This window comes from Oryx dammah, unplaced genomic scaffold (genome assembly GCF_014754425.2).
Source record: "Oryx dammah isolate SB20612 unplaced genomic scaffold, SCBI_Odam_1.1 HiC_scaffold_13, whole genome shotgun sequence".
NCBI classification, from domain to species: Eukaryota; Metazoa; Chordata; class Mammalia; order Artiodactyla; family Bovidae; genus Oryx; species Oryx dammah.
The window spans coordinates 34,418,054-34,490,142 of NW_024070197.1; positions in this window are offsets into that span (position 1 = coordinate 34,418,054).

A 72,089-nucleotide genomic window follows, 5' to 3' on the forward strand; every position below is an offset into this window, starting at 1 on the left:
CCCAAGAAAATAAAGTCTGTCACTGTTTCCATTGTTTCCCCATCTATTTGCCATGAAGTATAAGGACTGGATGCCATGATCATAATTTTTTGAATGTTGAGTTTTAGGCCAGATTTTTCACTCTCTTCTTTAGTTCCTCTTCACTTTCTGCCATAAGGGTGGTGTCATCTGCATATTTCAGGTTATTGATATTTCAGCAATCTTGATTCCAGCTTGTGCTTCATCCAGCCTAACATTTTGCATAGTGTACTCTGCATATAAGTTAAATAAGCAGGGTGACAATATACAGCCTTGAGGTCCTCCTTTCCCAATTTGGAAGCAGTCCATTGTTCCATGTCCAGTTCTAATTGTTGCTTCTTGACCTATATACAGATGTCTCAAGAGGCAGGTAAGGTGGTGTGGTATTCCCATCTCTTGAATAATTTTCCACAGGTCAAACAACAGGGAGTCTTGCCCATTGAAAATTGTGCTGAAGATGCTAAGCATGGCCCTGCCTGTCAGAACAAGACTCAGTTTCCCCCAGTCAGTCTCTCCCATCAGGAAGCTTCCAGAAGCCTCTTATCCTTACCCCTCAGATGATGGACAGAATGAAACCCACAATAACAGAAAACTAATCAAACTGATCACATGGACCACAGCCTTGTCTAACTCAATGAAACTATGAGCCATGACATGTGGGTCCACCCCAAGACATGGTGGAGTATTCTGACAAAACATGGTCCACTGGAGAAGGGAATGTCAAGCCACTTCAGTATTCTTGCCTTGAGAACCCCAAGAAGATTATGGAAATGCAAAAAGATATGACACTGAAAGATGAACTCCCCATGTCAGTAGGTACCCCATATGCTACTTGAGAAGAGTAGAGAAATAACTCCAGAAAGAATGAAGAGATGGAGCCAAAGTGAGAACATAGCCCAGCTGTGGATATGACTGGTGATGGAAATAAAGTCTGATGCTGTAAAGAGCAATATTGCATAGGATCCTGGGATGTTAGGTATATGAATTAAGGTAAGTTAGAAGTGTTCCAACACGAAATGGCAAGAATGAACATTGACATTTTAGGAATTAGTGAGCTAAAATGGACTAGAATGGGCTAATTTAATTCAGATGACCATTGGATCTACTACTGTGGGCAAGAATCCCTTAGAAGAAATGGAGTAGCCCTCATAGTCAAAAAGAGTCCAAAATGCAGTACTTGGGTGCAATCTCAAAAATGACAGAATGATCTCTGTTCATTTCCAAGGCAAACCATTCAATATCACAGTAATCCAAGTCTATGCCCCAACCAGTATTGCTGAAGAAGCTGAAGTTGAAAGGTTCTATGAAGACCTACAAGATCTTTTAGAACTAACACCTAAAAAAAGATGTCCTTTTCATCACAGGGGACTGGAATGCAAAAGTAGGAGCTCGAGAGATACCTGGAGTAACAGGCAAATTTGGCCTTTGAGTACAAAATGAATCAGGGCAGAAGCTAACAGTTTTGCCAAGAAAATGCACTGGTCATAGTAAACACCCCCTTCCAATAACACAAGAGAAGACTCTACACATGGACATCACCAGATGGCCAATACCAAAATCAGATTGATTATATTCTTTGCAGCCAAAGATGGAGACACTCTATACAGTAAGCAAAAAACAAGACCAGGTGCTGACTGTGGCTCAGATCATAAACTCCTTATTGCCAAATTCAGACTTAAATTGAAGAAAGAAGGGAAAACCACTAGGCCATTCAGTTATGACCTAAATCAAATCCCTTACGATTATACAGTGGAAGTGACAAATAGATTCAAGGGATTATATCTAGAGAGAGTGCCTGAAGAACTATGGATGGAGGCTCGTGACTTCGTACAGTAGGCAGGGATCAAGACCATCCGCCAAAAAAAGAAAATCAAAAAGGCAAAACAGTCATCTGAAGAGGTCTTACAAATAGCTGAGAAAAGAAGAGAAGTGAAAAGCAAAAGAGAAGAGGAAAGATATACCCATTTGAATGCAGAGTTCCAAAGAATAGCAGGTAGAGATAAGAAAGCCTTCCTCAGCGATCAATGCAAAGAAATACAGGTAAACAGTAGAATGGGAAAGACTAGAGATATCTTCAAGAAAATTAGAGATACCAAGGGAATATTTCATGCAAAGATGGGCACAGTAAAGGACAAAAGTGGTATGGACCTAACAGAAGGAAAAGATATTAAGAGGAGGTGGCAAGAATGCACAAAAGAACTATGCAAAAAAAAAAAAAAAAAAAAGAAGAAGAAGAAGAAAGAAAGAAAGAAAGAAAAAGAAAAAAGCCACCTGTACCCAGTTAAATTAATTAAACAAATAGGCCATTAGACTGAGAGGGTGCTAATGCCTTGGCAGCTTAGGTAAGCAAACCAAACTTACACCAGAGTCAATACACGTAAGTGACTCAAGGATAGGAAACTAAAACTTAAGAACAACCAATCACAAACAGCCAAGTAGACATTCTAAATAAGGGCACCACTTAACCTATAGCTGGTCAAGTTATCCCCTTGCTTTGCTTCAAGTCTGCTCTTTAAAGCCTTTTCCTTTACGTCTTACCAGTAGAGTATCTCTAAGCAGATTTGACTTGGCTCTGCTGTTAATAGATTTAAATCAGTGTTTGATCAAATAAACTCTTAAAATTTTCATTTTTATGCCTCAGTTTATCCTCTAGCACTATTTCCCCATCATCTTTGTGACATAAATAATAATTTACTGAGCATTTCCTCTGTGTTTGGGCCCAGTAAGAAGTGTTTTACTGTTGTTCAGTAGCTAAGTCTTGTCTGTTTGCAACCCCATGGACTGTAGCACATCAGGCTCCTCTGTCTTCCACTATCTCCCAGAGTTTGTTCAAATTCATTTTCATTGAGTAGGTGATGCTATCTAACCATCTCATCCTCTGCCTTCTTATACCTTCAATCTTCCCTAGCATCAGAGTCTTTTTCATCGAGTAGGCTCTTCACATCAGGTGGCTAATATATTAGAGCTTCAGACTCAGCATTGGCCCTTTCAATGAATATTCCAGGTTGATTTCCTTTAAGATTGACTGGTTTGATCTCTTTGCTGTCCAAGGGACCCTCTAGGGTCTACTCCAGCATCACAGTACAAAAACATCAATAAAGAAACATAAAGCCTTCTTTATGGTCCAACTCTCACATCCATAGATGACTATGGATAAAAAAAAAAAACTACATATAAGAAAAACTATGTATAAAAAGCTATGGATAAGACGACTACAGACAAAACCCATAGCTTTGAATATATGGATCTTTGTCAGCAAACTGATGTCTCTGCTCTTTAATACGCTGTCTATGTTTGTCATAACTTTCCTTCTAAGGAGCCCACATCTATTAATTGCATGGCTGCCATCATGGTCTGCAGTGGCATCACCCTGTTTGATTCAATCAATGCTCCTACAAGGTTGAGTAAACTGAAAGTCGCTCAGTCATGCCCGACTCTTTGTGAGCCCGTGGACTGTCCTTGGAATTCTCCAGGCCAGGATACTGGAGTGGGTAGCCTTTCCCTTCTCCAGAGGATCGTCCCAACCCAGGGATCAAACCCAGGTCTCCCACATTGAAGGTGGATTCTTTACCAGCTGAGCCACAAGGGAAGCCCAAGAATACTGGAGTGGGTAGCCTATCCCTTCTCCAGCGGATCTTCCCAACCCAGGAACTGAACAGGGATCTCCATATCTACCTATACTGTAGACAAGATTTACCTAGATAAAGCAAGTCTTCTGATTGCATAGCTAGAAAAAAATGGACTTGCCTATGCCTGGAAATTGATTAATAAAGCATTTGACTTTTCATAATGTCTTCTTAGGTTTCCCAGGTGGTGCTAGTAGTTAAGAAAGCACCTGCCCCTGTAGGAGATGTAAGAGACACGGATTCTATCCCTGGGTCAGGAAGATCCCCTGGAGGAAATCATGGCAACCCACTCCAGTATTCCTGCCTGGAGAATCCCGTGGACAGAGGAGCCTGGTGGGCTATACTGTTCATAGGGTCGCAAAGAGTCAGACATGATGGAGACTACAGCACAAACACACACAATGTCTTCTGAAGGAAAAGTCTGAAGTAAGAGCCACTGTCTTTTCTGTCTTGGGAGTGAATATCAGTTCCCCACTTTTTTTTTTTTTTTTTAACTACTTGGCTTTGGGCAACACTGCAAACTATCGATACTCCATTTTATTTTTATGGGCATGATAATAACTATCTCATATGTTTACGACCATCATGTATTTAAATGAAACCATGTAACTTGTTTGCTACAAATTAAAGCCCAGAAGAACAGAGGAGTATCTCTTTCCTTTTTTTTTTTTCCTTCTCTTTTTTAAATTAAGCTGTATAAGTGTGTTTCCTTTTTGTTCTTGTCAAAAAATCAAGGTCTTGGAGAGATGACGTTCTCTGAGTTATTTTAAAGGCAAGAAGTTGAACTACAATCCAGACAGCGAGTAAAATCTTGTTGACAGAATTTCTGCTGACCCGTTCTTGCCCTGGCACCTGGCGGGTGAGAGAGCACTTGAGAATAGCAATCAGCGACCCATTTCCTCACTTCTCAGTGGACTCGAGATACTAATTGCCTGCTAGTCCCACCCACCCTGCCTCGATCCTCTCTCCAAAGGCTCTTTTCATTATACGTGTTGTTTATGGCCAAGCCAAGGTGTCATATTTAGAAATAGAAAAAGAAGAATCACCCCACTCCCAGCACTGCCTGAAGCTTCGTTGAGTGGTTAAACAATGAACAAGAGAAATTGTTGCTGTTAAAAATTTTAAAAAAAAGCAGTGGCATGGAATTTTAAGACAGCATTTCCATTTGAAGCCATGAATAATGTAGTTATGGTAATATAGCTGCTATTCATAATTATGAACACTTCATTCCTCCACATGTTCTCATGTCACACAGAGCGGGCTGGTGAGATCTGGTCTGTTTCTGATTGTTTTTGCTGTGTTTTGCATTATAAATTCTACTCTGCTCCACCCTGATTACCCCAACTATATGGCAGCCGTTGGTGACATTATAGTCAACAGCAGCATGTCTCCTAACCTCCCCTGTAGGACTGAATGTGTCTTGTAAGTTGGAGGTTAGAATTTGATTTCAATCAAGAATTAGATCTAGTGTGCCATCAACCATTTGAAAGATAAAAAGAAATTTTACTGTGAAATTATACATCATGGTTATTTCCTTATATGGACTTTTCCAAAGCCCTGAGAGAAATCCTAGCTTTTTCGTAGTCACATACTTTGTAGAATTTTCTAACATAATAGGAAAGATCATGGATTGACACCAGTCACATTTTGCTATAAATCTTCTACTTAGCAGAACTTCATACAATACTGTTGATATTTTTTGTGAGAACTAAATGCCACAACTCTTAAATGTTCTTATCACATAACAAGCACTAAGTAATCAATGAGTAATAGTGTTTATAAACAAACAACTTAAAAATTTATGATTAGAAATAATAACTATCTCACAGCAACGTTTGAGTTTGAGTTTAATGTTTTCTCAAATCTACAACTCAAGAATTTGCATTTTAATTTTTCTACAATTACTCTTTGTTTTAAAGTCAGTTCACACATTTGACATCATTGTTCCTTCTTGCCCCCTGAAAACTGGCTAAATTGAGAGTATGTATTTTCTTTAAATGCTGTATTTGAATTTCCAGACTCTCAAGAGAACACAGTTTTTTATTGACATGAGTAGTGAATGTCTTTGATTTTTGAGTAGTTAAGTGGCACACATAAATTCACACCACCAGTTGGTCATTGAGCTGGGACATGGGTTAGATAAGATATTCAACTATATCAACAGTTCTGGCACTTGGTTCCAAGCACTTCTGTTTTTCTTGGAAAAATATAAATTTGAAAAATAAGTAAAAGGGACGTTGACATGGTATTTTCCAGAAAATAATTTTAATAAAGAAAGGAGGAAAGAAGGAGGAAAAGATGAAAGGAAGAAAGGAAGAGAGAGAGGGAGGGAGTAAAATAGGGAGGAAGGAAAGAAAGAAAGGTAAGAATAAAATGTATTACCAAATGCCACGTTTTACTCCTGATAATATAAGCTAATGCTAAAATTTAGAGAGTACATTATATTTGAAAATACATGTACAAGTTCTTTTGCTTCCTATGAACTCAGAGTATTTTACTTATTTTTCTCTTCTGCCCTGTCTTTGTCATAGTACAATAGTACTCAAATTAATATTAAACTTCATTACAAACCCTGCCCCACTACTATCTGGGCATTTCAGTGAAATAGCCAATAGAGTCATTTACAATATGACTGTAAATTATCTAAATATATATGTCCCCAGGTGGTGCTTGTGGTAAAGAACCCGCCTTCCAACGCAGGAGACTCAGGAGAAGCAGACTATTAGATAAAAATTTCTGACTTCCAAAGACTTTCTTTCTCCTTCTCTGCTTTCTTCCATTCCAATTTCCCTTCCTCCTCCTGCCCTAAGCAGAGTTTTTTGTCTTCGTGCATGTAAACCCTTAAAACAGAAGCACTAGATCTCTCTAAGGTAAAGGATGAATGACAAAGGAAAATTCTATTCAACCACATTCAGAAACATTACTACCACTCATGGTTATTGATTGTCCACTGAGTACAAGACGCTATGCTTGGCTTTCCAGGTGAATTACTGTTTAAAGAGTTTGAGACACAATGTGGTAAGCTAAGACTAGAGAATATATAGACTGCATCAGTCCTGTATGCAAAATTATACTTTTGCTAAAATTTCAGTGGAAAAAAAAGAGCCTTGAATCTTAACTTGCTACATGGTTACCATCTGTGTCACTCAGAGCAAGTTTCTTAACCTCTTTGAGCTTTGGTTTACTTAAATGTAAAACGGATGCTAATGATGCTTATCTCTGTGCTTTACTGTGAGAATTAAATGAGGGGAAATAATTGTAAAGTGCTTAGTACTAAATTAATTCACTAAACCCTACTAAACACCCTAGCCCCTGGCCTTATTTTTCCTTTCTGAAATTCCTTGCCTTAAAAATTCAAACACATTTTCTAAGCTCACTAGCAGATTCCTTGATGTACATACCACATTCTAGGTGAGTGATGCAGACTTCAAGGGTTACCCTAGGGATCAAAACAACATTTCAAAAACACTCTTAAACTTATTTAATGAATGAATAATTAATAGTGCATTTTCTCCTATGTCTTTATTTCTGTGTTATTTCTGTATTCTATGCTGTATTTCTCAAAAAAAAAAAAAAAAAAAAGCCTCTACACTGACGATAGGTGAGAGATTGGTTTAAAAACCAACAATAACTACAGGATGCTTGAGATTACATCTGAGTATTATTAAATCCAACTAACCCCCTTCCCCAACAGGGATTGTTCATACAAATTATTTTGGTACCCAATTAAATTGAAGATCCACCTCAACATCCACATCATAAAAGCATCTTCTGGAAGTTAGAGACAAGAAGAGCAGAGTCAAATGATAAAGTTCTTCAGGGGTACCAATCCCATCCTTTTTCTCTTTGCAGGGGCACTAATGTTAAATATCATCATTGAGGAACTAACTGCTGCCAAATTAAGAAATGTTGTCAGTCTTCCAAGATGGCACTTATGTCTTCCAATGGAAACAGTGCTGGAAATCCAGGGGTTTGTGGTTGAAAGGGAATCCTTGCTTTATGTCCTGTGTATGTTTGGCTTCCCACTTGGCACTGGTGGTAAAGAACCTGCCTGCCAATGCAGGAGATGTAAGAGATGCAGGTTCGATCCCTGGGTTGAGTAGATTCACTGGAGAAGGAAACAGCAACCCACTCCAGTATTCTTGCCTGGAAAATTCCACCGACAGAGGAGCCTGGTGGGTTACAGTCTATAAGGGTGCAAAGAGTAGGACATGACTGAAGCAACTTAGCAGCACCATGTTTGGGGAATAGCCAATTACATATGCTTGGATTCTCAGGGTACACAGATTTGGAACACTTCTCATCTAAACCAGAGAGATACATGTGGTTTCAACTTCTTTTCATGTGTAGCCATGTTCTCTGGTTCACTGTATCAAAACAAGGGAGAATCCAGCTTCCTCACTCAGTGTGTCTTTTACATGAAGAATCCCTGCCAACCTGCCTAGTTGAATGCACTATTTCAGATGACATGGCAACTACATGTTTTTGTAATTTACCTTTTGACTGTTTTACCTGGGAAGTCAGTGAAAAGTAGCTTGTGGATGAGGTTCAAAAAAAGAATAAGGATTTATGAATTGCTTGCCAGATTTTGACCTAGGAACTTTTTTATTCTTAATTGTATTTCATTTTCACAAGTTTACTGCCAGGTAGATAATTTTAATCTTCTTTCACAAATGTAGGATCTGAGGTGATATTTAGGGAAATTAGGTGATTCGTTAAAGTTAGGCTGTTATTGCTGTTGTTTAGTCACTAAGTCATGTCCAATTCTCTGCAACCTCACAGGCTGTAGCCCACCAGGCTCCTCGATCCATGGGATTTCTCAGGCAAGAATACTGGGGTGGGTGGCCATTTCCTTCTCCAGGGGACCTTCCTGACCCAAGGATCAAACACGCATCTCCTGCTTGGCAGGTGGATACGTTATCACTGAGCCACCTGGGAAGCCCAGCTGGGGACTAATGAAGTCTTGGAAATCCAGATCATAATCCAAAACAGAGTAGGACTAGAATAGGATCACAGAGCTGAGTTTGCATCTTGTTTTATATTTAACTAAGTGACTTTCTATTTCAAGATCCACACTGTAAAATCAGATAAGAATCATACCTATGTCCAAGATGTTATGAGGTCAAGGGAGCTAAAGCATTTAGCATACTTCCTATTTCATTCTCAATAAATTTATTATTTATAATAATTATTACTATTATTTATTATAATAATTATTATTGCCATGACTATTTTCCACTTAAGTACAAGATCTATGAGGATAGGAGACTTGTGTTTCCTATTACCTACTCTATTTCTACTGTCTGGTATGCGTGCATGCTAAATCACTTCAGTTGTGTCCAACTCTTTGTGACCCTATGGACTGTAGCCTGCCAGGCTCCTCTTTCCATGGGGATTCTCCAGGCAAGAATACTGGGGTGGGTTGCCATATCCTTCTCCAGGGGATCTTCCTGACCCAGAGATTGAACCCATGTCTCTTATGTCTCCTGCATTGGCAGGTGGGTTCTTTACCACTCACACCACCTGGGAAGCCCTGTGTCTAGGATAGAGGCACATAGTAGGTGCTAAAAAATAAATATTTCTTAAATAGCACTGAAAGAATCATTTCCACATTTGTAGTGACTGCCTTGCAATGACTTCTCAACACAGTATTCTAAAATGAGAAAGCCAATACAGCCAATGATGAAATCACATTAAATCCAATACAGCCAATGATGAAATCACATTAAATACTCAGACTCTACCTTCAGTCAGTTGAGTAACAAGAGCAGAATCAGCAAATTTCCTTATGTGCTTGAGCCTCAACTGAGTGTCAATAGTCAGTGTGACCAAGTTGAGCTGGCATCTCTTCCTGCCAGCTGAACTGTCCTTCCCCTTCCTGGAAACTCTCCCAGAGACTCTATTCCATGGCAAAGTGTTCCTCTTACATAAAATATATTCCTTGGAAAGGCCACCTTGGGAAGAAACTTAACTTTGAGGGATAGGAGCATTAATTTTCTGGTCCAGACAAAGAATCATACCTGCAGAAAGGAAAAGGTGCTGAGGATCTCAGTGACACAGAAAGCCATACACTCTCCATCCTCATCAGCTCATATGACTTCTTTCTGTTGACTGTTATGTGGTGGCTGTAGTACACATAATTGAGCCCTGTAATCATCCCATCCACTGTTAAAAGACAAACCAAGTGGGCTTCCCTAGTAGCTCAGTAGTAAAGAATCTGCCTGCCAATGCAGGAGACACAGGATGGCTCTCTGCTCTGGGAAGATGCCACAACTAATCCCACAGGCCAAAGCTACTGAGCTCACATCCTACAACTACAAAAGCTCCCATGCTGTAGAGTCTGTGATCTGCAACAAGAGAAGCCACTGCAACAAGAAGATCCTGCACCAAACTAGAAAACTAGAGTAGCCTCCCTCACAGCAACTACAGAAAGTCCCTGAGCAGCAACAAAGACCCAGCACAGCGAGACATAAATAACTAAATCTTAGGGAAAAAGGACTTCCCTGATGGCTCAGACGGTAAAGCGTCTGTCTACAATGCGGGAGACCCGGGTTCGATCCCTGGGTTGGGAAGATCCCCTGGAGAAGGAAATGGCAACCCACTCAAGGACTATTGCCTGGAAAATCCCATGAGCAGAGGAGCCTGGTAGTCTACAGCCCATGAGGTCGCAAAGAGTTGGACATGACTGAGCGACTTCACTTCACTTCACTTAGGGGAAAAAGGAGGCATATATATTTTAAGAGTTTATCTGAACAAAAATCAATTCCAAGTAGAAAGCACCAAACAAGGAATGGTTAGGAATGTTACACAAAAAGGAGCTGCAGGAAAGACATTTATGGAGAAATAGTGGAAGTAAACCATTTGATTTATTATAGGTTAAACATTTGCCTTATTTGGAAAAGCCTAGTTTACTGTTTGTGATTGGTTACACTTAGGTTTTGGTTTATTACCCTTGACATACTCACAGGCTTAGGTTTGGTTTCAAAGGTAAGCTAAGGCAAAAGAACAACCCCAATCTCATGGCCCTCTTGTTAACGCCACTGAAAAACACTTACAGATCCATAGAATGATAATGATTTTGATGAGTAAAAAAATTCTAAAACTGGGGGGTAATCTCAGAAATAATCTATTCTGAGAGACCAACTTTAAGACTATTGCAGTCACCTGCAGAGGCTGAAAAATGAATGAATCTACATTCATTCATACATGTACATCCTAAAATGTTTCGTCTCAGTTATTCTGGGATGTGGGTCAAGGGAACTATTTATAACAAGCCTCTCTGGTAATTCTGATGCCCTCTGTGACTGGTTATAGAACCACTGATCTAGTCAAAGATATTAGGTTTACAAATGGGAAGCCCAGAAGAAAATAACACCCTAATTATTGACAGAGCCTGCATTCTGTGTATCATTCTAGGAACATTTCCAGGACACCAAGGAGTATCTGTATAATTATGCCATCTTTTTTTTTTTTTTTTCATTTTTGATGGCAAGGTTAAGTTTCAAGGACCCCAGATCTCCCATCTTTTCATCAAATTCTGGCTCCCAACAAGTTATAGTATTAAATTTCTATAGAATTCATATAATTATAATTTTAAATATATGCATGCTTTATCTGAAATAACATATTTCGTACAAGAAAATATCCGGATTGTGTAGAAATAGAATTTAGGGACAATCAAAAAGATGAAATGAATAGGAATGGTTCTTAGTAGTATGAATCGTGACAATATAATTTTTCCTTGAATTGATGCTGTTAATAAAAGGTGAATTACTATATAGTATTTGTATGGTTTATTGCCGGGGTCCAGCCCCGGTGGATCCAGGGTGATTTGAAGGCAGGGGGACTGCGTCAGCGTCTTTGGAAAAATACATATTTAATTACAGATATATAGAGAGATTAGAAACGGATAGTGTAGTAGGAGAATTAGTGGAGAAAAGAGGCTGAATTCAGCCAGAGAAACGGGAGCAAGAAAGAAGCGACATGGTGGAATCAGTCTTTCTGGAAACTGATCCGATTTCTTTATTTTTGGGTTTGCTTATATACCTTTTGTTACACATAGGGATGAATACAGAGTCACGCAGGGATCTTAGGGATATTACATCATCTTCTGGCCATGAGTGAGACCTGCTGACATTCTATGATCCTTTCTTTCTGATAACCAAAAACCTTATTTCTTCCAAGGGTGTTTTTTCTTAAACCAGGCACCACCCTCCAGATAAAGTTGCATTCCTATAGGGTGAGGGTGTAGTGAGTTACAATCAAGAAAGGAATTTATTTAACCCAAGGTTAAAAGGATTAATCTTAAAGGTTAATACTTATTTCTCCTATATGCTTAAAGATTAATACTTATTTCTCCTATATGTTAGTTATATTCATTATAAGGACAGGGAATATGGAGATTTAGCAGCAAACATCAGCCCAACAAATGAAAATCCTTTTACCAATGTTCCCCTTAAGATCTATTTAGTCTTAAGATAGCGATAGTTACATTTTTACATAACAAAGACACAGTGATTTATAACAAAGCACAGTGATCTATTACAAAAGAGAAAATCCATTAACTCAAAAGGTCTAGTATTGCTAACATCAAAAACTACTATATTTCCTTTTCTATATTCCAAATACATTGATTAATATATTCCTAGATGCCTAAGGATGTGGAGGCCTGGCGGCAATCATTGACTCAATGAGAAGAAAAAGCCCTATGCTAATTAAGACTCTCAAAATACTCCAAAACTCTCTGTGCTGTTTATGGTTGCAGCAGAAAGATTTGACCTGAGACATCCTTGTCCCACCCAAAGCAGGGAATTAGCAGCAATTATTGACACAACAAATGAAAAACCCTTCACCAATATAATTCCTAACCAACACACTATACTAATAATTTCCAACTCCCCAAAAGAATTTGCCTTTAGTAAGTCTAAAACATCTCTTGCCTCTCAGATTGGGAGGCTGTAAACAATTACATGTGGCCGGACAAACCTATACAGGTGGGTTAGATAACCTTCAGAGGAGTTCGTAAGCTGAAACACTCTTGTCACGCCCAGGAACTTTAATTGCCTTGGAGCTACACGTTTACTCCTTCTCCGAGAGAAACGGTTATGGGGGAGAGCCCCCGGTAAAGTCAGAGGCATAGGTGAGAGCATAAAACAGACTCTGGTTTTGGAGTTAGATGCTCAGGAACAGGGGGTTTCCTGAGGCTTGATCACGCCTTTGCGTATGCCAAGCCTCCTTCCTCATGACCTTTGCCATGGGCGGAGCTCCTCACGCTGGTTCCTGGCAGTTTATACAATATTAAAAATGACAGAAAAGCCCCATTAGATGCATGAGTCATTATAATTTAAAGTATAATGAAGTATTATGTTGATTTAAGCAAAAACAGATAGCAAATACAAATAAAACATTTACCAAGATGTTTGTGATTTTGGCAAGAAGCATATTAATAAGGGGTAACAATGGCTATTGAATGTCCTGGGATATGTTTTCTGCATCAGAACAAGACCTTGAAGAAGATGTCTATGAGATAGAATGGGCATAGAGGCCCTAGAGGATTTTACGGTATTTGAAATTCAGGTGTTCTTTCATTTGTAATCCTAGGTTCCTCTTTGCTAGCTCAGTGAAGCTTTACTTAGCTTAAGAAAGGTACTGAATGCCTATAACCCTCTATTTTTATTCTGTGCTCTTTCATGGTGGTGTTGTAAAAGTTAAAGAAGGTACTACATGCAAAATATTTTAGCATGGTGTTTGCATGCATCATATGTGCTAAGCCATTTCAGGTATATCTGACTTTTTGTGACCCTATGGACTGCAGCCTGCCAGGCGCCTCTGTTCGTGGAATTTCCCAGGTAAGAATACTGGAGTGGGTTGCCATGCCCTCCTCCAGGGGATATTCCTGACCCGGGAATTGAACCCACATCTTTTCCATCTCCTGCAGTGGCAGGTGGGTTCTTTACCATTAGCACCAGCGTCTAGTAAATGCTTATTGATGTCATTACTATTGCTGTTATTGTTATTGAGTTTAATTGGAAGGGGAAAATAGACTTAGTTACATAAAGGTGAGCTTCTGTCCTGATGTATAAAGTCTTCATCCCCTCCTGCCATTCCTGCCATTTAAATTACTAGGAATTCTCAGCTTGCAGATTTGTGGATGAGTGTCCATTTGATGGATAAGTCTTCTTGATGTTTTCAAATAGAATTGTCAGGAAAGGGGAGTTCTTTGGGGCTTGACAAATAATATAATTATCAAAGAATAGGTTAATAGAAGGAAAAGAAGCAAATTTTAAATCATATGCATTGAGGTCCATAGAAATGGGATCTAAGAAGTGGCCAGAGCCTGTGGCTTTTATATTTAGACAAAGCAGCAATAAATTTGTGAAGAATTGACAGGACAAAGAAACTTAGGCTTCAGGTGCTTGATTAGTGAAGAATCTAAACAGCGTTTGAGCTTGGGTAGTAAATTATCTAGATAAATTGGTTAAATAGCATCACTAGCATTAGATTCAATGGACATGAATCTGAGCAAACTCCAAGAGACAGTGAAGGACAGAGGAGCCTGGCATGCTGCAATCCATGAAGTCGCAAAGAGTTGGACACGACCTAGTGACTGATCAACAACAAAGTAAAGTAACAAAGTTTTTTTATGCAAGTTTCTCAGCCTCAAATTTCCTATCTCTAGAGGTAAGGATGGAGAAGGCAATGGCAACCCACTCCAGTACTCTTGCCTGGAAAATCCCATGGATGGAGGAGCCTGGTAGGCTGCAGTCCATGGGGTCGAGAAGAGTCAGACACGACTGAGCGACTTCACTTTTACTTTTCACTTTCATGCATTGAAGAAGGAAATGGCAACCCACTCCAGTGTTCTTGCCTGGAGAATCCCAGGGATGGCAGAGCCTGGTGGGCTGCCGTCTATGGGGTCGCACAGAGTCGGACATGACTGAAGCGACTTAGCAGCAGCAGCAGCAGCAGCAGAGGTAAGGATGTCCTTCTACCTCCAAATATACAGAAGTGAACCTTTCATGTGAAGACATTTTTCCAGCTTTCAGGATTGCAGAGAGGAAGGTCAAAATATACCTCTTGCATAGTTAATTAACCGACTTTAATACAAAATAATCAATATGCCATTGAGGCATAGCTTGATATAGCCTGCCCTGGGGTCCAAGGGTCATATGGATGACGTATTCATTTTTCTATATGGAACTTAGTTATATATATTATGCTGACTGTATGTGCTAGTCTTCTCTGGTGGCTCAAATGGTAAAGAATCCACCTGCAATGCAGGAGATTCAGGTTCAGTCCCTGGGTTGGGAAGGTACCCTGGAGAAGGGAATGGCAACCCTCCCCAGTATTCTTACCTGGAGAATTCCATGAACAGAGGAGCCTGGCATGCAGGTTCAAATTACATACAATGGGCAAGATCAACCCCCAAATCAACATTTTGAAACCTCAGTAATATCAAATTTCCATTGCATCCAAATAATAGATAAATAATCTAGACATAGACTTTACACTCTTCACAAAAAAAAAAAATAAATAAATAACTCAAAGATGGATCACAGACCTAAATGTAAAATACAAACTAAAACTCCTAGATGGTGTCATAGGAGAAAATCTAGATGACTTTGGGTTGGACAATGACACTTGAAATGCAACATCAAAGACATGGTACATGAAAGAAAGAATTAATAAGATGGGCTTCATCACAATTGAAACTTTCTGCTCCATGAAGGGCATTGGCAAGAGAATGAAAGAAAAATAAAAGCCACAAAATGCAAGAAAATATTTGCAAAAATCGATCTGATTATGACCATGACTCAAAATGTATGAAGAACTCTTAAAAACTCAACAATTAAAAGAAAAGAAAAAAACCTTCCTGTGATAATGTGATCTACTAACAAGTATATATTTTATTCTTCATCCCCAGTTCTTAGCCAAAACTCCCAAAACCTTTGTAATTTCCTAAGCAATGAAGGTGCTAGAGCATCTTTTGATCTAACATTTGGATTTTGACTCTTTTTTTCTGATGTAGAGACTCCTGTGGAATTCCCTGAGTGATAGGAGAATCTTTTGTTCTAATGAGGCAAATCATGGTGAGCTCCTGAATAGTTTCAGTATGGTGCCTGGTCACCAAAAAGACCAAACCAGGGTTAGGAGCTGGAACTTTCAACTCACTCCTCATTGACTAGGGAGGGAAGAGAAGCTGGAGAGTTAGTTAACAATTGATTGTGTTTTTATGATGAAGCTTCCATACAAATTTCTGAACCTTGAGATGTGGAGAGCTTCCAGCTTTGTGAATACCTGGCGTGCTGGGAATGGGACACACACGGAAAGCTCTGCACCTTCTTCCCATGTGTTTTGCCTAATGCATTTCTTCCGTCTGATTGTTTCTTTGGTGATAAACTGATAATCTAGTAAGTAAGCTGTTTTCCCCAGCAAATTATACTAAGAGAACCCAAGGAGAAAGCTGTGAGAATCTGCAGTTTATGGCCAAGTTGGACAGATATTATGGGCCACCTGGGGACCCACTACTTGGATTCTAAAGTGGAGAGGGGCAGTCTTTTGGGACTGTGCCCTTAACCTGAGGGGGTCTGTGCTAAGTTCAGTTAGTAGCAGAACTGAATGGAACTGAATCATAGATGCTCACTAATGTCAGAGAATTGATGGAATAGAAACACACACGTACATATACACACCTCATAGCAGAAGTATTACAAGTGTAAGAGTAAAAGAGAAACTTTTTTCGTTTTTTTTTTTTTCACTTACACCAACTAAAAACTGGGCCAAAGGCTTTAACAGACACCTCACCAAACAAGATATGCAGATTGAAAACAAATATATGGAAACATCCTCCACAACAGATGTCATCAAAGAAACTCAAATCAAAACAACAAGATACCATCACTCACCTATTAGAACAGCCAAAATATAGAACACCAAATACTGACAAAGATGTGGAGCCAGACAACCTCACATTCATTTTGTTGTCACAGTTCATTGTTGGTGGGAATGCAAAATGGCATAGCCACTTTGAATGATAGCTGAAAGATAGCTCATCAATTTCCAATACAACTGAACATATTCTTACAGTGCAATCCAATGAGCCTGCTCCTTGTTATTTACTCAAAGGGGTCTGTGCACAGGTATGGTTAGGGAGTATAGAGAAGTCCCTATACCTTTTGCTTAATTTTGCTATAAAAGTAAAACTGCTCTGAAAAATAAGGTTTATTAACATACATGCAAACACACACACACACACACACACTGAATTTTCTCTGCTGTCACTCACTGTGTTTTAGCTCCAGTCACAAGTAGTATTTTTATCTATTTGGTTTTTTGCTCATTTTTTCTTAGAAGGTAGTAATTCCAGGGTTTGAAAGGACAACAAAAACCCAAAGCTGAATACTCTAGAGAGTTTCCAAAAAAAATGCATCTTAGTTCTCTTGGGAGGAAAGTAGACTCAGAAAGGGTATAATGTCTTCTTTAAATATCAGAAAGAAATCAAAATTAGGCATGATACAAAGGTGAACAGCTTTCACCAAAATGCTAAAGGTGAGATGCAAAATGCCAAAGGTGAGACTTTCAAGAAATAATCAGATCCCAAAAGACAGAATTGCATGTTTAGAAGCTGAATTCCTTATTTCTATGATGTTTCAAGAATGTCTACAGTTAAATGGTTATTTCTGGGTGATGGGAGTAAGAGTAACTAGTTCTCTACTTCCTTCCCCTTATTTTCTCTCTTTTCCCTTCCCCTTTCTTTTCCTCTATCCCTTCCTTCTTTCTTTATTTTCTTTTTCATTTGTTTCACATTTTTAGTATCTGTAATTGCTTCACATAATTTTTAAAAGTCTAAAATATAGATGATTTATTGATAGAGATGATACTGAGCATAGCAATCACATCCTGAACTACCAGAGCAGATGATATCTGTGTCCCTGCCAATCCTAGGAATTTAAAGACCCCCTGACTCCCAGCCATATCATACTGAAACCACGGGATAGTGTTTCAGAGGTCTCCGAAGACCTCTGATCCTTTATATCTCAGCCAGAAAAGAATTCAACGAGATGCAAACTAACAGATAAGAAGTGACTTGTTAGGATAGGATGCTTGTGAGGCTTACAAGTGGATGGATGAGAGAATACCATGCCCTGAGAGCTTACTGGGCTATAGTCTTATAATCAAGGATAAGTGAGGAGGGGGAGTAAACCACTTTCTTCCTCATTCTTGAGTGGACATCATATTTCCGTCATCAGCTCCTCCTCCAATTTTCTTGTCGCTACCTAGTCAAGACAGGCCCACAGATTACTATTTTTGATCTGTGCAAAGAGTGTGACCTGACTTACTGAACTTCTTGGGCAGGGTGTGGGCCTTATATCTCCACTGTCTTATTGTCTGGGGGCATGTCTCATGCTTATGCTGCATGGTTTGATGCTAAGCAAGCCTGCTTGACTGTGTGGTTAAGCAGACCTGCTTTCTTAAGTGATCATTAATGTACAGGGGTCTTCCATATTTTTTCCACTTACAACCCCATAGTGGGATTAACTATTTAATCACCTCATTTTGTCCCTTTACTCTGTCCCTAGAAATCTAGGATTTAAATCTAGACGTTAAAATCGGTTCTTGGCTGTTTTGGGGCCATCCAGTAAAACCAAATTTGACTAGAAAAGGAGAAAATTGTTCAGTTCAGTTCAGTCGCTCAGTCGTGTCTGACTCTTTGCAACCCCCATGAACTGCAGCATGCCAGACTTCCCTGTCCATCACCAACTCCTGGAGCTTTCTCATACTCATGTCCATCGAGTCAGTGATGCCATCCAACCATCTCATCCTCCATCATCCCCTTAGAGGAGAAGATTGTACAAATATCCAAAAAAGTATGATGTCAGACTCTTCAAAAAGGAAGAAAACAACTGGGTACTAGTCAGGTAGGAATGATCAAATATAACCTCAAAAGTTTTGTGTTTTTTGTTTTTTTTTTTTTTTCTGAGTTTTGTAGACTGAAAGTCAAGCTGTGTCTCTAAAATGAAATGGCTTCAAATGTAGTGTACAACACCATTAACCTGACTTTTAAAATGAAAACCAGGATCCTTTGATCAAGGACATTATTCTTTTATTCAGAGAATCACCATGGGAACAATCAGTAAGCAAAATAGAACGCTCACAAAAGTTTAGACTCGTGATTTGAGAAGCAATAAAGTCCTATCAATGCTGTGCTGATTAGGAGATAAGACAGAAACGTCTCCTAAGCTAACTTAAATTATGACAGATAAGATGATATATCTTGCATATAGAAGTGATAAATATACTGGTCAGTGGAATTTGAGGGTAGCACTGATAATAATTTTGTTTCTGTAACAGTTAAACATAATTTGTGTAAGCTCAATTTATTCAAATCCTCTTAGCTAAGGAATATGTGATTTGCAATACACCAGACAGTATGAAATCTGACTTTTGTAGGTTATTTTATAATAATGCAATACAGATTTAGGCCAAGAGTTCATGTTGCTGCTGCTATTGCTGCTAAGTCACTGTAGTCATGTCTGACTCTGTGCGACCCCATGGACGGCAGCCCACCAGGCTCCCCTGTCCCTGGGATTCTCCAGGCAAGAACACTGTAGTGGGTTGCCATTTCCTTCTCCAATGCATGAAAGTGAAAAGTGAAAGTGAAGTCGCTCAGTCATGTCCGACTCTTAGCGACCCTATGGACTGCAGCTTACCAGGCTCCTCTGTCCATCGGATTTTCCATGCAAGAGTACTGGAGTGGGTTGCCATTGCCTTCTCCAGAGTCCATGTTAGATAACCTTATTTTGGAGGTCAAGTGACTGGTCTTTGATATTATAGCTAAAAATCTTCTCATTGCTATAGAATTGACTGGATCTGAGGAGGTTATTTCCCTTTTAAAAATATCACTAGAGATTGACTTATACAACTGGAATGCAAATAAATCCATTCAATTTTGTTCAAGTAATAGTTATTGAAATTTATTTGATGTACAAACTGGTAGCTCAGCTGTAAAGAATCCATCCGCAATGCAGGAGACATAGGAGACAAAAGTTCAATCCCTGGGTTGAGACGATCCCCTGGAGAAGGAAATGACAACACACTCCAGTATTCTTGTCCTAGGAAACCCCGTGGACAGAGGAGTGGAGGGCTCCAATCCGTGGGTTCCCAAAGAACACTACTTAGTGACTAAACAAAAGCAACTAAGAAATATCGAATCACTATTTAACACCTGAAACTAATATAATATTGTAGGTCAACTATACTTAAACATAAGAAAAAGAAAGTAATTATTATTGAGCACCTTCCCTACCCCTTTTAATGAAGTATGAGATGTTCTCTTCATGGTGCATTGTCAATCATGTAATTCTTTCCCCATAAGAAAAAATGTGGGAAGCAAAATTATCAAAGTTGCTTGGTAAGAATAAAATTTACATATAATAAATGGCTATATGATTTTGATGTTTAAAGAGAACAGGTTATGATAACCTGAGTCTTTTATTCTCTGAAACAGTCATAGTTTTACTGGGCAAACCAGCAATTGTGATCGTGATTGCTTTTCTTCTATCTCATTCAGTCACCATCTCCTCGAGGCAATTCTTTGTGTATCTTACAGTGTAATCATGGTGTGAGTCAAAGAAATGTGAATAATACCTTCAATTTGACAATTTAGCCATAACATCCAATGATTTGTTTGTTCTATGTGCTTTTACTGAATTTTTCCAGATGAAAGATGCACCAAAAAAAAAAAAAAATGATGTTAGTCTTGAGAAATTCATGTCTCTTCCATTCTGACAGCCTGTGTGTCTGGGCACTTGACTGGGTGTCTGCCTGTAACATGGAGAATAGAAGCATTTGTATAACAATGTGGGCCTTTGAAATGCCTGTTCCAGCTGCATTTCAGAGAAAGCTTGCTCCAGCTGTAGAATGAATGCCTTAATCAAAGCTACAGCTGGGGTCCTCTTAGGAAGAATGGAGTCTTTCTGGAAAAGGGAGGCCAAAAGTAAGGTGTTCTATAGGGCAAGCAAATACATCTTGTATTTTGTTAAAAGCCAAGCCAAATGGCCAGGAATCTACCAAAAGGCATTCAGGAGAACATGCATTAAGGCATAGTTCATTTTCACATAAAATATAGAAGCATCTTGTTAACACCCAGGGAAATAACAAAAATTCCTGTCTGCAATTTTCTTTGAAAAAAATTGGAGAATTTTCATTTTTCATAAATTTATGTACTTATATGAAAAAATCAGTGACTTTGTTAGGGTAAGCACACTGATTGAAACCACCCACCATGGCCAGGCACCATAGTAACCATTTGCATGAGTTGTTTTATGACAAGAGATCCTGATATATGGAACTAATAAGCCATCACCAACTGGAAGAGTTTGGGAAAGGTCAAAAGAAGACACTGGGTGTCCATCCACTTCCCAGAATCCCTCTCGCTAGCATCCATCTTGACTGAGTGATGCATGCACCACCAGGAAAGACTCTGAATTAGAATGATTGGCCAAAGACCACCCAGAAACTAATGCAATCACCATAAAACAGGAGACTGCAAGCCAACAACTGCAGAGCTGTTCTTCTGGGTTGCCTTATCCTACTGCTCTCCACCTGGTGCCCTTCCCAGTAAAATCTCTTGCTTTGTCAGCACATGTCTCCTTGGACAATTCTTTTCTGAGTGTTAGACAAGAGCCCAGTTTCGGGCCCTGGAAGGGGTCCCCCTTTCCTGCAACAGCTTCATCATTTTGATTAAATTATGGGTTCTTAAATAGACGTAATCCCACATGGTGTGTATCTATTTGTGTTTATAACATAATAAAAGCTAGATTCAAAACACAGCACAAAACAAGAATAAAGCATAGCCACATAGCAAGAAAAGAGTAATTAATGAAGAAAAGATATGACAAGATATGGATTCAGAAATATACACCCACCTGGATTTTTTTTTTTCATTAAACAAAAGAATGATTAGATTGAGACACCTTCACCTGAAAACCTGAATTTAAATACCAGATAACAAACAAAAATGAAATTTATTTCTAATGGATATGAGTACTAAGAGTAAATTCCCATTAACTACAAACATTTAGGTATAATTTCTGAATTGCTATTCTGAAAGAAGGGTCAGATTCATTCTATCAGAGATAAAATAACAAAAACCCTGAATTAATTGTCTTTCTATTTTAATCAACTTGAAAAGTGTTTCTCAAATTTTAATGCACATAGGATTACACAAGCATCTTGTTAAGCCAGATTCTTCTTCATTTGGCCTGGAGTAGGATGTGTCCCTACATCTGCAACAAGCACCTAAGTGAGGTTGCAAATGCTGATTTACAAGACATGCTTTGAATAGCAAAGGACTAGAAAACTACTCTCTTCTTTAAAGTACAATATGAAAAGAAAATAATTGAACTTTTCAGAAGTAAATCTATTAAACTTTAATAAAAGAGATATGTGCAACCCTCCACTTCAAATCTCATACTTAGTAGAAGTTATTTTTAGAGACATAAATTTCAGATACATTGACACTGAAGAAAGTCAAACTTGAAGTTGATTTGTAATTTCCACTTACATTAAAATTTATCGCTATTAAGGATGTTTCCCCTTTAAATTAAAAGAATATATATTATCAACATGTATATCTGTATATGACCAGTGTTCTTGAAAGATCAAGTGAATTAAATTAATATCACTGGAAATCTTAGTTTATTATTCATATATTTAAGGCTTCGTACATGCTTCATCTCTATTCCTCTTGATTGTTCTCTGGAACACATCTAAATTTTTCAAAATTAAAATCAAATAAAATCTTTCCGTGTATTCCCTGGCATGTGAGTGTCATCTCTACTTTGCTTCTCTAACTCCCTATGCATGGCTTAATTATTTTCCGAAAATATATCTAGCTATCTAGTTAAGTACTCTATCTCCCTGAATTATACTTAAATATTTCTTTTAACAAAGATTCTCTCATTGACTAAACTTTACTCAGGTATCCATGAACTCTTTCTCAACTAGCCCTGACTTTTGAACTTAGCTGTTTGTCTCTGTGTTGTCCAATATTAACACAACTCCTACTAAGTCAGTTTAACCAGAGCCACCGCCCCCCACCCTACCCCCCACCGCCCCCAACACTCAATATGCCAGAAAATTTGGAAAACTCAGCAGTGGCCACAGAATTGGAAAAGGTCAGTTTTCTTTCCAATCCCTAAGAAAGGCAATGCCAAATAATGCTCAAACTACCCCACAATTGCACTCATCTCACATGCTAGTAAAGTAATGCTCAAAATTCTCCAAGCCAGGCTTCAGCAATACATGAACCATGAACTTCCAGATGTTCAAGCTGGTTTTAGAAAAGGCAGAGGAACCAGAGATCAATTTGCCAACATCTGCTGGATCATGGAAAAAGCAAGAGAGTTCCAGAAAAACATCTATTTCTGCTTTATTGACTATGCCAAAGCCTTTGACTGTGTGGATCACAAAAAACTGTGGAAAATTCTGAGAGATGGGAATACCAGACCACCAGACCTGCCTCTTGAGAAATCTGTATGCAGGTCAGGAAGCAACAGTTAGAACTGGACATGGAACAACAGACTGGTTCCAAATAGGAAAAGGAGTGCATCAAGGCTGTATATTGTCACCCTGATTATTTAACTTCTATGCAGAATACATCATGAAAAACGCTGGACTGGAAGAAGCACAAGCTGGAATCAAGATTGCCAGGAGAAATATCAATAACCTCAGATATGCAGATGACACCACCCTTATGGCAGAAAGTGAAGAGGAACTAAAAAGTCTCTTGATGAAAGTGAAAGAGGAGAGTGAAAAAGTTGTCTTAAAGCTCAACATTCAGAAAACAAAGATCATGGCATCTCATCCCATCACTTCATGGGAAATAGATGGGGAAACAGTGGAAACAGTGTCAGATTTTATTGGTTTTGGCTCCAAAATCACTGCAGATGGTGACTGCAGCCATGAAATTAAAAGACACTTACTCCTTGGAAGAAAAGTTATGACCAACCTAGATAGCATATTCAAAAGCAGAGACATTACTTTGCCGACTAGATCTGTCTAGTCAAGGCTATGGTTTTTCCAGTGGTCATGTATGGATGTGAGAGTTGGACTGTGAAGAAGGCTGAGCACCAAAGAATTGATGCTTTTGAACTGTGGTGTTGGAGAAGACTCTTGAGAGTCCCTTGGACTGCAAGGAGATCCAACCAGTCCATTCTGAAGGAGATCAGCCCTGAGATTTCTTTGGAAGGAATGATGCTGAAGCTGAAACTCCAGTACTTTGGCCACCTCATGCGAAGAGTTGACTCATTGGAAAAGACTCTGATGCTGGGAGGGATTGGGGGCAGGAGGAGAAGGGGACGACTGAAGATGAGATGGCTGGATGGCATCACTGACTCGATGGACGTGAGTCTGAGTGAACTCTGGGAGTTGGTGATGGACAGGGAGGCCTGGCGTGCTGCAATTCATGGGGTCGCAAAGAGTCGGACACTGAGTGACTGAACTGAACTGAGCTCATTGGAAGGAAATTTATGACCAAACTAGACAGCATATTAAAGAGCAGAGACATTGCTTTGCCAAAAAAGGTCTGTCTAGTCAAGGCTATGGTTTTTCCAGTGGTCATGTATGGATGTGAGAGTTGGACTATAAAGAAAACTGAGTGCCAAATAATTGATGCTTTTGAACTGTGGTGTTGGAGAAGACTCTTGAGAGTCCCTTGGACTGCAAGGAGATCCAACCAGTCCATCCTAAAGGAGATCAGTCCTAGGTGTTCATTGGAAGAACTTTGTTGAAGCCGAAACTCCAATATTTTGGCCACCTGAAGTGAAGAGCTGACTCATTTGAAAAGACCCTGATGCTGGGAAAGATTGAGGTCAGGAGATAAAGGGTACGACAGAGGTTGAGATGGTTGGATAGCATCACTGACTCGATGGACATGGGTTTGGGTAGACTCCAGGAGCTGGTGATGGACAGGGAGGCCTGGCGTGCTGCGGTTCATGGTGTCCCAAAGAGTTGGACACGACTGAACGACTGAACTGAACTGAAGTATCATGAATAGTTTTTCTTTAACACTCCTCACAACTGGACAATAAACTCCTATGGCAGGCTTTCTGGAGGGGTTAAGAAGAGATCTATTACTCTAGGTTTACTTTCTGGTTCTGTACTGACATAATCTTTAGTCTTAGAAATGTATAACCTATATTTTGCTTTGTGGTTGTTAATACTGTTACTCTTGGTGAATTCTGCAGTTTCTGGAAAAAGCATGTAGGCTCATACCTTCATCACACAATCCAAATGCTCATTAATCAATAAGTAGGCTGAATAAAGGAAGATGGTATAAATCTTTTTCTTTTCCCCTCTATGGTTTATAGTGCCAGTTCCACTGGAGGTCAGAAATATCCTCTTCTAGCATGTTCAGACTATTTACATTTAATTAACACCTCACTATTTTAGGTCTTAGATATGCTGTTTTTGTTGTGGTGGCTTCTGTTTTTGTGTTTGTTTGTTTTTCCACTTTTATTTCTTTTTCTTGCCTTATTGTAGGTACTTGAACATTTTTTAGAAATGGATTTTAATTTTTCTACAGTGTTTATAAGTTTATATCTTTGTACAGCTTTTTATTGGTTGCTGAAGGTAGTACTAATAATCTCAAGTTTCCTGATTTTACTACTTCAAGAAAAATCTAGAAACTTTACCTCTGTCCTGTCTAGGCTTCTTAAAAAGAATTATCTTAACTATTTTAACACACATTTTGAAGGACATCAGATAGTATTATCTCTTGTTTCAATAATGAACATAGTTTAGAAAATTCAAGAGGTGGATAATTTTGCTGGATATAGAATACTAAATTAATAGGTCTTTTCTTTCAGCATTAGAAAAATGTTGTGCCACTTCCTCTTGGCCTTCATTAATTCTAAGAATAAATCAGCTGTAATTCAATTTTTTTTTTTTTTTTTTTTTTTGCTAAAGTAACCTGTCATGTCTTTCTGATATCAAGGGGTTTTCTTCACCTTTATTTTTCAGAAGTTTTATTAGTTCATTCTTCATGGGGAGTTTTTGAGGTATATGTGATTTGGAGTTTGCTTAGCTTCTTGAATTTGTAGGTTTATATCCTGTAAAATGCTTCAGAAGTTTTTAGACATTATTTCTTTGAATCCTTTTTTTAGCTCCATCCCCTTTATCCTCTTTCTGAAACTTTGGTAACATGAATTCCAGATCTCTTGTTACGTTTTCACTGATCTCTGAGCCTCTCTTTTTTTTCTTTTCTTTTCTTTTTGTTCTTCAGATTTGGTAATATTAGTTATCTTATCTTCTTACTTACCAGTTCTTTTTCTCTGCCCTCTTCCTGCAGCAGTTGAGCTCTTATATTGTGTTTCAATTTTATTTATTGTTTTTCAGTTCTATAATTTCCATTTAGTTCTTCTATATATTTACTTTTTTTCTGAGATACTCTATTTTTCTGCTGATATTTTCTAATTTTTTTCACTTTTCAGATGTGTTCATAATTACTTATCAAGGTATTTTTATGATGGTGGTGGTGGTTTAGTTTCTAAGTCATGTCCAACTCTTGCAAACACATAGACTATATAGCCTGTGAGGCTCCTCTGTCCATGGGATTCTCCAGGCAAGAATATTGAAGTGGGTTGCCATTTCCTTCTCCAGGGGATCTTTCCACACAGGAATCAAATCCAGGTTTCCTGCATTGCACATAGATTCTTTACCGACTGAGCTACAAGAGAATTTAGAGCAGTTTTTCTCAACCACAGCTTATATAAATCTTTGTTTTAGGAAGTTGTCTTCCCCATTGTAGGATGTTGAACAGCATGCCTGGCCTCCACTAACTGGATATCAATAGTATTCTGCTACTGTTGACAATAGAAAAGATCCACAGATGTTTCTTCAGTTCAGTTCAGTTCAGTAGCTCAGTCATGTCCGACTCTTTGTGACCCCATGAATCACAGCACGCCAGGCCTCCATGTCCATCACCAACTCCTAGAGTTCACTCAAACTCATGTCCGTTGAGTCAGTGATGCCATCCAGCCATCTCATTCTCTGTCGTCCCCTTCTCCTCCTGCCCCCAATCCCTCCCAGCATCAGAGTCTTTTCCAATGAGTCAACTCTTCGCATAAGGTGGCCAAAGTGCTGGAGTTTCAGCTTTAGCATCATTCCTTCCAAAGAACACCCAGGACTGATCTCCTTTAGAATGGGCTGGTTGGATCTCCTTGATATAAGCAAATCATCCCAAAGTTGAGATCCATTTCTACTGAGTAAAAATTAAAGCTTACACCTTGACTCTGCTTCCTTGGAAAATATCCATTTTACTGGCACACTGTGGCTTACACACACCAACAAACATCTAGTAATTAGTAGCATTAGCAATCTTTCTAAATTTTGTGTGGTTGGAAACTAAGTAATTTGTGAATGATGGAGAATGGTCAGAGGAAAGCAGTCTACACATTTCAAAGAGAATCAGAGATCATGGGTAATTTTACTATCAACATATTAGCAAGAATTATTTGAATTATAATGCTTAATTGGCAAATTTTTAACAACTAGAAAAATGCTAATTGTACATTATGACCTGTTGAGTATACTAATGATTGAAGCAGTCAAAAAACAACAAATGTAACAAACATCAATGGTTAGCTCAGACCATATTCTATTCCTTGATCAAATAGTCTCCATGAAATTATCAATTCAAAAATCCCATGAAGCCTGCTCACTTATTCAAAATTATCAAAAAGAAACCCTTCATATGTCATCAAGAAGAATCCTGGCATGTGTCAAGAAGTACATTCAGTTCAGGTCAGTTCAGTTCAGTCACTCAGTCGTGTCCAACTCTTTGAGACCCTGTGGACTGTAGCTGCCAGACTCCTCTGACCATGGAGTTCTCCAAGCAGGAATAATGGAGTGAACAGCCGACCCTTCTCCAGAGAATCTTCCTGACCCAGGGATTGAGCCCAGGACTCCTGCATTGCAGGAAGATTCTTTACTCTGAGCCACCATGGAAGCCCAATTACCCCCAAATAATTTCATTAATAAACTAGATATATCTCTTAACATTCCATCTACCTAATAGTTTAACTGCACATGCCTTTTAGTTTAGTTATTTGATAATAGCTTATTTCAATGTATTTTTATATAATTGTTTCATAAGTACAGTCTTCTCCAAGATCAGCTAAGGCCAACTCACTTTTAGCTCACCTTCTAAATGGGCTTTCCAAGTACAACACACCATTTCACTGCCTTCACATAGAAACACCCTTGTCATGTCCCAGGATCTTTCAAGCTATGTATAGTGCCCTCCTGTTTAGTTTCTTCTTTACTCATTCCTTTTCTCCAAACCATTAAAAAAAAAAAAAAGCTGTTGAGTCCACTTTGAAAATTTACTTGTATCAAAGCTATCCTTTTCCCTGCTATAAGTTAACACCATACATACAAGATCTTTAAAATGTTGCTCCTTGAGGAGAGTTAACTCTTCAGTTAGCTTGTGGAAAGTCACAAAAGATCAGCATTTCCTTGGTTTCAACTAGAGGAAAATAAGATAAATGAAAAACCATACATTTCTACAAAGCTATCTAAGGAGAGTGGATTCAAAGAACTCTTAATGGAATAAATTCCAGAGAGGGATGAGCCCTTCATAGACCTTTGCAACAAGAAATGCAAGTTCTTTACTTGAAAGGGAATTGATACCAGATATAATCTCAATTTCCATTGGAAGGAATGAAGTTCAGTGGACATTTTAAATATGTGGATAACTATAAAAAATATTTCTCTTTTCACTTTCTTATTTTGATTTAAAGATAATTACTGATTTGATGCAGAAATAAATGCAATGTATTTTAAAGTTTATAACACATATAAAAGAAATACAGATGAACAATAATAGCATAAAGGATGGGAGAAAATAAATATAAATATACCATCATAAGTTTCTTATTTAACACATACAAAAATATAATTGAACTCACATTTTATTGTGGTAATATATGGGTGGAATTTGTAATTCCTAAGAGCAAGTACTAAAAGCTATAAACAGAGCAAACAAATTTAGGAAAAGAAATACAGCTAAAAAGTCAAAATAGGAGAAAAATGTGAAAATTGAAACTGCCAAATATTGGTTGTTTCATCAAAAATAGAAACTCTTGGGGTTTCCTTCATGGTTCAGTGGTTAAAAATCCACGTTGCAATCCCAGAGGCACAGGTTAAATCCCTAGCCCAAGAAGATTCCACATGCTGCCAGACAACTAAGCCCATGAGCCAGAATCACTGAGCCTGTGCTGGAGGTGCAACTACTGAGCCCATGTGCCACAAGTACTGAAGGCTCCATGCCCTAGAGCACTACACAAGGAAAGCCACTTCAATGAGAAGTCCCTAAACCACGACTAGAAAGAAGCACCCTCTATCCACAGCTAGACAGAGCTCGAGCAGCAGTGAAGACAAAGCACAGCCAGGAACAAAAAGAAGAATAAGGACTCATACTGGGAATATACTCAGGCTGGGAATATAAAATAACACTGTGACTTGGAAAACTGTTTACCAATGTCTTATGAGGTTAAACACACTGTATACTATCTCCTGGCATTATGACTCCTTGAATTGAATGCATTTATCCAAAAGATTTATATGTAAATGTTCATAGAAATCTTAGCTCAAAACTAGAACAATCCAGAAAGTTGTGGTATTTTCTTTAACCTCAATATTTTTCAACAATAAAAAAAAAGCAAAAGAGTTCCTGAGAAACCTCTTCTTCTGCCTTATTGATAATGCCAAAGCCTTTGACTGTATGGATCACAGCAAACTGTGGAAAATTCTTCAAGAGATGGGAATACCACCTTACCTGTCTCCTGAGAAGTCTATATGAGGGTCAGGAAGCAACAGTTAGGACCAGACATGAAATAATGGACTGGTTCCAAATTGGGAAAGGAGTACATTTAGGCTGTATATTGTCACCCTGCTTATTTAACTTATATGCAGAGTACATCATGAGAAATGCTGGGCTGTAAGAAGCACAGGCTGGAATCAACATTTCTGGGAGAAATATCAATAACCTCATAGATGCAAATGACACCACCCTTATGGCAGAAAGCAAAGAGGAGCTAAACAGCCTCTTGATGAAAGTGAAAGAAGAGAGTGAAAAAGTTCGCTTAAAACTCAACATTCAAAAACTAAGATCATGGCATCTAGTCCCATCACTTCATGGCAAACAAATAGGGAATCAATGAAAACAGTGACAGACTTCATTTTCTTGGGCTCCAAAATCACTGCAGATGGAGACTGCAGCCATGAAATTAAAAGATGCTTGTTCCTTGGAAGTAAAGCTATGACCAACCTAGACAGCATATTCAAAAGCAGAGAAATTACTTTGCCAACAAAAGTCCATCTAGTCAAGGCTATGGTTTTTCCAATTGTCATGTATGGATGTGAGAGTTGGACTATAAAGAAAGCTGAGCCCTGAAGAATTGATGCTTTTCAGCTGTGGTATTGGAGAAGACTCTTGAGAGTCCCTTGAACTGCAAGGAGATCTAACCAGTCGATCCTAAAGGAAATCAGTCCTGAATATTCATTAGAAGGACTGATGCTGAAGTTGAAGCTCCAACACTTTGGCCACCTGATGTGAAGAATTGACTCATTGGAAAGACTCTGATTCTGGCAAGCTTGAAGGCAGGAGGAGAAGGGGATGAAGACAACCATCTCATCAGATGGTTGGATGGCCTCACTGACTTGATGGACATGAATGTGAGTAAGCTCTAGGAGTTGGTGATGCAAAGAGAAGCCTGGCATGCTGCAGTCCATGGTGTTGCAAAGAGTTGGACATGACTGAGTGACTGAACTGAACTGATTCAACAGTAAATTAAAAATAATACCTGGATAAATCTTGAAACATCACTTTGAACAAGAGAAATCAGACAAAAAAATGTATATATGACCTGATTTCTTTATGTTTTAACAACAGACAAAAACAATCTAGACTAAAAGATGTCCCTCCTTTTTCCTTTTCCTGTTGCTGGGAAACTTTGATGGCAAAAGGAGAAGGGGGTAGCAGAGGATGGGATGGTTAGATAGCATCACCAACTCAGTTGACATGAATTTGAGCAAACTCCACAAGATAGTAGAGAACAGAGATGCCTAGAGTGGTGTAGTCTAAGTCACAAAAAGTTGGGCATGACTTAGAGATTGAACAGCAACAACAATTTATGTTCACCACAGAAACATGTAGAGTAGTTTCCTTTTGTTGGGAGAAGCTGTAGGGGAATGAATCTCTGTTGAGAAGAAATGGATCTGGTGAAATTTTCTAAATTGATGGATATGTTCTGTATCTTTCCATGCCAATTTGTACATTCATCAAATATGTATCAAAATATATTTCAAATACTTACCTAACTGTAATCTTAAGATTTGTGCATTTTACAATATATATTAATTATTTCCATAGGTTGGAAAAGTAAGTTTAAAAAATAAAAAGAGACAGTTTGCATTGACTCATAGTCCATCTCAATCCACTGACCTCTGCAATTATTAGACTCCAGTCTCTAATGTTTCAAGACATTTATGCATGCTCTTCTTTCTTTTGGATGCTCTTAAGACCTGGAACTCCTGCATTGAGGGCAGATTCTTTACCATCTGAGCCAGAGTAGCCCACCCTTAGGGCAATTCTGCATATTCCTGGCTCTTCACATTCTTCAAAATTCAGATTAACTTTCACTACTTTGGAGAGTTTTCTGATCAACCAGAAAGAAAAGTTGAATTATAGAATTATGCACAAATTATTCCATGAATGCATCACATTTTGAAATTTTATATACACACACAAACACACACACACATGCACAGCACTTACTTTTCAATTGTGTTTCACAGTGATCATGTCCGTTTTGTTCTTCATCATGAAAAAACTCCTTGTACAGTCCTGTTACCTCAGAAAGATGCAAAGGAAGAGCTAAGATAACAGATTCATGGACTCAGAATGATGAATTCAAAGTCTTGGGACGATGACTTCACAAGTCATCTTCCACAATGTTTTAGACCTCTTGATGATAAAGTTGGAAAGTCTTGGGACGATGACTTCACAAGTCATCTTCCACAATGTTTTAGACCTCTTGATGATAAAGTTGGATGTAGACCCTTACTGAATCAGAAGAAATGAAACTAACCTTCAGATATCTGAGATTTCAGCTTTTGTTTCCTTCTAAAATGATTGATTATATTCTTTGCAGCCAAAGATGGAGAAACTCTATACAGTTAGCAAAAACAAGACCAGAAGCTGACTCAGATCATGAACTCCTTATTTCCAAATTCAGACTTAAACTGAAGAAAGTATGGAAAACCACTAGACCATTCAGGTATGACCTAATTCAAATCCCTTATGATTATATAGTGGAAGTGAGAAATAGATTTAAGGGACTAGATCTGATACATAGAGTGCCTCATGAACTATTGACTGAGGTTCATGACATTGTACAGGAGACAGGCATCAAGACCATCTCCATGGAAAAGAAATGCAAAAAAGCAAAATGGTTGTCTGGGGAGGGCTTACAAACAGCTGTGAAAAGAAGAGAAGCGAAAAGCAAAGGAGGAAAGGAAAGATATAAGCATCTGAAAGCAGTGTTCCAAAGAATAGCAAGGAGAGATAAGAAAGCCTTCCTCAGCGATCAATGCAAAGAAATAGAGGAAAACAACAGAATGGGAAAGACTAGAGATCTCTTCAATGAAGGACAGAAATGGTATGGACCTAACAGAAGCAGAAGATATTAAGAAGAGGCAGAAAGAATACACAGAAGAACTGTACAAAAAAGATCTTCACGACCCAAATAATCTCAACGGTGTAATCACTCACCTAGAGCCAGACATCCTGGAATGTGAAGTCCAGTGGGCTTTAGAAAGCATCACTATGAACAAAGCTAGTGGAGATGATGGGATTCCAGTGGAGCTATTTCAAATCCTGAAAGATGATGCTGTGAAAGTGCTGCGCTCAATATGCCAGTAAATTTGGAAAACTCAGCAATGGCCACAGGACTGGAAAAAGTCAGCTTTCATTCCAATCCCAAAGAATGGCAATACCAAAGAATGCTCAAACTACTGCACAACTGCACTCATCTCACACGCTAGTAAAGTAATGCTCAAAATTCTCCAAGCCAGGCTTCAGCAGTATGTAAACCGTGAACTTCCAGATGTTTAAGCTGGTTTTAGAAAAGGCAGAGGAACCAGAGATCAAATTGCCAACATCCACTGTATATTCAAAAACGCAAAAGAGTTCCAGAAAAACATCTATTTCTGCTTTATTGACTATGCCAAAGCCTTTGACTGTGTGGATTACAATAAACTGTGGAAAATTCTGAAAGAGATGGGAATACCAGACCACCTGACCTGCCTCTTGAGAAACCTATATGCAGGTCAGGAAGCAACAGTTAGAACTGGACATGGAACAACAGACTGGTTCCAAACAGGAAAAGAAGTACGTCAAGGCTGCATATTGTTACCCTGCTTATTTGACTTATATGCAGAGCACATCATGAGACACACTGGTCTGGAAGAAGCACAAGCTGGAATCAAGATTGCCAGGAGAAATATCAATAATCTCAGATACGCAGATGACACCACCTTTATGTCAGAAAGTTAAGAAGAAATAAAAAGTCTCTTTTGAAAGAGAAAGAGGAGAGTGAAAAAGTTGGCTTAAAGCTCAATATTCAGAAAACTAAGATCATGGCATCGGGTCCCATCACTTCATAGGAAATAGAAGGGGAAACAGTGGAAACAGTGTCAGACTTTATTTTTGGGGGCTCCAGAATCACTACAGATGGTGATTGCAGCCATGAAATTAAAAGACGCTTACTCCATGGAAGGAAAGTTATGACCAACCTAGATAGCATATTGAAAAGCAGAGACATTACTTTGCCAACAAAGGTCCATCTAGTAAAGGCTATAGTTTTTCCAGTGGTCATGTATGGATGTGAGATTTGGACTGTGAAGAAAGCTGAGCGCTGAAGAATTGATGCTTTTGAACTGTCTTGTTGTAGAAGACTGTTGAAAGTCTCTTGGACTGCAAGGAGATCCAACCAGTCCATTCTGAAGGAGATCAGCCCTGGGTGTTCTTGGGAAGGAATGATGCTAAAGCTGAAACTCCAATACTTTGGCCACCGGATGCAGAGAGTTGACTCATTGGAAAAGACTCTGATTCTGGGAGGTATTGGGAGCAGGAGGAAAAGGGGACGACAGAGGATGAGATGGCTGGATGGCATCACTGACTCGATGGATGTGAGTCTGAGTGAACTCCGGGAGTTGGTGATGGACAGGGAGGCCTGGCGTGCTGGGATTCATGGGGTCGCAAAGAGTCGGACACGACTGAGTGACTGAACTGAGCTGAACTGAAAATGAGATAGTTGTAAGAGAATTAATATCCTATGTCTACATAGAAAAACTGTACAGAAAATTTCAAAGCAACTATATTCATAATAGCCAAAATTTGGGGGTAAAAAACAAGCAGCCATCAACAGAGGAAGGAATAAACAAACTGTAGAATATCCATACAGTGAAATGCTATTCAATAATAAAGAGGCAATGAGCTTTTAATATAGCTAAGGACATGAATGTTTCTCAAATATTATGCCAAAGAAATAATTGAAATATAAAATATACTGCAGAGTCCTATGTACAGAAAACTTTAGAAAAGACCAAGCAACTCTGAAGTGATTTTTAAAAAGATTAGTAGCTTTGGGACTTTCCTGGCAATTCAGTGGTTGAGACTCTGCACTGCTAATGCAGAGTGTGTGTGTTCAGTCCCTGAATGGAGAGCTAAGATCTCTCATGCTGCGTGGTACAGTCAAAAGGTTAAAAAACAACAACAACAAAAAATCAGCTGTCTCTTGGGCTAGAGTGATGGGTGAAGTTGACTAGAAAGGGGCACAAAGGAAACTTCTGTGGTGATGAAAGTGTCCCATAGTATAATCTCGGTGGCTACACTGTGAATACATTTGTCAAAACTCATAGAACTCATACTACATTTAAATTGAATGTGTTTTATTGTATGAAGATTACCTCAATGGAGTTGATTTTTTTTTTTAAATGAAAGGGTTGGACTCTATGATTTTTAGATAGCTTTCAACTCCATCATTTTGGTTCTATTACATACAACAATAATATGTGAGAAAGCACTTAAGAGAGTTTAAAAAAATGCTGAATACATTTTAAGGGCAATTATTAGCAAACATGTTAGTATTCATTCAACAATTTTGAAATGAATGTATTTATTAAAGGGAACAAAACACACTTCCCAATGTTCAAATCTCTGTATAATTTTGGACAGATTGGGAGGAAAGGTATACTTGTGCGGTTTGTTTTAGTGTGAGTGTTTGTGCATGTTCTTGTTTGTTTTGGGAGACCCTGGGAATCTGGGGCATTGATAAGATCTACAACATGGTGACTTTATGTAACTAGGGATGAATAAGAACCATCTTTTGCAATTTCTCTTAACATTCAAATCGTTTTCCCAATTAGGAAAAAAAAAAGTGTTTGACAAACTCTATTCGAGGTTTCATCAAATTTGCAATGTTTGAAGAACAGATCAAGATGTTTGATGAAAATAAACAGCAGCTGGATTTGCCCTTCTCTGCCACACACACAGAGTTTGTTGGGAACAGCTCATAAATCCAACTGTTCACTGACTCTGGGAACAGATGGCTCTTGGAGGCCACACTGATGGCCAAGGACTCATCACATTACTATCATGGAAAGCATCTTCTACTCTTCACTTAGATGAATGGTGCAGTGGTATTTCTATTCACTCCAAAGAAGTGTAAATTAAAATGAAAAGACATTTTTAAAAAATGAATCTTGGTGAGAATCAGGGCATCACCAGGCTCTAAGATTTCCAACCCTCCACTCCCTTTTTAAGACACTTAATTTTAATCTCTAATTTTAATTCCTTAATCCAAAACTAGACATGTTGGCCCCCATCTGTCACCCGACCTTCCAAACATCCATCATCAACAATATCACAGATGCTAGAAAAAAATATGAGAGAGGAACTAGCTCTGTTGAATGCAAGATAATTTATATGCATTATTATATCCTTTTTACATAAAGATGGAAATGCTTTGGCAATCTTGAATGTATGTGAGTCTTAAGTTTCAAACTAATTTAAAACTAGTTCTGAAAATTTGCTTTGCCTTAAAAATAACTAAGACAATCTGGTTTAATAAAATGTAATGAATTTTGGAATCCAACTGACCTGGGCTCAATTCATTCTACTTTACTAATTATTTACATTGGAAAATTCCTTACCTATCTAAACATCAAGTTTTTCATTTTTATAGTAGGAGACATATTATATTTCTTAGGGTTATAAAAATTTAATGAGCAGACATGTATGTGAATACATAAAAATGAACCTGGTGCATAATGACATTTATTAATACTTTGTACCCTTTTGTTTGAAAGCTTGGTGCTAATCATATCAACCAGTCAACAGCAAGTATTGAAATCCTAGTTCACTTGGGTAATTTTAGCAACTTAATAGAGGCTTGCAACAGGGAAAACAGTACATGATTTGAGAAGTTCTAAGTAACAAAATCTTGGGTTCAAGAGGCAGGATGGTAAGTAATGATGCTAAAATGGTAAGTTGAAGTAAGACTGTGAAGAGCTTTGCGTATTGTCTTAAAATTTAGTTTATATATATTATAAAGTGCTATTGATCTTCCGAATGGTCTTATGAATTAGAGAAGATATTATCCTATTGGGATGATATTATCAAAACCAAACATATTTACTTATGCTATCTCTGTAGAATGAAGACAGTAAAGTTATCTCCTCTAACCATTCCTAACAAGTTTGGTGTGATTCAAATGTTTCTTTATAACCTAGTGGCTAATAACATTGGAGTTGGAACATGTAGATTCAAAATTTGCCACTTAATTAGTTTATAAACTTCAGCACCTTTCATGTCTCCATTAAGCTTTTCAATTTTTATTATTTTTATATCTACCTGCTATGATTTATGTGAATTTTAAATGCTCAGAATCGTATCTAGAACCAAGCAAGCCCTTAAAAATTTTTCAGCCACTTTACAAAGTATCATCATCTTGCAAAGTGGTTTTTGAAACCAGCCTTGAATCAGATGACATGAGTTCAAATTTTAAGTTAACTCTTCAAAGCCTTAGTTTCTTTTCATTTAAGAACAGAAAAGATTAATACAAAATTTTTCCTTGGATATTTGAATTAATTAAATGAGAAACTTCATTTAAAATGCATATCACTGTGTCTAGAAGTAAGTTGTCACTTCTCATGATGCGGTCCTTCTCACTGTTTAAAGAATCATTTTACTTATTCTATTGGGCAACATTTGCCTGAAGGTAGTTCGTAGTACACTTTGTTCTTTCATCTGGAACACTCTTAGTTCCACATCTTGCCTACTCGATCCTTCCTAATTCTTCAAATTTTTGTTTAAAAATAACTAAATTTTCAGAAATATTGTCTGAAAACTTGCAGAAATGTTCAACACTCTATCTCAGTGTCTCAGGGGTTTGTAACTTTCATGGAGTGATAATGTCCATTATTGTCTCCCAGCATCTTCCGTGCCTAAGATAGTGCCAGCACATACAGACACAATGTAGTTTATTGTGTAGATACATTAATATAAACAAAGATCATTGTATAATACATTTTATCTTATAATTTTATTTCTCAGTTATACCTCCATAAAGCTGAAAAAAATGGTCAAAAAGAACTGTTGATAAAATAATTAGGAATTAAAAACAGGTAATATTTAATGTAATGAGAAATAAAGATACGAGACTTTGAAAGATTCAGTGATTCTGTCTTAGGGAAACTATTAGTTTCTCTATTATATAATTTAGTCACATTGTGTGTGTGATATGCTATTAAAATTGAAGACATCTTCACCTTCACCAACAGGTATTAGTTTGTTGATCCATTCATCTATTTATCCATCTAACAAAACTTTAGTGCCTATAAATGGACCTGGAATGGGATAAACTTTTAAGCTACAGAGAAACATAGAATCAAAGATCACAGGATGTTAGAATGGCCCATACTCTTTGCTGAAATATGATGAGGTTTTTTTTTTTTTTCTTTTTCTCATAGTTTTCGCAATACTCTATTTTATTTATTTTTTTTAGTTTTGCTGGCTTCACTGCTGTGCGGGAGTTGTGGCAAGATGGAACCACAATCCATCCATGATGATGTGCCAACCTCTCACTACGGTGGCTTCCCTGTTGCAGATCAGTGGCTCCAGAGCATGAGGGTTTCAGCAGTTGGGGTATGAGAGCTAAGTAGCTGTAGCACATGGGCCCAGCTGCCCCTAATCATCGGGAATCCTCCCAGATCAGAGATTGAACCCACAATCCCTGCATTGGCAGGTGGACTCTCCACCACTGGACCACCAGGAAAGTCCATGATAGCTTTAGAGGTGAATGAAATAATTCATCTCTGCTTATTTGCTGTTTATTTTTAAGTTCTTGAATCTTATCTTTGCTGTTGCTTAGTCTCAAAGTCATCTCAGGCTCTTTTGCAACCCCATGAAATGTAGACCCCATGAACTGTAGCCTGTCAGACTCCTCTCTCCATGGGATTTCCCAGGCAAGAATACTGGAATGGGTTGCCATTTCCTTTTCCAGGGGATCTTCCTGACCCAGAGATTGAACTTGCATCTCCTGCACTGTTAATCTTATCTTAAAGCTATCATAATAACTTTGGTGATATATATGTGTTTTAGTATAAAACATATTTTTAATTGACTTATCTTCAACAAAGTGTCCTTCGATACCGGAATACTTTTTTTTCTGTTTCTTTGTGTTCTCTGAGAAATCATGACAGACAATGCCTGCTTTTTGGGAAGAGTTGTTCTTATTGTACCTCAGCTATCCAGCTCTTAGGTCATCGTGATTTTGTGTACTTCTACATATAGCTTGCTTCAGTAGATCTTAAATTTAATTTCAGTTTGCCAAAGTTATTATGCCTTGCTTATGAGACAGACTACTTGGGAAACAGTGAAATGAAAGGAACACAGTTCCTGTCCTGAGGGAATTTACAACACAATGGTAGAGATAAATATAGGCACAAATAAATAAATTACCTGAGCTGATCTATGCTGATAGATTTGTCAAACAAGAGAATACTAGCACATATACTATTTTTCATGAGTTGTAGCTACCACAAATATTTGGAAGATGTAATAAAAAGATAATAGCAAGCAAACAAATGAATAAAGCATAATTATTCATATATGAGGAAGTGTTAAAAGTCAAAAAAAATCAAACTCTTTCAAAGTTACCATTTTCACATATTTTCTTTCTTTTTATTTAACCATGCTACCTTCAAATTTTCATAGCATCTTAGATCATTTAAAAAATTAAAGGGAGTAATGGGTTTTCAGATATAGGTACTTTATAGAGTATATATCTTAGGGAATTTGCTTTTATTTCAATGTAATAAAACATCAAAGATCAAAATTCTGATGTTTTAGAATGATTTTATGGAGTCACGAGATGTCTGCTTACTAACTGACATTTCAGCTTTACATTAAATTTTTAAAAAGCGCAGTATGTCGTTTCTCTTTGCAATACATGTTCCCTGTAATATCAATTAGGAATTGCTGTATAACGAGCTTTTCCCAATCTCCAGTGGCATGTGCCTCTATGGATTTATTTCTCATACATCTTTGAGATTCAGCTTATATAGCCAGGGGACATCTGACCTTTACTAGTCTCACTTAAATTTCTGCACATCTGTTGGGCTGCACATGCCTCTGTGGGCTGACTAGTTGCTTCACACTTCTCTCAGTTTCTTTTATAAACTAGCAGGTCAGCCTCGGGATGTTTTTCTTATGATGGCAGTGTCCTAAGAGTAACAGTAAGAGCAAGACCCAAAGTGAAAGCCATTTCAAGCCTCTGCTTATGTCATGTCTACTGACATGTCATTGGCCAGAGCATGTCACATGACTAGACCCAGAGCCAGAGTAGGATGGAAAGTGATATATCATCATGACTGCATATGTGAAGTACTGAAGAACTGGGACATTTAAGAATCTATCACAATTTTTTTCCCACAGTAAGCTCACTGACACATGGTTTCAGGTGGCCATAATCCTGAAGTAGCCATATAGTATAACTTATAAAACATAAAATTAAATAAAAAAATAAAATGGATACTGAAATAAAATAGTAAAGCATTTTGGATTTAGGATTCTCGTATCATTTAAACACCTATCTTCTCGTTTTAAAGATAAGTTACCTGTTGAGGCAGTGCAGTGCCAAGGATTGTACAATGATGAGCAGTCCAAAATTGAAAGTGTGTCTCCAAATTCAAGTATAACGTATTATACATCTATTCATTCTTTCTTTAATTTAACTAGAATCATATACTTTTGTCTAAGCACCAGGGTTAAAATTTTCTAATTCAACTTCAAAAAACAAATCCCAATAAAAACAACTTTTCTTTCTTTAAAAAAAATCTATTTATTTATTTAAAATATTATTTATTTATATGACTGTTCTGGATCTTAGTTATGGCACAAGAGATCTTTAGCTGCAGTACATGAACTCTTAGTTGCAGCAAGTGGGATCTATTTCCCTAATCAGGGATGGAACCCGGGCCCCCTATATTGGGACCTTGGAGTCCTAGCTACCGTACCACCAAAGTCTCCCAAATGACTTTTCAAATGTGACTAACAGTTCAGTAAATTATTAAAGAGTTATGAATTCTAAGTTGCATTCAAAGAAAATTTTCATATCTGCTACATATTTTGTATCTGACTAATTGCTTTTGATACATTGATCTTGAATGTGGTCCTATACGTATACTAACTGGCTGGTCCTCCTTTACTCCTTTCCACATTCCTCCCATATAAGGCTTTATTGCTGTGCCAGGCTGTTCCAGACACTCAAGCCAAGGTGCTAGGGATTAAAGAGTGAATAAAAATGACATGGAACCTGTTGTTTGGAGTTTATATTCCAGTGGGTAGGGAAAAAATATAGCAGTGAATAAAAAAGTGTAAATTGTAAATAATCTCCATGGGAAAAGAAGGAGCTTGGGTGGAGGGGAAAAAAAGAATTACTTTGAAACAGTGCTCTTAGAAGGGGGTTATTAATCTGAAAAACAGAGAAAAGAAAAAAAAAACCCCAATAATGTAGAGTAGAATGAACATTCTAGGCAATAAGAATGTCAAGGAAAAAGATCCTTTGTAAGGAAGAACCAGATCTGTTTGAGTAACTAGGAAAGGATAAACATGGCTGGACTCTAATGAGTGAGCAGGTATATCCAGAGTATTTAAGTGATACAACATAATTTTGGCAAGAAAAGTATTGTATGAAGTGTTAGTTGCTCAGGTGTGTCCTACTCTCAACTCTGCGGACTGTAGCCTGCCCAGCTCCTCTGTCCATGAAATTCTCCAGGCAAGGATAATGGAATGGGTAGCATTTCCCTTTTCCAGGGGCCTTCCTGACCCAGAGATAGAGTCTTGATCTCCTGTATTGCAGGCAGTTTCTTTACTGTCTGAGCCATCATAGAAGGGAATGGCTACCTGCTCCAGTATTTTTGCCTGGAAAATTCCAAAGACAGAGGAGCCTGGTGGGCTACAGTCCACAGAGTTGCACAGAGTTGGACACACCTGAGCAACATTCACCTTCAAGAAGGGGTCTATGCAAAACATATTCATTTATTTTTTCCTAATTTCATGGTTTCTGGTTTGTTTGTTTGTTTGTTTGTTTGTTTCTGTCTAGGAATCCAAGCTTACTAGAAGAAAAGAGCTCACCAGTTTCTTTTGAAATCACTCCTTAGGTTGACTTTACTACTCCTTTGTTCTCTACAAAAGTAGGCTGTTAGTTCCACCCTCTACAATGGCAGTCACTCTTTATGCCAAAGGGAAAGTGTATCAGTTAGCTATTTCTATGTAATGGATTATCCTAAAACTTAGTAACTTAAAAAATATGTATTATTGTCTCAGTTTCTATAGTTTAGTAATTCTCCTGTGGCATAGTTGGACCCACTGCTTTAGTGTCCTCACAGGTTGCAATCAAGGTATTAGCGTTGGCTCCAGTCATCTCAAGTCTTAACTTGGGAGGGGTCTCCTTCCATGATCATTCACATTGTTGCTGGAAAGACTCAGTTTCTCAGGAGTTATTAAACTGAGGGCTTTGGTTCCTTGCAGGTTATTGGTTGACTGAATGCTCCTTACATTTCTTTGATACATGGGCCTGTTCATAGGGCAGCTTGCAAAATTCGTGATGTTTCATCAGAGCAACCAAGTGAGAAGAGCTAGCCAGATGGAGTGGGTGAGCTAAGATGGAAGATAAAATCTTTCATAATCTAATTTTGTAACTAACATCTGATCTCTTTCACCACATACAGTTTATCAGAAGCAACTCATTAGATTGTTCTTACACGCAAAGGGAAGGGAATACATACAAATATGAATTCCAGAAGACAGAAATCAGTGGGAACCATTTTAGAAGTTGTTTACCATAGAAACTCTCTCTTATACTTCCAGCATTAAATAGCTGTCCAATTTCTTTCAAAATAGATTGAAACAAGTTAGAAGGATTTTGAATTTACAGAGATCATTAAGACTATCACAAACCTGTATTTTATTTGTGTTTACCCTGTATATAGCTACCCAAAATGGCTAATAGCAAATGTCTTTCTATCTCTATCCAAATTGCAAGAGGTTTCTATTATATAATAATAATAATATAATAATATTCAATATTCAATAATAATCCATGGCACATGACTTGGTAAATTTTTCTTAGAGTCATACCGTAACAGGTCTGAACAAGAGACAAGGCATAATTTAGAATACTCACATTATATGTGAGAAAAACACATAGATATACTCACAGATGGAGAAGGCAATGGCAACCCATTCCAGCATCCCTGCCTGGAGAATCCCATGGACAGAGGAGCCTGGCAGGCTACAGTCCATTGGGTAGCAAAAGTTGGACATAATTTAGTGACTAAACCACCACCACCATACTCACAGAAATCAAATTTTCCATTGTCTAGAATTTTAAAATTTGAGGCAGAACGAGTACCAGAACTCGTTTCTTTAAATTCAGTGGTTTTCTTTTTCTGCCATATTAAAACATTTTGTTGTACTTTAGTGACAAAAATGGACACTGGAATCCTACAGTATTCATTATTTCTGGGTTCAGACTGATGAAAGGAAAGGCAAATATGTGACCTAAAATTCCATGAATAAATGAACTATTTTATCTGCTAATGTTGTTATTGTGATATTTTTGATAGAAATTGCTTTCAGTCAAAATACATTTGCATTATTTATTCTGAGAAATGCATTAAAGTAAAATGAAAATTTGTGGACCCTTAAGCTGGAATAATGAGCTCATTTGGCCCATGCATAAGGAAGGTAAGACACACATTGTCAAGGTTACTCTCACACAGACTTCAATATTTTATCCCTTAAACAAGAAGATTTCTTCATGAGCAATATTGATAAATACATAGCAAAGCTTGCCTACATACAAACACATACACATGTATGCATACATGTGAACACACTTTCAGGGTAGCTAAAATTACCACTATTCTAAACTGTTTTATTCATAACAGAGATATCATATCCAGATGGATAATTTCCACCACTTAAAACTGATACTTTCCATTCATTTCTCAAATCTTTAAATTGATATTTGTGTAGGCTGAAGACAAGAGAAATAAAATTATATGAAATGTGTTCAGGAGAGGTTGCAAATGTAGATGCATGTTAGCACATCCATTCCAGCAATCCCTTTCTAAAGCGACTTAACATGTCTTTCTTGGTGAATGATGGTCATATTAAACTTTAAAGCAGGCACAGATCTCCTTATCATCACTGAGCAAGGGATTTGGAGTGACAACTCAATATATGGTGTTATATTTTATTTATAATTCACAAATGGCTTTGAAATTTTGACTTTACCCTTTCTACTAGTTCCTGTCAGTTTCCATTACAGCTGATGTCTAAAGGGCAGATTGGGTACCTCAGTAAAAAAAACTAACATTTTGCTACAACTACCTTTGATGATGTCCCCAGCTTATCAGACAAATATCGACCTTTTTACTTCTAAAGGTCAAATCATAGAGCTCTATGTCTTGCACTGGATATGAATGAAGCCTTTTTTCAGAACCTTTAATTAGTACATTTTTAAAACATTTTTCTTCTTCTTCTCAAACTTCAAAAAATTAGACACATCCAATTCCAGGCAAATTTCATAAATACTGCACTCAGTTTTGGGAAGATAGGGTTGGCAGTTTAACATGATGAGGATTCTGGCAGAAAACCAAAGGCACACTCAAGAGAAATAATTAAGGGAATTGAATGAAAGGAGTATGTTGTTGTTCAGTCACTGAGCCGTGACCAGCTCTTTGAGACGCCATGGACTGCAGCAATCCACTTCCCTGTCCTTCACTGTCTCCTGGAGTGTGCTCAAACTCATGTCCATTGAGTTGGTTATGCCATCCAACTGTCTCATCCCCTGTCACCCGCTTCTCCTCCTGACTTCAGTCTTTCCCAGAATCAGGGTCTTTTTCCAATGAGTTGGCTCTTCCCATCAGATGGCCAAAGTATTGGAGCCCCAGCATCAGCCCTTCTGATGAATATTCAGTGTTGATTTCCTTTAGTGTTGAATGGCTTGATCTCCTTGCTACCCAAGGGACTCTCAAGAGTCTTCCCAGCACCACAAATTGAAAGCACCAATTCTTCGGTTCTCAGCCTTCTTTATGGTCCAACTCTTGAAGCTATAAATGACTACTGGAAAAACCATAGCTTTAACTATACAGACATTTGTAGGCAAGATGATGTCTCTTCTTTTTAATATGCTATCTAGGTTTGTCTGTCTTTTCTTCCAAGGAGCAAATATCTTTTAATTATATGGCTGCAATCACCATCCAAAGGGAGAGGGGTATACGCAAGGGTGAAAACAGAGTTAATGGAAACCAACAGGATGATGAAACACATATAGGCAAGCAATAGAAAGTGCTTCTTAGCATGTTTAGACCTATAGGCATAGGTGAGGGATTGTGTTATACATTGAACTGTGTCTTTCAAAAAAATATGTATTGAAGTCATAACCTCCAGTACCAAAGAACGTTGATCAAATTTGGAAACAGGATCCTTGCAGATGTAATTAGTTAAGTTAAGGTCATGTTGGAGATCAGGTGAACCCTTAATCCACTGAGACTGAGGTCATTATTGAAAGATGGCCATGTGAAGACAGAGAGATATGAGGAGGCAGGGATACAGGGAGAATCTCAAATGATGATGAAGACAAGAGACTGGAATGATACATCTACAAGTCAAGGAGTAACAGGGAATGAGTGTGTGGGGTTAGGGCAGGGGGTTGTTACCAAGAAAGAATCCTTTTCTTCAGGTTTCAGAGTGAGCTTGGCCCTGCTGATACCATGACTTCAGACTTCTAGCCTCCAGAGCTATGAGACAATATGTTTTTGTTTAAATGGTCCAAATTATGGTATTTGGCTATGGTAACCATAGAAGCTAATATAGTTTGGTTGCTGTAACTCAGTTGTAGTGTACTTCTGGGGGTAAAGAGGCCTCTGATGGGAGCTATGATCTTTGATAGAGGAGCACATGGTCCAGTGGGGCAGGAAGATGGGGAATAAATATTCGGACTTATCTCTTCATCATTCTCTCACGTCTTGTCTGTGACTTACATTGACTGAATCTAATAGGAAGTCAGGGATAAGGATATCTGCTTGATGTAGACTAACAGGTCAGCCTCCCAGGTCCCAAATAAGGTGGAAAAGCATGGAAAAGGGTCTGGAGAAAGTAAGATTATGAGTATGAAAAGTAGATACCTCTTAAATGGAACAATGTTATCAATAATACCCCTTAAAACAATAAGCAAACAAAACTCTTGAATATTTTAGCATTTTTTCTGTATTATACATATTGTGTTATGCTGTACTCAGTTGCCTCAGTCATGTCTGACTCTTTGCAACCCCATGAAGTGTAGTCTGCCAGGCTCCTCTGTCCATGGGACTCTCCAGGCAAGAATACTGGAGTGGGTTGCCATGCCCTCCTCCAGAGGATTTTTCCCACCCAGGGATCAAACCCACATCTCTTGTGTCTCCTGCATTCTAGGCAGATTCTTTATTGCTGAGGTACCTTTCCTTAAATTACTTGTTTTGAGATAAACTCTATGTCAGCCACTGCTTTGGGTGCTGAAATGCAAATATAAACTAGAAGCCGAGGCCCTTGTCATCATGAAAGTTATAGTCTAGAGAGAAATGGCCACTAGACAAATAAATTATACAAACAATTAAATAATATTATTCAGTGCCATAAAAGGATTTCAGGGGACTATGAGGAGTTGGGATAGGTCTGTAGATTGAAGAATTTATAACACTACCTACAAGAGGTTGCTTCAACATGACATCTAGAGTCAATGGTCCTGGCCCAGAACTATAACACACACACACACACTCTAAGGAAAGACAGGAACAAAGTCAGGGAAACGAAAGAAGATTAATAGGCCCTAAACACCATGGGAAGAAAATAACACACATCAAACATGGACACATTTCTTTCTTTTATCCAAGTGTGATTGATACATTCATCAATTCCATGGAGGAAATTATAAGTTCATGTAAGAACCACATTTGGTAATATTAGGTAGCATAAGTTGCATTGTAATGTTGAGGTATAGAATGAAAAGAGAGTAGTAGTATAAGAAATTCCCTAGTTTTCACGCTAGTGTGTGAGTGCAGTTGTTCTCAACTTTTCTATCTCTGGCTCAAAAAATCAGCCTGATTTACTGTCCTCAACTCTGCTCCTTCTAAAACTGTCAATTTTTAAGTTTCTTGTTGCTGGACAAATTTTAACATTTCTGTCTGAATATGCCCCATTACAAAAGCACAGAGTAAGCACTCAGTTAATGTTAGTTGACTCTGAATCTGAAAAAATATATATAATAAGTTACATAGAAAATAACAAAAATACACATTTTTGCTTTTGTCAACAGCTATTCCTCTTTCCATCTAGATTTCAAGAACTAATTTAATGCCCCTTGGTGGATAATGAGTGATAAAATAAAGTGAACAGTCAAGAAAAAAATTCACCATGAGAATGTGGTATAATAAAAATAAAGTCAATTGCATAACTAGAATAAAAGATATAAATATGCCAACTTGAACAGTAACCAGTGTAAGTAATGTATAGCTTCAATAACCTAATATAAATAAAGCAAAATCGATATTGCTGAAATCAACATATATCATAAAAATAATCAGATTTTATTACTAATCCTAATAACTACTATATATTTATTTGGAATTTTAGTGCACTGTGTTTAATAAAATATCAGAGCTTTCATGAATTTTATGAAGCATTCCATCATGTTAATATTACATCCCTTTCATATAATTTGAAATAATTACCGAATATATCCAAACTACTTTTATGTGAATAAATCCATCAGCTTTGTGAAGCTGAAAGCTTTGCTGTATTTTCTACCACTTTTGAAATGCTAACCTTCTGATTTAATTTGTTAATTCAAAATATCTTAGGACATGAAAAATGAAACAGATAGTTTTTCCTGTCCTTCTGATGTCTATATTCTATGCATCTCATTTACTTGCAAAGCATTCCCCATTGTCATTTCTCTTTCCCTTGACCACTAATCCCACTTTAGGGCAGATTCTTTCTTGCAGTCATCTGAAGTACTTCAGTAATCTCCTAACTTCATTTTCTGTGCTCAGGAACTTGCTTCTAAAACCCAGGCTTCATACAGTCACCAAATTTATCTTTGACAATGTCACTACATTTTCAAATACCATAAAAGCTTTCTCACTACCTGGAGAATGGTATCTAATCCCATTAGAATACAATCAAGAACATAATCTTGATATATGCTGATTTCTGTGGCCATTAAAGTTCTTGTAATCAATTTAGCAAACCCTCAGTCAAGATCAAACTCTTGTGAAAAGACTGTCCAATATTGTGTTGAAACCCTGGACCTTCCACTTTTTTTTTTTTTTTTAATCTTTTCAAATAGCTCTCTTTCATAAAATGTATACAATTCCTGTTTTTATTATTTTGTAGATCAAGGGAGACAAACATGGGAAACATCCAATAAATGTTAGTTTCTGTTACTATTCAAGCATTTTTATTAACAACTCTTCATGGTGTCTTATTTAGTTTCAATATCATCCTATATTTATTTCTTCTTGCCACACTTTTATCCTCTATTTAAGACTCAGACCTGGTCCTTTCTAGTCAAAGAAGAATGACCCAGTATTAACACTCTGATTAATTGTTTGCAGTTCTTTATAATATTTTGTTCATGCGATTAGTTTCCAAATATGCTTGTGTAACAGCACCTCTTAAGGAGGTGGTTTACTTTTCTTTAACACAGCTTTGTGTTGCTTCACATGTCATGCAGACAAACTATGGAGGATTGAAAAAGTATGCGTAAATTTTACATATGTTCTTTGGGAACTTAACTAATATCTGAGTCTCAGTTTACTTCTTGGTGAAAAGGAGATAATAGACAGTTCTAAAGCTACACACAAGAATGAAAAAAGAAGGCAAGTTCTGTGAACTTGGCTTAGGTTGCTATTAAGTATTTGTTCTCTGTCTCCCTTTTTATTCTTGCTTCTGTTCATGACACAACTATCATTTCTAAAAAACTTTGATTCACTCTTTCCTCAGCTACCTATTGTGTGGCAAACGTGTCTTAAACAAAGTAAATGGTCTGTAAATGATACTGCAGAGACCCTTGACCCCCATGGCCAACAGGGCTGCCCATTGAGTTCAGTGTTATAGCTGACACTTCTTTATTTTCTGTTAGAGAGTTTCTGTCCACATGGGGACGTTAGAAAGTGATGAACTTTAAACTTTCCCTCCCAGGAACCTGGGTTACGTGTTCCACATCCATCATTCACAAATTACTGGTGCTCAGAGTCTTCAATCGTAGAATAAAGTACATGATATCTGCTCCTAAATTATTTCTGATAATATAAATGGCAAAGTAGAAAATGGAAGAAAGTTTAAAACATTAATTGGTCTCTGGATACAACTGAAAGTAAAGGAACACGTGATTCAGTGACAATTTTTTAAAGTATGACCTGGAATAATGGGCCAATATTCACCATTTTAATTTTAGCTTACAAAAGAATGACTGAAAAGATATGCAGGGATGCTATCAAAGTTCATAAAATTTAACATATTATTTCTGAACTAGTTTTTTTTTTAAGAAAAATAAGTGACTAATTGTGCATTTTCACAAGTTGATAAATATGTATAGCCTGTTTTGGCAACTGAAGCAAATTTAAAACACTCTCTGATGTGGTTCTAAATGTATGTGGAATAAATATTTAATAAATTACATTAAAAACAGGTAAGAGAAGGAAACATAAAGGAAGGTAAGTTTTGTATATTTTGCTCAGATTGGTAAAATTATGATACCAGTAGACTGTGATAAAATCTCTGTGTGTATGTTTGAACATATAATGTAGCATCTTCAGCAACCACTAAGAAATCTATACAAAGTGAAAAACTCAAACACTATAGGGAAATCAAATGGATTTCTAAAATTTTCTAGTAACCCATGAGAAAGCAAGAAAAAGAAAACAGAAAAATAAAAAAGAGAGCCAATAGAATCCAAAAATAAAATAGCCATCCATAGCAATAAATAGATTAGTTGAAAATGGTTTAAATTCACCAATTAAAAGACAAAGATTGGCACAGTGAATTAAAATACAAATCCAACTGTCTACTATGTATGAGAAACTTAGTTTATATATAACACAATAGGCAGTTTGAAAGTAAAAGGATGAAAAGAGATACATTATCCAAACATTAATGAAAACAGGAAAAGGTGTATTAAAATCTGATGAAATAGACTCGGGGGGGGGGGAATTACTGGAGACAGAGAATGACATTATGTAATGGAAAACAGATCAATCCATTAAAAAGACATAATAATTCTAAACGTGTATGCAGCAAAAAACAACAACAACAAAAAACCACCGAGCAACAAAACAGGTGAAGCAAAAACTGATAGAGCTGGAAAGAGAAATAGACAAATCTACAATTATAATTTGAGATATGAATAACCCTAACTCAATTAAGAAAACAACTGGACCCAAAGGAAGCAAAATTGTAAAAGAACTTAACTATATCATCAACGAACAGGACCGAATTGATATTTCTAAAACACTCCACTCAAAAGCAAAGCATGCATTCTTTTCAAGTTCCAACATAACTGATTACATTATGAGTTATAAAATATATCAAAGCAAATTTAAAAGAATTGAAATCATATAACATATGCTTTTGTATCACAATAAAGATAATGGAAAATATCCAAACATTTGGAAACTAAGAAACTAAATAAAATTTAAAATTATTCCTCTATGAAAGTAATAGTCTTAAAGGAAATTTGAAAACTACATCAGACTGAACGAAATTGAAAATAAAACATTAGAAGGTGTGAGACATAGCTAAAACACTGCTGATAGTGAAATTTATAGTGCTATATTCACTCATAATGGGTAAGAGAAAAAATTTCAAATAATCTTAAAAACCAATAAAAAAAGAGCAAATAAATGCAAAAGCAAATAGAGAAAAAATATAATAATAATATTTAACTTATATGCAGAGTACATCTTGAGAAACACTGGGCTGGAAGAAGCACAAGCTGGAATCAAGATTGCTGGGAGAAATATCAATAACTTCAAATATGCAGATGACACCACCCTTATGGCAGAAAGTGAAGAAGAACTAAAGAGCTCCTTGATGAAAATGAAAGAGGAGAGTGGAAAAGTTGGCTTAAAACTCAACATTCAGAAAATTAAGATCATGGCATCTGGTCCCATCACTTCATGGCAAATAGATGGGGAAACAGTGGAAACAGTAGCTGACTATTTTTCTGGGCTCCAAAATCACTGCAGATGGTGACTGCAGCCATGAAATTAAAAGATGCATACTCCTTGGAATGAAGTTATGACCAACCTAGACAGCATATTGAAAAGCAGAGATATTACTTTGCCAACAAAGGTCTGTTTAGTCAAGGCTATGGTTTTTCCAGTGGTCATGTATGGATGTGAGAGTTGGAGTATAAAGAAAGCTGAGCGCCAAAGAATTGATGCTTTTGAACTGTGGTGCTGGAGAAGACTCTTGAGAGTCCCTTGGACTGCAAGGAGATCCAACCAGTCCATCTAAAGGAGACCAGCCCTGGGTGTTCATTAGAAGGACTGATATTAAAGCTGAAACTCCAATACTTTGGCCACCTGATGTGAAGAGCTGGTTTTTGAAAAGACCCTGATGCTGGGAAAGATTGAGGGTAGGAGGAGAAGAGGATGACAGATGATGAGATGGTTGAATGGCATCACTAACTCAATGGACATGAGTTTGGGTAAACTCTGGGAGTTGGTGATGGACAGGGAGGCCTGGCATGTTGTGGTTCATGATGTCCCAAAGAGTCGGACACGACTGAGCGACTGAACTGAAGATTCAAAATCAATGATGTTAAAAGAAAAAAAGGGAAAAAAAAATATCGGCAGAGAAAATCAGTGAAACTAAGAGCAGATGCTTTGGAAAACAACTGACAAAATTTCAAATCTCTAAGAAGTGTGCTAAAAAAAAGAGAGAGAGAGAGAGAGAGAGAGAGAGAGAAAGAGGGAAGACACAAATTACCAATATCTGCAATAATAGGGAATGTCACTACTGATACAGCAGACCACAAAATGGATAAGGAATACTCTGAAAACTTTGTACACATAAATTTGACAATTTTTTTATAATGAACCAATTTCTTAAAAGATACAAACTATCATAAACTTGCTCAATATGAAATAAATGATTTAAACAGTCATCAATCTATTAAGGAAATTTCATTTAAAATGAAAATATCCCAGCACAGAAATCTCCAGAGCAAGATACTTTCTAGGCCATCTTCTAAACTAGAGAATTCTAGCAAATGTTAAAGAAAAGAAAAGGAAAGAAAAAAAAAAAACCACAATTCAGAAAGTAAAGGAGTACAACCCTCAATTCATTTTGTGAAGTTAGTGTCACTCAAACACACACACACACAGTACAAAATAAGAAAATTATAAACCAATGTCCTTAAATAATGTAAGTGGAAAAATGTTTAACAAATTTAGAAAATAGAATTTAGACATATGTGAAAAGAATTATGCACAATGATCAAGTGGGATTCATTTTTATAATGCAAGTCTGATTGAATGTTCAAATCTAAACAAAGAAACAAAGTAATTCACCATGTTAATAGACTAAAAAGAAAAAGTATATAATATGCTAAAAGTGTAAAAAAAACATTTTGCAAAATTCAGTACCTATTCATAATAAAAAAAAATTTCAGAAGGTTAGATAGAGGGGGGACTTCCTCAATTTGATAAGTAGAACATTTATAGAATGTTGCAACTAAAATTATGACTAATGATGTTCAAGGATAAGGCAATGATAAGCACTCTGCTGGAAATTCTACCAGGTGCAATAAATAGGAAATGGGAATAAAGGTTATGCTAATCAGGAAGGAAGAAAGAATTCTTAAGTTTTTATGGATGACATACCGTGGTGCTTGTGTGTGTTTGTGTGTTAGGCACTCAGTTGTGTCCAATTCTTTATAACCCCATAGACTGCAGCCCACCAGGCTCCTCTGTCCATGGAATTCTCCAGGCAAGAACACTGGGGTGGATTGCCATTTCTTCCTCCAGGGGATCTTCCTAACTCAGGAATAAAACCTATGTCTCCTGCATTGCAGGCAAATTCTTTATTCTCTGATCCACCAGAGAATCCCCACTGTTTGCATAGAAAATCCCAGAGAATCCCCCCACCAAAAAAAAAAAAAAAATTAGAAATAATAAGTGAGGTTGGTAAGGTAACAGGACACCAGATAAATATATATGTTTCAATTGTATTTCTATAGCAATGAAGATGTATATACTGAAATTAAAATATAATACCATTTATAATCAATTAACAAATGAAATACTGAGATGTAAATATAGCAAAATGTGTGCAGGACTTTGTTGTTGGAAACTACAAAATGCCAGTGAAAGAAATTAATTACATGCTAATTTAATTAAATTAAGTAAAATGTTAATGAATGAAATGGATATTCTACATTAACAAGTTGGAAAACTCAACGTAGTAAAGATGCCTTTTCTCTCCAAACTGATACACAGGTGAAGTATAATTCCTACCAACATTTCAGCAACTTCTTTGTAAATATAGCTTTCCCTTCAGTTCAGTTCAGTCGCTCAGTCATGTCCAACTGTTTGCGACCCCATGAATCACAGCATGCCAGGCCTCCCTGTCCATCACCATCTCCCGGAGTTCACTCAAACTCATGTCCATCAAGTCGGTGATGCAATCCAGCCATCTCATCCTTGGTTGTCCCCTTCTCTTCCTGCCCCCAATCCCTTCCAGCATCAGACTCTTTTCCAATGAGTCAACTCTTCGCATGAGGTGGCCAGAGTACTGGAGTTTCAGCTTTAGCATCATTCCTTCCAAAGAAATCCCAGAGCTGATCTCCTTCAGAATGGATTGGTTGGATCTCCTTGCAGTCCAAGGGACTCTCAAGAGTCTTCTCCAACACCACAGTTCAAACACATCAATACTTCTGTGCTCAGCTTTCTTTATAGTCCAACTGTCACATCCATACATGACCACTGGAAAAACCATAGTCTTGACTAGACGGACCTTAGTTGGCAAAGTAATGTCTCTGCTTTTGAACATGCTATCTAGGTTGGTCATAACTTTTCTTCCAAGAAGTAAGCGTCTTTTAATTTCATGGCTGCAATCACCATCTGCAGTGATTTTGGAGCCCAGAAAAATAAAGTCAGCTACTGTTTCCACTGTTTCCCCATCTATTTCCCATGAAGTGATGGGACCAGATGTCATGATCTTCATTTTCTGAATGTTGAGCTTTAAGCCAACTTTTTTCCTCTCCACTTTCACTTTCATCAAGAGGCTTTTTAGTTCCTCTTCACTTTCTGCCATAAGGGTGGTGTCATCTGCATATCTGAGGTTATTGATATTTCTCCTAGCAATCTTGATTCCAACTTGTGTTATTACTATGTTATTGTTGGAAGCAAAGACACAAAGATCAATAGAATGGAACAGACCTAGATATAGACCTACCCAAATTTGCCCATCAGATGGCTGACAAAAGTGCAAAAGCACTTCAGTGCAGGAAAGATACCATCTCAGCAAAATGATACTTTGAGCCCTTGAGTCACCCATAGGTAAAATAATGAACTTCAATTTAAATCTTACGTCTTGTACAGAAATTAACTCAAAATGATTATGTTCTTACTGTAAAAATATTAACTCTATTTTGAAAAGAAGGAGAAAGTCTTAAGTATCTAGAGCTAAACAAAGGTTTCAGTCCATGTTTCCTAAAGGTCTTAGGAAAACACATCCATATATATACACATACATACCATATTCAGAGTACAAAAAGAACTCTTAAAACTGAAAAATAAGAAAACAAATGACACAGTTTGAAAATTGAGGGGGGCGGGGCAGAGGTGGCGGCTTCCCTGGTGGCTCAGTGGTAAAGAATCCACTTGCAAATGCAGGAGATATGGGTTCGATCCCTGGTATGGGAAGATCCCATACCACAAGGCAATGGCAAACCACTTCAGTATTCTTGCCATGAGAACCCCATGAACACTATGAAAAGGCAAAATGATAGAATATTGAAAGAGGAACTCCACAGGTCAGGAGGTGCCCAATATGCTACTGGAGATCAGTGGAGAAATAATTCCAGAAAGAATGAAGGGATGGAGCCAAAGCAAAAACAAAACCCAGTGGTGGATGTAACTGGTGATAGAAGCAAGGTCCGATGCTGTAAAGAGCAATATTGCATAGGAACCTGGAACGTCAGGTCCATGACTCAAGGCAAATTGGAAGTGGTCAAAAAAGAGATGGCAAGAGTGAACGTCAACATTCTAGGAATCAGCAAACTAAAATGGACTGGAATGGGTGAATTTAACTCAGATGACCATTATATCAACTACTGCGGGCAGGAATCCCTCAGAAGAAATGGAGTAGCCATCACTGTCAACAAAAGAGTCCGAAATGCAATACTTGGATGCAATCTCAAAAACAACAGAATGATCTCTGTTCATCTCCAAGGCAAACCATTCAATATCATGGTAATCCAAGTCTATGCCACAACCAGGAACACTGAAGAAGCTGAGGTTGAACAGTTTTATAAAGACCTACAAGACCTTTTAGAACACCCAAAAAAGATGTCCTTTTCATTATAGGCGACTGGAATGCAAAAGTAGGAAGTCAGGAAAAACCTGGAGTAACAGGCAAATTTGGCCTTGGAATGTGGAATGAAGCAGGGCAAAGACTAATAGAGTTTTGCCAAGAAAATGCACTGGTCATAGCAGACACCCTTTTCCAACAACACAAGAGAAGACTCTACACATGGACAAAAACCAGATGGTGAACACTGAAATCAGATTGATTATATTCTTTGCAGCCAAAGATGGAGAAGCTCTATATAGTCACCAAAAACAAGACAAGGAGCTGACTGGCTCAGATGATGAACTCGTTATTTCCAAATTCCGACTGAAATTGAAGAAAGCAGGGAAAACTGCTAGACCATTCAAGTATGACTTAAATCAAATCCCTTATGATTATACAGTGGAAGTGAGAAAAAGATTTAAGGGCCTAGATTTGATAGAGAGAGTGCCTGATGAACTATGCAATGAGGTTTGTGACATTGTACAGGAGACAGGGATCAAGATCATCCCCATGGAAAAGAAATGCAAAAAAGCAAAATGGCTATCTGGGGAGGCCTTACAAATAGCTGTGAAAAGAATAGAAGCAAAATGCAAAGGAGAAAAGGAAAGATATAAGCATCTGAACGCAGAGTTCCAAAGAATAGCAAGAAGAGATAAGAAAGCCTTACTCAGCGATCAATGCAAAGAAATAGAGGAAAACAACAGAATGGGAAAGACTAGAGATCTCTTCAAGAAAATTAGAGATACCAAGGGAACATTTCATGCAAAGATGGGCTCAATAAAGGATAGAAAAGGTATGGACCTAACAGAAGCAGAAAATATTAAGAAGAGGCAGCAAGAATACACAGAAGAAATGTACAAAAAAGATCTTCACGACCCGGATAATCACGATGGTGTGATCACTCATCTAGAGCCAGACATTCTGGAATGTGAAGTCAAGTGGGCCTTAGAAAGCAACACTACGAACAAAGCTAGTAGAGGTGATGGAATTCCAGTTGAGCTGTTTCAAATCCTGAAAGATGATGCTGTGAAAGTGCTGCACTCAATATGCCAGCAAATTTGGAAAAATCAGCAGTGGCCACAGGACTGGAAAAGGTCAGTTTTCATTCCAATCCCAAAGAAAGGCGATGCCAAAGAATGCTCAAACTACCACACAATTTCACTCATCTCACATGCTAGTAAAGTAATGCTCAAAATTCTCCAAGCCAGGCTTCAGCAATATGTGAACCATGAACTTCCAGATGTTGAAGCTGGTTTTAGAGAAGGCAGAGGAACCAGAGATCAAATTGCCAACATACACTGGGTCATGGAAAAAGCAAGAGAGTTCCAGAAAAACATTTATTTCTGCTTTATTGACTATGCCAAAGCCTTTGACTGTGTGGATCACAATAAACTGCAGGAAATTCTGAAAGAGAAGGGGATACCAGACCACCTGATCTGCCTCTTGAGAAATCTGTATGCAGGTCAGGAAGCAACAGTTAGAACAGGTCATGGAACAAACAGACTGATTCCAAATAGGAAAAGGAGTACGTCAAGGCTGTATATTATCATTCTGCTTATTGAACTTCTATGTAGAGTACATCATGAGGAATGCTGGACTGGAAGAAACACAAGCTGGAATCAAGATTGCTGGGAGAAATATCAATAACCTCAGATATACCGATGACACCACCCTTATGGCAGAAAGTGAAGAGGAACTAAAAAGCCTCTTGATGAAAGTGAAAGAGGAAAGCGAAAAAGTTGTCTTAAAGCTCAACATTCAGAAAACAAAGATCATGGCATCTGGTCCCATCATCTCATGGGAAATAGATGGGGAAACAGTGGAAACAGTGTCAGACTTTATCTTTTTGGGCTCCAAAATTCACTGCAGATGGTGATTGCAGCCATGGAATTAAAAGACGCTTACTTCTTGGAAGAAAAGTTATGACCAGCCTAGATAGCATATTCAAAAGCAGAGATATTACTTTGCCAACTAAGGTCCATCTAGTCAAGGCTATGGTTTTTCCAGTGGTCATGCATGGATGTGAGAGTTGGACTGTGAAGAAGGCTGAGTGCTGAAGAATTGATGCGTTTGAACTGTGGCATTGGAGAAGACTCTCGAGAGTCCCTTGGACTGCAAGGAGATCCAACCAGTCCATTCTGAAGGAGATCAGCTCTGGGATTTCTTAGGAAGGCATGATGCTAAAGCTGAAACTTCAGTACTTTGGCCACCTCATGCAAAGAGTTGACTCATTGGAAAAGAGTCTGATGCTGGGAGGGATTGGGGGCAGGAGGAGAAGGGGACGACCAAGGATGAGATGGCTGGATGGCATCACGGACTCGATGGACGTGAGTCTGAGTGAACTCCGGGAGAATGTGATGGACAGGGAGGCCTGGCGTGCTGTGATTCATGGGGTCGCAAAGAGTCGGACATGACTGATCGACTAAAGTGAACTAAACTGATGGGACGATCCCATATGCTCAAAGAAGGCTTTACCCATTTACCATAAACATATTCTCACCAGCGATAGAAAGCAGTAGTCTTTAATTTTGGCAACCTTAAAAACAAAAATAACATTGTTTCTCTTTGCATTCGCTGGATTATAGAAAAAGCAAGTGAGTCCCAGTAAAACATATATTTCTACATTATTGACTATGCCAAAGCCTTTGACTGTATGGATCACAATAAATTGTGGAAAATTCTGAAAGAGATGGGAATACCAGACCACCTGACCTGCCTCTTGAGAAATCTGTATGCAGGACAAGAAGCAGCAGTTACAACTGGGCATGGAACAACAGACTGGTTCCAATAGAGAGAGGATTATGACAAGGCTGTATATTGTCACCCTGCTTATTTACCTTATATCCAGAGTATATCATGAGAAATGCTGGGCTGGATGAAGCACAAACTAGAATCAAGATTGCCAGGAGAAATATCAACAACCTCAGATATGCAGATCATACTACCTTTATTGTAGAAAGTGAAGAACTAAAGAGGCTCTTGATGAAAATGAAAGAGGAGAGTGAAAAAGTTGGCTTAAAACTCAACATTCAGAAAACGAAGATCATGGCATCCAGTGCCATCAGCTCATGAAAAATAGATGAGGAATCAGTGGAAACTTTGTCAGACTTTATTTTGGGGGGCTCCAAAATCACTGCAGATGGTGATTACAGCCATGAAATTAAAAGACGCTTACTCCTTGGAAAAAAAGTTCTGACCAACCTAGACAGCATATTCAGAAGCAGAGACATTACTTTGTCAACAAAGGTCCATCTAGTCAAAGCTATGGTTTTTCCAGTAGCCGTGTTGAATGTGAGAGTTGGACTATAAAGAAAGCTGAGCGCCAAAGAATAGATGCTTTTGAACTGTGGTATTGGAGAAGATTCTTGAGAGTCCCTTGGATTGCAAGGAAATCCAGCTAGTCCATCCTAAAGGAAATCAGTCCTGAATATTCGTTGGAAGGACTGATGCTGAAGCTGAAACTCCAATACTTTGGCCACCAGATGGAAAGAACTGACTCATCTGAGAAGCTGATGCTGGGAAAGTTTGAAGGTGGGAGGCGAAGGGGATGACAGAAGATGAGATGATTGGATGATATCACCATCTCAATGGGCATGACTTTGAGTAAACTCTGGGAGTTAGTGATGGACAGGGAGCCCTGGCGTGCTGCAGTTCATGGTGTTGCAAAGAGTCGGACATGACTGAGTGACTGAACTGAACAGAACTGACCTGAGTAAAAGAAACCAGTCTAAAAAGTCTATGTAACATATGATACCACTCTATGACATTCTGGAAAAGGAAAAAAGGTAAAAATATATGTTAGTGCCAGGGTTTTGGTGAGAGTGTGTGCTGCACACTCAGTTGTGTCCGACTCTTTTCAACCCTATGGACTGTAGTCCACCAGGTTCTTTTATCCATGGGATTCTCTAGGCAAAAATACTGGAGTGGGTTATCACGATCTCCTCCAGGGGATCTTCAAGACCCAGGGATCAGACTTGTGTCTCTTGCATCTCTTGCATTGGCAGGTGGGTGCCTCCTGGGAAAGCAGGTGGGTGCCTCCTGGGAAAGGAGGGATGAATTACTGGAACACAGGGGATTTGCAGGAGGATCATGAAACATTATATGATCCTGTATTGAGAGATACATGCCGTTATATATTTATTAAAACTATAAACCTATATAATATATAACAGAAAGTGAACCCTAATGTAAACTATGGACTTCACTTAATGCACTGATTCACCAGTTTTAACAAATCTGTCACACTAATGCAAGATTTTCATCATGGGGAAAACTGAATGAGAGAGGAGGTATATGAGAAACTTTCCTGTCTCCTCAATTGTTCTGTGTATGTGTGTGTTAGTCACTCAGTCGTGTCTGAGTCTTTCTGAGCCCATGAACTGTACTCTGCCAGGCTCCTCTATCCATGGGATTCTCCAGGCAAGAATACTGAAGTGGGTTGCCATTCCCTTCTCCAGTAATTGTTCTATAAACACTTCTAAATATCAAATATTATTAATTGAAATAAAATGCGAGTCGCATTAGTTAGCTTTGCATTCCTGAGAAGCAGAGAGTCAAAGGTAATAGAGAAATGCAGGTACATCCTCCCCATAGTAAGATCTAGGCTGCAGTAAGAAATAATCAATATTAGGCAACGGAAGAGAAGGAGGAGTTGGATTTTGAAGTAAAGATATTGAATACTTGTCAGGGGCTCGGGATTACTTTGTTAATTTGTAACAAAGATAACACAAGTGGAGAAGTTGTTTAGATATTAACTAAAAATTAATTAACTTCTCTGACTAGCTCATAAACAATGACCTACACATAAGCTATTGATTCCAGAACTAAGAGGAAAAAGGCTATGTATACTGGTGGTACAATTTAGAGCCTAGAAGACTTGGAGGATAGTCAGCAAATTTAGGGTCTAGCATCATGTTCATTTATGAGGTCTTAAGTAATTTAAATTTGGAGACAATAAAGTGAAAGGTTGATATAGAATTTATATTTTGTGAATGTTTCACCACTAAAAGCTTTTTATATTACTCTTTTAAATCCACATTTTATTTTTTCTGGCAAAAGAGTAGTATTTTACATCAGGGTCTATTTTTTTCTCCATTCTTATTTTTTAAAAGTATGCATGTATATCATTCAGAACATTTAATTACCATGAGATAGATAACCAGAGTTTCCATATTGAACTGATACAATTTATTTCCCCAAATTTGAAAGATACTATTTAACCCACGTAAATATATTGAGATTCTCCCCTAGGCTTTTAAAAAATGCTGACAGGTTGTCCTGGTAATTGCATTTACTTTATTAGATGTTTATGAAGATTAATGAATAGTTTCCAACTTTGCAAACAGTCTAACACAGTCACTGAAGCCAACAGAAAGAAATTTTAAATAGTGAGGATTTTGTTATAAACATCATAATCATCACCATCACCACCACCAACATATTCATCATCCTTCTCTTCACCACCACCATGTATCATTTTTCTCTTCTTTTCACAGTTAAGCATAGAACAAGTTTGATATCACTACTTATACTGCTTTGTCTCTGATCAAACCAGATCAATTTTTTTCTACATTTAATATTTACTTCTTTATCTGTGGGCTTCCCTGGTGGCTCAGAGGTTAAAGTGTCTGCCTGCAATGCGGGAGACCTGGGTTTGATCCCTGGATTGGGAAGATCCCCTGGAGAAGGAAATGGCAACCCACTCCAGTATTCTTGCATGGAGAATCCTATGGACAGAGGAGTCTGGTGGGCTACAGTCCATGGGGTCGCAAAGAGTCGGACATGACTGAGCGAGTTCACTTTTCTTTCTTTCTTTCTTTATCTGTGTGTGTGCTCAGTCACTCAGTCATGTCCAACTCTTTGCAGCCCCATGAACTACAGTTTGCCAGGCTCCTCTGTCCATGAAATTTTCCAGGCAAGAGACTAAGTTAAAAAAAGTCATTACCTTTGAATAAAGTTGTCCTGTCCCTCCTAAACATTCCCAGGCACTCCAAGTTTTTATTCCTCATATCTGTTGATCAAAAACAAAATAATAACAATCAGTCGATCTAAGAAAGAAATGGAAAATTTTGCTTAAGCCAAATTTGAGGATTATAATCTGAGAAGAGCATCTCAGAAAGCTCTGAGAACTGTTCTGCCCATTAGAAGTCAAGGCACAGTTATGTAAGTTTTTAGAAACATCAAATGATGTATTATTGACAGTTTATACAATCCAGATCTAAATGTCATTGTGGTGGGTCATGCAACCCCTTATAAGATCAAGAGAGGATGTTATATTTTAGAATGTTGGATGCTAGGAAAATGTTGCTCTTCACAGTTGAAGAGCTATTTCTGTTGATGGAGGTCTGGTTGATGCATAACATAGATACTCAATGCACAGTGCAGGGAGAGAGGAGGCCAAAGGTCAGAGAATTTTTTGTTTAAATTTTTCTTGCCTTGCCATAAAATGTGGACTTTATTTCACATACCTTTCAGTGGTTTAGTTCAAGAAATACATGTGAATACTGTCAAGCTTGTTCTAGTCATTGAGACAATGGGGTATGCATGACTATGTGTCTACTTGCCTGCTCAGTCCCTTCAGTCACGTCCAGCTCTTTGCGATCCTGTGGACTGTAGCCCGCCAGGCTCCTCTGTCCATAGGATTCTCCAGGGAAGAATATTGGAGTGGGTTGCCACGCCCTCCTGCAGGGGATCTTTCTGCTTCCTGACCCAGGGATCAAACCTGTGCCTCCTCTGTCTCCTGCATTGCAGGCGGAATTTTTACCACTGAGCATCAGGGAAGCCCCATATATGACCATATACCATTATAATTGTATATAGGTTTTCAAGAGTTTGTGGTCCAATATTAATATCTCATCCACACAAGTACTTTTTAACTTCAAATGATCTGTTCTAGAAACTAAAATTAGAACGTTACTTTTTGTCTCTGTACGTTACTGTCTTCCTCCTATATTTACCGTTTTGTTGGTGCTCAGAAATGCTTGTTTATTGACAGAGGCATGAAAGACATACTACTGTTTTTCCTTTATAAGCACCTTCCTTTGAAGAAAGTAAGAGAAAGTAATTTCTTATAGCCAAAGTGTCAGAAAACTCTATGTCTCTCCCTTATACATTTGATCCAGAAAGTAATATCCTGGGTATCATCTTACACTAAACATCTTCAACTCCTTACTAAAGAGGTTTCTGGCATTTGATTCTATTCCTTGTGTTTTTTCTATTAAAAGTACAACCTCTGGAGTCTACTTGAGATTAGCAGGGGCTCCTTGTCCACCTTTTGATTGTGAAATAAATGCAGCTTTTGTTTCCAGCCTTGCCTTGTCTGATTTCCTCTTGTGTTTTCTCCTCTTGGCTTTTTAAATTAAAGTGCTAGTCCCTGGAGTTGTCTCTCTTGCCTGAAGCTGTCATCCTGTCCAAAGATAACAACACTGTATTTACCATCACACACAAAAAGAGAAAATAACATGAGGATGAGAGAATGTTTGACCTATTAGTGATAGTGTCTTTTCATTAGAAAATAATAAGCTGTTTAACTGATAGATTGAACCAGAGATTTTATAATTTATAAACCCATTTTGACATCTTTGCCTTCAGTTCATTTTACTGAGGTTTCAAGGGAAAAAAAGACGTTTTAATCAACAGAAAGAGATTAAGTAAGTAAGTAAGTGAAGTCGCTCAGTCGTGTCCAACTCTTTGCAACCCCATGTACTGTAGCCCACCAGGCTCCTCTGTCCATGGGGTTTTCCAGGCAATAGTACTGGAGTGGATTGCCATTTCCTTCTCCAGCAGATCTTCTCTACCCAGAAATCAAACCCGGGTCTCCCGCATTGTAGACAGATGTTTTACCATCTGAGCCACCAGGGAAGTCACAAAGAGACAAAGAGATTAACTCTTGGTTAAAATGGAAGTTCCATACTGATTTCCCCCCAAAAGTCTGTGTATGGTTGTGAAGAGGAAAAGTTAAAATTTTACATAATCTCCTTCTCCTTCTGCCTCTGTAACTCAGCTCGCCCCTTGCAAAGTCTAGATCACGTAGGTCACGTAGTCTCAGAAAGTGGGGACTTGCAACGTTAGGAACTGGAATTTATCTCACTCACCCTTGTCCTGCTCTTTGCAATTGCCCGTTCCCCGCAAACCTGCTTAATCATACCTATCCAGGCCAGGCATTCCCCTCCCCATCTTAACTGCTGTTCCCATGCGTGAAATCCCTTAGTTTAAATAGCCTATTTACAGCTAGTGCTGCCCACTACAGTCTATCTATAAAAACTCTGCAATCCTTTTGTTCGGGGCTCAGAGCTTGGCATGTTAACTCCTCTGGGCACACCAGCATAATAAACCTGAGTTCTCCAACTCTCCAAGTGTGGTGCTTGGTTTCCCGAGTACTGGTTTCTATAACAGTTGGAGCAATATTGTTTAAGAAAAACTAGTTTTAAAAAAAGAAACAAACAAACAAAAAGAAACAGTTTGCAAAAATGGATCCGTTTACTTTTAAACTCTGTTTTGTCAAAGCTCTAATAAATTAAAGGGCATATTTTATGAACTGTGACAATATATAGAAACTAGTTGTAATTGAAGACTCTCAGGGGGTAAAAACTAAATGAATACCTATTTATAGAAAATAAAATAAAAATTTACCAATTGCATTTCTTTTTTTTTTAATTGGATGCAGAAGTGTACTCGATATATTTAGAAGTATTTTAATTGCAAACAAAGTGCCAAAGACATTTTTACATGTAGTCATTTGATAGCTACATGCTTCTTTTGTTTAATTCCACATTCCAAATATTTCTGAATGCTTAACAAGTCACATTGCCAGATGATAGGCTTAGAGGATAGAGCTATAATCTATATTATACATTAGGATAATAATGTCTAAGAATATATATTACAATTGAGATAATGGAAGCATAGGGAGATACTAACAGGCTGATTATGAAGAAAGAGAACTCACAACCTGAAGGATTTTATTTTATCCTTCAGGAAGCAGAGAAATACTTGAAAAGAATATCTTTATCTCTGAAGCCATTTTCATGTCTCCGTTATGTCTCTATCCTAATCAAGGTCAATGCTGAGTTTACTTAACAATATTAAGTAACACAGTAACTGTACAATGGTATTGTTACTGCTGCTGCTGCTGCTGAGTTGCTTCAGTCTTAGACGGCAGCCCACCAGGCTCCTCTGTCCCTGGGATTCTCCAGGCAGGAACACCGGAATGGGTTGCCATTTCCTTCTCCAATGCAAGCATGCATGCTAAGTCGATTCAGTCGTGTCCAACTCGGTGTGACCTCATGGACAGTAGGGCACCAGGCTTCTCTGTCCACGGGATTCTCTAGGCAAGAATACTGGAGTGAGTGGCCATTTCCCTCTCAAGGTACTGTTACTGGGGAAGTGTTAACTTGAATCTGCCACCATGAATTTAACTCTTTTTTTGCCACTTTGTTATTATAATGACCTGCCTCAGAGAGCCCTGCCCATTCCCCTCCCCTGACCCTTGGGGCAGGGTGCCTTTGTTTGGCTCACAAGGAGATAGGCTGACCCTATCTACCTATGAAAGACTGTGATTTTCTTGAGTTCTTTGTGTGGGAAATGGCAGCCCTTGTCTGCTGCTTACCAGTGTGGCTTATCTCTTCAGAATCACAGATAGCCGTGGCATCTTTGTTTATCGATATGACAGGAGATATTCCATTTCACACCACCTGAGAAATGACTATGAGGATGTGAAACTAACACATCCCCTTGCATGAAGCTTGTCATTCTAGAAGATATTTGTGAGAATTAAATGGTCTTTTTACTTTGTTTACTCATCTCCCCCCATCTATGATCCATAAAAGAACCTGACCCTGACAAGATGGCTATTTTGAGACCTTAGTCTGCCATCTTCTCCATCAGCCAGCTCTCGGAATAAATTTGTATTCCTTGTCTCAACACCTCATCTCTTGGATTTATTGGTCTCTTGTGTGGCAAGTGGAAGTGAGCTTGGACTCTATAAAGTATTCCTAACAGAAGTTTGAGTTCTGGGTATTTAGAATTTGGGAAGACCAAATCAGGATACGTGTTCTTTAACTTTCATTTATCTGTGACTGTGCTGGGTCTTCATTGCTACACACAAGCTTTTTCAAGTTGCACTGAGCAGGGCCTACTCTCTAGTTTCAGTGCCCCAGGGTGCAGGCCCAGTAGTTGTGGCGCACAAGCTTAGTTACCCCAAGACACATGGAATTTCCACAGACGAGGGATTGAACCTGTGTCCGCTGCACTGGCAAGCAAATTCTTAACCACAGGACTTCCAGGGAAGTCCCAAACCAGGATACTTTTAAAGTGATAAGGTTTAGGATTGATGAACATTAACAATTACGTATGGACAAAGATAAAACGCTATAATATTCCAGGTGAGGGTAAATGGTTGTGCTAGGCACCTGCAATGGCTAGTAGAAGTAAAAGATACCTACAAAATTGGGGATCAATTAATATTATCAGGAACTATGAAGCAATATGCAAGTGATGCTTTTTTAATGGAAACAATTTTAGTTTTTTGTCCCAACATCTAATATTAGGCAAAAATACCTGGGTAATATTATCTTGTCTAAAGACGGGTGCTAACAAAAGAATATACACAAAACATGACCCTGACCATGAATGGTTAATTGTATGTATGTGTGTGTCCCTTGCTTGGGGAAGAACGGAAGAAGATTATTTCTCCATATTTAATTCAACAGTAAATTGAGAAACATAGAAACACATAGCCATTTTTCCTATTGCCACCAAAATAGCATCAGCGTTGAAGACATTAGACTTTCTAAACAGACTAATTTAAGCCTGGCATTAGCATAGCCACTGCCTCGCCATCTCCAAGAAAACTATTTGTGCCACCATTTTATATGTTCACACTATGTTGATGCATGTTAATCAAGACAGTTCTGTGTCCCTCAGAAACCTGTCACTTCATGAGACTGCCATGCTGAAAGCAGCAAACTGGAGGAGGGGCAAGCAAAAAGGAGACCAGGAAATATGGCCTCAGGGCTGGTATCACATAAAGTTTGGCTTCAAAGGTAGACACTGGTCTTCAGTCCTGTCATTGTTCCATGTTCATTCTATGAAGCTGGGAAATCCATTTTATCTACTTGGGATACAGTAGCCTTTGTAAAATAAAGATGATAATAATCAATTTCACCAGACTGCCTAAAGGATAACATGAGGTAAAGTATGTAGGTTATAGTATGTTAGGCCAGGTCAGCTTCCATACATGGTAGAGAGTGTAAATACCATTTTATTGGAGGCATTTATGGCCAGGGAAGTCATTGGTCATTCTGTACTCTCCCACTCTAATCCCTCCTTCTATTCACACACACCCCCAGTAGAAATACAAGGTAACAGCGGCACTTCAAGGTACAATTAGTCTGGCAGTATGGAGGAAGACCTGACTTTGCTAGGTGTCCTTATGATGTGTGGACATCTGCCTATTCTCACTCTAGCCTTCTCAGACACCCACTGCTGCTGCTAAGTCACTTCAGTCATGTCCGACTCTGTGTGACCCCATGGATAGCAGCCCACCAGGCTCCCCCGTCCCTGGGATTCTCCAGGCAAGAACACTGGAGTGGTTTGCCATTTCCTTCTCCAATATATGAAAGTGAAAAGTGAAAGTGAAGTCACTCAGTCGTGTCCAACTCTTCCTGACACCATGGACTGCAGCCTACCAGGCTCCTCCATCCATGGGATTTTCCAGGCAAGAGTACTGGAGTGGGGTGCCTTTGCCTTCTCCACAGACACCCACAGTCAGCACCTAATCAGAACGAACTCCAGAAAGTACAGACTTACTCATGACCTCATTCTTACATGCTCTGAGATACTCAGAATGTATTTATGTTTATATCTTGATGCTATCAATATATCCTTGGAATCATTGCTCTCTGTTCCTCCCTCATAAATTGTATTGGTCATAACAGCAGCAAATCAAGGGCTGATATTATATAGTGAATTAACCAGAATACAATAAAGGATCCTATACTGATTATATCATATGTTTTCATTCAATTTTGATACATGTAGATTTCAAGGCAGTATTCTATCACTGTGTGCTCAGTTGCTCAACCATGTCTGACTTTTTGCAACCCCATGAACTATAGTCTGCCAGGTTCCTCTGTCCATGGGATTCCCCAGGCAAAAATATTGGAGTGGTTCACCATTTCCTCCTGCGGGGGATCTTCCCGAACCAAGAATGGGAGCCAAAACTACTGCAACACCTTCATTGTCAGGCAAATCCTTTACCACTAAGCTACCTAGGAAGCCCATTCTATCACTACTTGTCTTCAAAGAAATAAGAGAATCAAGTGGGAGGTGCTATCCCCCTCCTCTATTCACACACACCAACTTAGGATCACAATAGTGAAAGGCATTTAATTTCTTGCTTTTTCACTTTCTCAGCTCAAATTCAATCAGCTGGGAGTTGGTCTCTCTGTGTTCTAATCCACTTCCCCTATAATACTGGCACGATGTATTAGACTTTTAACCCTTTTCTACTTTGGTCTTTTAAGCTAAATATCGGTTTTGTTTTAGGATGAATAGCTGTTTGACAATATAGGTAGCCACAGGGAATTTCTAATGTGGCCTAAATCCCCCTAAGCGATGCCACCCAACTCATCATCAGTTTTACTTCAATGGAATTAGTGTGTAGCAGGTTAAACTGAGAAATGAACTGTTATTATGTTTGATAAGTTCTAAGATGAACACACAAAGTATTATGGAAATAGAGTTTGGATGTCTGTGTTATATTGGCCGCTGGTAGTAAGAGATAGCTATCTTAAGCTGGATCATGGAAAAAGCAAGAGAGTTCCAGAAAAACATCTATGTCTGCTTTATTCACTATGCCACAGCCTTTGACTGTGTGGATCACAATAAACTGTGGAAAATTCTTCAAGAGATAGGAATACCAGACCACCTGACCTGCCTCTTGAGAAATCTGTATGCAGGTCAGGAAGCAACAGTTAGAACTGGACATGGAACAACAGACTGGTTCCAAATAGGAAAAGGAGTACATCAAGGCTGTATATTCTCACCCTGCTTCTTTAACTTATATGCAGAGTACATCATGAGAAACTCTGGGCTGGAAGAAACACAAGCTGGAATCAAGACTGCCGGGAGAAATATCAATAACCTCTGATATGCAGGTGACACCACCCTTATGGCAGAAAGTGAAGAGGAACTAAAAAGCTTCTTGATGAAAGTGAAAGTGGAGAGTGAAAAAGTTGTCTTAAAGCTCAACATTCAGAAAACGAAGATCATGGCATCTGGTTCCATCACTTCATGGGAAATAGATGGGGAAACAGGGGGAACAGTGTCAGATTTTTTTTTTTTTTTTTTTTTGGCTCCAAATTCACTGCAGATGGTGACTGCAGCTATGAAATTAAAAGACGCTTACTCCTTGGAAGAAAAGTTATGACCAACCTAGATAGCATATTCAAAAGCAGAGACATTACTTCGCCAACTAAGGTCCGTCTAGTCAAGGCTATGGTTTTTCCAGTGGTCATGTATGGATGTGAGAGTTGGACTGTGAAGAAAGCTGAGCACTGAAGAATTGATGCTTTTGAACTGTGGTGTTGGGGAAGACTCTTGCAAGTCCCTTGAACTGCAAGGAGATCCAACCAGTCCATTCTGAAGGAGATCAGCCCTGGGATTTCTTTGGAAGGAATGATGCTAAAGCTGAAACTCCAGTACTTTGGCCACCTCATACGAAGAGTTGACTCATTGGAAAAGACTCTGATGCTGGGAGGGATAGGGGCAGAAGGAGAAGGGGACAACAGAGGATGAGAAGGATGGATGGCATCACAGACGCGATGGACATGAGTTTGAGTGAACTCTGGGAGTTGGTGATGGACAGGGAGGCCTGGCATGCTGTGATTCATGGGGTCGCAAAGAGTCAGACACGACTGAGTGTCTGAACAGAACTGAAGAGATATTATTTAAATTTTATTTTGAAAAATAAATAAAAATAACCTACAAAGAAAAAGAATGGGAAGAAACTCATCATAGACGCATATCATGATACATCCTAGCTGAATGACCTCAGACGTGTTTCATAACTTACCTGGGCTTTATTCATACATACAAAAAAATAGAACTAATTCATACTATTTTACTTACATTTGAATAGACTATAAACTCCTTGTTTCTGTGAATGAAGTCTAGTATTGAATCAAAAGCTGTCTAATTCCTTTCTCCTTTAATTTTGCAACAAATTGTTTTTTGCACTATGTCTTATCATTGACCACTGCTAATCCTTATATAATCTACTTTAGACTCTTAAATCATATGCCAGCGTATTTTATTCAAGATGGGAGAGAGAGAGTTTTAAAACTAAATTTAAGGCCTGGAACTGGGAATTAACTAAGAGTAATAGATGTTAGCCAAATGTCTATTATAATTTCATTGCTGAGGTATGGAATCTAATAAACTCAAAAATTTCTCAAAGACATCAAATAGCCAACATTTCTAGAGACAAATTCATTTTTTACCTCTTTCTACATGTAATGAAAGCTGTGGCTTGGTACTTTCCTTATATCATAATTTAGATGTCAATCTTTACTACTCTAAAATAGTGGCCCTGGAGTTTTAGCTCTACTTAAGACCAGCTTCCAAATATAATAAAAAATAGCTATGAAATCAGAAACCTCTTAGTAATTCTACTGGCTCACAGCAGGACCCCTTGAAAAGTCACTCAATATAGGAAAGAAATAAAATGTGCAAGGTTTAGAAGGCATGTCAAAAACGAAGTTGAAATGGTTGGAAATTTTGTTTTATACCACTTCTTCCTTAACCCTTTAGTGACATATCAATGAAAAGTTGTATTTGAAGCTTCAAATTATATTACATAGGATGTTGCAACTAATTTTCAGAATATTCCTCGAGTAAATTTTTACAGATTGACAGCAATGACTTAGAACAGAGATCGGCTCACACAAGTGTGTCAATTAGACACAACACAGCTTTTCGGATTTTGAAGCCTGAGCTTTGAGGGGTGTTCTAGTTTCACTTTCTCATTTTAATCACAAAAAGTGTCGACACGGTACATCTCTAAAGCCAATATCATGTCCAGAACTATCCTGTCATTTTCATAAGGTGATTACCTTGAAAGTGGGGAGAAGATGCAGGCTGTGAATTACAAAAGTGGACAGCTATTCCCTCCCGAAGTTAGGGAAAGTCCAAATAGAATTGAATCAAAGTGTAGTACCCTTATCCTTCACAATTAGATAATTACACAAACAAGGGATGCCAGCTGAGGTCAAATGAAGACTGCTTGTCTTATGTTTTATGAGAAAGGTACACAAATAAGTTGGCTGCATTTAAAATAACTATTTGTTCTGCACTATATAGTTCTTAACTTGTTTACTAGAGTTAAAAATAATATACTCTGTGATTCTCATCAAAGAGATATCTAAAATTTGTATCAGGATTCATTTCCTTATATTTTATGAGAGCAGAAGGAAGGATGTAGCTTTGGGATTAGAAAACTTTTGTTAAGTCCCAGCTTCCATTTGACAAATTCAGTGGCCTTGAGAAAATTACTAATTTCTATCAATTTCATCATTAAAATGTATAGAGCAGAAATGTCTATTTTCCTTTCCATTGATTAAAAATTAAATACTATTAATAAAGACATTTTGTTTATATTTTTGTCAAATTATGGCAATTGTTTATTACACTATTCTTCAATAAGTCCATGGGCTGAGAATCTACTGAGGCAGAATTGTTGGTTTGCTCCCAGTGCTGTTGGACTCCAAATATGATGTCTACTTCTCTGAGTTTTCTTGTGATTCTTTTTCTTGGGGTGTGGGGAAGGGGTGGCTTTATTTATTTAGGGTTGATTTTGTTCTGCCTCCTTCTTTACAGTCATGTTGCCTGAGGTCTTGCGGCTGAGCCCAGGGTTTCTATTTTTAAAGGCCTTTTTCCTCCTTCTTTTAATGTCCTGCTTATTGAAAATCAAGAAATTTTTTAGGTATTTATCAAATAGGACTACAATAAGTCACTTTCATGGGCTTCCCTGGTGGCTCAATAGTAAAAATAAAATAATAGCTGCTTGCCAAGGCAGGAGACACAGGGGACTTGCATTCGATCCCTGGGGCCAGGAAGATCCCCCTGGAGGAGGAAATGGCAACCCACTCTGGTATTCTTGCCTAGGAAATCCCATGGACAGAGCAGTCTAATGGGCTACACCGTCCATGGGGCCACAGAGGGTCGGACATGACTTAGTGACTCAACAACAACAAAGTCTCCTACATACAAATGCCTTCCATCCTGAGAGTCCCTGCCTAAGTCCAATTTGTTCATCTAAGTCCAACGAAGTTAGACTAGATACCTAACTAACACAACTGGTGATATTGTGAAAGAAAACATCTTCAATCTTATAGTACAATACCTTTTAAAGCACAGCATAGTACCAGCTACATCACCACTTCTTTTGCACTTGATTCCAGACATCCTGGGCTTTGAAACAAAGATACTGTACCCTACATGGTACTGTGCAATAAAGTACACAAAAGCACAACCTCTTGTAAAGGATGTACACATGTGACAAGGTTCACCAGACACGTGATCTAACTTATGTGATTGGACATGCAAACACACGTTCACATTTTTGAAAGTTGGCAACTTGAAGGTTCTTTGTAGGGGATGTACTGTAGTTAGTTCCTAGGTAAAATCCTGAATGTGTTCTTATTAAAAATTGATGAACTTTTCTATTTTTCTATAGATGTTTAGGTAAATGATAGATCTTGATTCTGGACATTTTTCCCTCCTTCCTTCAGCATCTAAAATTGGCCAGTAGAATTAAGTGCTAGAGATTAAGAACATGATTAAGACATAGTTCTTATCTCTAAAAGTTCACAGTCCAATAAAGGAGAAAGACAATTGTGTTTAGTTAGTAAAAGCTACAGCAGAGTAAGTGCCCAAGAATCTGAGTGTTGAAAACAGGGACATTTAGTGCCTAGAGATGTTGCAGAGAGCAATTGGCTTGAGACAATATCTAAGCTGATATCTGATGGAAGAGAAGGGATTAATCTAAAGGAGAAAGAGGAAAGACCTCTTAGGTGGAGGGAGCAAAACAGAAGCACAGTTCTTCTTATATAACAAGCTATTTAATGTGTGTAGAGACACAAGGCAAAAAAATGTTGTTTTGGTAGTGGTCTTAAAGCAAACTGGGTACA